Here is a 72,089-nt window from a genome sequence, read left to right as displayed (position 1 = left end):
CCCGGGCTGATTGCATATTCCTCCCTGACCTCCTAAAATGTAAGCAGTAGGCTGTGAATGAACCTAGGCAACATCCACAATGGCATGTCTGGGAAATATGGTGGGGGTTGCCTGCTGAGTTGTACTTATCTATGCCAAAAGAAATTATCCACCAACGCTCCTAGTCACTGGGCCCATCGGCCAATCCAACAGCGGGTGCCATTGCAGCTCTTGTAGTATTTCCTCTCTCTTGGGCTTAGGAGTTGGTGACAGATATCTCATTGTGCAATAAATTTAATAATTGTGACCTTGAGCCACCCCTTAGCAAGGGGGCTATGTGATATGTGCAGATTCACTCTTTTGCTGCCTAACCCCACAATTAAATCAGACAGGGCATGGTTCAGATCACTGTAAAAAAAAACATAGCTTCACAAGGAGATATAATGTGTTGTCATTGTACAAGGGCACCAGTACTTTAAGCATAGTTGCAAAGTTTTAATGAAGATATAACCCAATATATGGCACTCTTGTCACTAGAGAGCTAACCAGCTGACAAATTGGAACATTCTTCTAGGTAGATAGAACAAATAAAACACAGAGCTTAATAAAGCTCTCTAATAAAAATAAACAACAGAGTAATAGAAAGTATAACACAGAGCATGACCACAACATACCAAATAACGTCTTTTTACTCATCTATAAAGAGGTGTCCTGGGTACCATTGTCAGTGACAAAACTCTCTGCTAAACCCTCCTACCTAAAAATGTAGTTTAAAACTTTAATGTTGGCCCAGGTGGTAATCTACTACACGATACAGCCTCAAGACACCTAGAATGTACATCAACATAGTTTGGCTTTCAGTAACAAACACAGGGTATGATTGTGACTGGTGTACCCACTTGTTGACTTTGATCAGATAGGACACTCTGTAGTATGATGCAATATCTGCTACCCCAATTCCCCCATCGTAATGAGATTTAAAACATTTCTTCAAAGCTATTCTTGGAGCTACTTGAGGCCCCAAAAAGTGTCTCATCAGAAAGTTAAGCTGCACAAAAAAACAAGCATTTGCAATGCAATAGGTCTCGCATTTGTGAGAGTTGGACCTATTGGCATTGTAAATGACAATGTCTTTTACCTACGTGTTTTGGTTTGGAGTGCAGTGGATGTATACCAGGTGCCACCGATACCCTTTCAGGCCTGCTGCTGCAGGAGAGAGGACACAACAAGGCCACAATTTTGGGAGTGTTTTTGACTCATTCCTACAGACTTGCTGTGAGATTATACACAGGAGTCCAGAGGGTGATCGGGAAGGCTCTCAGCATGTGACAGCAACTGTGCGGGGTATTCGAGGTGGGGCCTCTTCAAACAGGAAGCAGTGCTAATCGAGAGCTGTTTTAGACAGTGCTTCCGGAAGTGGCATCTGCAAGGTTGCAGTAGCTGTGAGGGGACTGACAAAGTCATGACACCAATGAATTCTGAGAGGACGAAGTGATGAGGGTATGCTCCACTTTTGTGCCCTATAATACTATGCTCCTCCCACTGTGGCACCATGGTGTTAGCTTCTTTGCACTACATGGTTAGGAAAATGGCTGCCTCTACTAACTGAACTCTATTTGAAGAGGCCCAATTTGCATCCAAAGGCTAGATGTTTTTTGCTTTGACGCTTGAGGCTGTGAAGTGCATGGTTGGGGAGGGTCAAGACTGATTTGCATATGGCTGGGTCCAAACTGGAATGGCATGGTGAGCAAAAAAACTGATGGATTAAATCCGGATCTGTGACTGGGGGTGAATGTTTAATTTGTTGTGCATTCCGTCCATCAACTGTTCTTTTTGCATTTGTTGCCCCAAGTGGGAAGGGTATGCCCAGATGTGGGTCCCGTGCTCACTATGCCACCAGATTCAAGCTAGCCTGGCTGAAGAGAGGTGATACCCCGGAACTGGTCCCAGGATGCTAGTTTCTGGTCCAGGGAGGACCTGGTCTGGCAGTTCGGGCTGGACTGTTCCCATGGGGAACAGGGTCAAGACTGATTTGCATTTGGCTGGGTCCAAACTTGAATGGCATGATGAGCAAAAAAACTGATGGATTAAACCCAGGTCTGTGACTGGGGGTGAATGTTTGATTTGTTCTGCATTCTGTCCATCAACTGTTCTTTTTGCATTTGTCGCCCCAAGTGGGAAGGGTATGCCCAGACGTGGGTCCCGGGCTCACTATGCCACCAGATTCAAGCTAGCCTGGCTGAAGAGGGATGAAAACTCAAAACCGGTCCCAGGATGCTTGTTTCTGGTCCAGGGAGGACCTGGTTTGGCAGTTCGGGCTGGACTGTTCCCATGGGGAACAGGGTCAAGACTGATTTGCATATGGCTGGGTCCAAACTGGAATTGCATGGTGAGCAAATAAACTGATGGATTAAACTCAGATCTGTGACTGGGGGTGAATGTTTGATTTGTTCTGCATTCCGTCCATCAACTGTTCTTTTTGCATTTGTTGCCCGAAGTGGAAAGGGTATGCCCAGACGTGGGTCCCGTGCTCACTATGCCACCAGATTCAAGCTAGCCTGGCTGAAGAGGGGTGATACCCCGAAACCGGTCCCAGGATGCTTGTTTCTGGTCCAGGGAGGACCTGGTCTGGCAGTTCGGGCTGGACTGTTCCAATGGGGAACAGGGTCAAGACTGATTTGCATATGGCTGGGTCCAAACTGGAATGGCATGGTGAGCAAAAAAACAGATGGATTAAACCCAGATCTGTGACTGGGGGTGAATGTTTGATTTGTTCTGCATTCCGTCCATCAACTGTTCTTTTTGCATTTGTCGCCCCAAGTGGAAAGGGTATGCCAAGATGTGGGTCCCCTGCTCACTATGCCACCAGATTCAAGCTAGCTTGGCTGAAGAGAGGTGATACCCTGAAACAAGGTCCCAGGATGCTTGTTTCTGGTCCAGGGAGGACAGGTTTCAAGACTGATTTGCATATGGCTGGGTCCAAACTGGAATGGCATGGTGAGCAAAAAAACTGATGGATTAAACCGAAATCTGTGACTGGGGGTAAATGTTTGATTTGTTCCGCATTCCGTCCATCAACTGTTCTTTTTGCATTTGTCGCCCCAAGTGGGAAAGGTATGCCCAGACGTGGGTCCGAAGCTCACTATGCCACCAGATTCAAGCTAGCCTGGCTGAAGAGGGGTGATACCCCGAAACCGGTCCCAGGATGCTTGTTTCTGGTCCAGGGAGGACCTGGTCTGGCAGTTCGGGCTGGACTGTTCCCATGGGGAACAGGGTCAAGACTAATTTGCATATGGCTGGGTCCAAACTGGAATGGCTTGGTGAGTAAAAAAAATGATGGATTAAACCCAGATCTGTGACTGGGGTGAATGTTTGATTTGTTCTGCATTCCGTCCATCAACTGTTCTTTTTGCATTTGTCGACCCAAGTGGGAAGGGTATGCCCAACGTGGTCCCGTGCTCACTATGCCACCAGATTCAAGCTAGCCTGCCTGAAGAGGGGTGATACCCCGAAACCAGTCCCAGGATGCTTGTTTCTGGTCCAGGGAGGACCTGCTCTGGCAGTTCGGGCTGGACTGTTCCCATGGGGAACAAGGTCCAGACTGATTTGCATATGGCTGGGTCCCAACTGGAATGGCATGGTGAGCAAAAAAACTGATGAATTAAATCCAGATCAGTGACTTGTGGTTGAATTTTTGATTTGTTCTGCATTCCGTCCATCAACTGTTATTTTTGCATTTGTCGCCCCAAGTGGGAAGGGTATGCCCAGACGTGGGTCCCGTGCTCACTATGCCACCAGATTCAAGCTAGCCTGGCTGAAGATGGGTGATACCCCGAAACCGGTCCCAGGATGCTTGTTTCTGGTCCAGGGAGGACCTGGTCTGGCAGTTCGGGCTGGACTGTTCCCATGGGGAACAGGGTCAAGACTGATTTGCATATGGCTGGGTCCAAACTGGAATGGCATGGTGAGCAAAAATACTGATGGATTAAACCCAGATCTGTGACTGGGGGTGAATGTTTGATTTGCTCTGCATTCCATCCATCAACTGTTCTTTTTGCATTTGTCGCCCCAAGTGGGAAGGGTATGCCCAGACGTGGATCCTGTGCTCACTATGCCACCAGATTCAAGCTAGCCTGGCTGAAGAGGGGTGATACCCTGAAACTGGTCCTAGGATGCTTGTTTCTGGTCCAGGGAGAACCTGGTCTGGCAGTTCGGGCTGGACTGTTCCCATGGGGAACAGGGTCAAGACTGATTTGCATATGGCTGGGTCCAAACTGGGATGGCATGGTGAGCAAAAAAACTGATGGATTAAACCCAGATCTGTGACTCGGAGTGAATGTTTGATTTGTTCTGCATTCCGTCCATCAACTGTTCTTTTTGCATTTGTTGCCCCAAGTGGGAAGGGTATGCCCAGACGTGGGTCCCGTGCTCACTATGCCACCAGATTCAAGCTAGCCTGGCTGAAGAGGGGTGATAGCCTGAAACCGGTCCCAGGATGCTTGTTTCTGGCCCAGGGAGGACCTGGTCTGGCAGTTCGGGCTGGACTGTTCCCATGGGGAACAGGGTCAAGACTGATTTGTATATGGCTGGGTCCAAACTGGAATGGCATGGTGAGGAAAAAAACTGATGGGTTAAACCCAGATCTGTGACTGGGGGTGAATATTTGATTTGTTCTGCATTCCATCCATCAACTGTTCTTTTTGCATTTGTCGCCCCAAGTGGGAAGGGTATGCCCAGACGTGGGTCCCGTGCTCACTATGCCACCAGATTCAAGCTAGCCTGGCTGAAGAGGGGTGATACCCCGAAACCGGTCCCAGGGTGCTTGTTTCTGGTCCAGGGAGGACCTGGTCTGGCAGTTCGGGCTGGACTGTTCCCATTGGGAACAGGGTCAAGACTGATTTGCATATGGTTGGGTCCCAACTGGAATGGCATGGTGAGCAAAAAAACTGATGGATTAAACCCAGATCTGTGACTTGGGGTGAATTTTTGATTTGTTCTGCATTCCGTCAATCAACTGTTCTTTTTGCATTTGTCGCCCCAAGTGGGAAGGGTATGCCCAGACGTGGGTCCCGTGCTCACTATGCCACCAGATTCAAGCTGGCCTGGCTGAAGAGGGGTGATACCCCGAAACCGGTCCCAGGATGCTTGTTTCTGGTCCAGGGAGGACCTGGTCTGGCAGTTTTGGCTGGACTGTTCCCATGGGGAACAGGGTCAAGACTGATTTGCATATGGCTGGGTCCAAACTGGACTGGCATGGTGAGCAAAAAAACTGATGGATTAAACCCAGATCTGTGACTGGGGGTGAATGTTTGATTTGCTCTGCATTCCGTCCATCAACTGTTCTTTTTGCATTTGTTGCCCCAAGTGGGAAGGGTATGCCCAGACGTGGGTCCCGTGCTCACTATGCCACCAGATTCAAGCTAACCTGGCTGAAGAGGGGTGATACCCCGAAACCGGTCCCAGAATGCTTGTTTCTGGTCCAGGGAGGACCTGATCTGGCAGTTTGGGCTGGACTGTCCCCATGGGGAACAGGGTCAAGAATGATTTGCATATGGCTGGGTCCAAACTGGAATGGCATGGTGAGCAAAAAAACAGCTGGATTAAACCCAGATCTGTGACTGGGGGTGAATGTTTGATTTGTTCTGCATTCCGTCCATCAACTGTTCTTTTTGCATTTGTCGCCCCAAGTGGGAAGGGTATGCCCAGACGTGGGTCCCGTGCTCACTATGCCACCAGATTCAAGCTAGCCTGGCTGAAGAGGGATGATACCCCGAAACCGGTCCCAGAATGCTTGTTTCTGGTCTAGGGAGGGCTTGGTCTGGCAGTTCGGGCTGGACTGTTCCCATGGGGAACAGGGTCAAGACTGATTTGCATATGGCTGGGTCCAAACTGGAATGGCATGGTGAGCAAAAAAACAGATGGATTAAAACCAGATCTGTGACTGGGGGTGAATGTTTGATTTGTTCTGCATTCCGTCCATCAACTGTTCTTTTTTGCATTTGTTGTCCCAAGTGGGAAAGGTATGCCCAGACGTGGGTCCCGTGCTCACTATGCCACCAGATTCAAGCTAGCCTGGCTGAAGAGGGGTGATACCCAGAAACTGGTCCCAGGATGCTTGTTTCTGGTCAAGGGAGGACCTGGTCTGGCAGTTCGGGCTGGACTGTTCCCATGGGGAACAGGGTCAAGACTGATTTGCATATGGCTGGGTCCAAACTGGAATGGCATGGTGAACAAAAGAACTGATGGATTAAACCCAGATCTGTGATAGGGGGTGAATGTTTGATTTGTCCTGCATTCCGTCCATCAACTGTTCTTTTTGCGGTCATCAGGGTGAAACCAATATTATGTATTCTGACATTGTGCCACCAAATAATAAAGTTGAAAGTGGGGAACCTCGAGGCCTCCACATTCATAAGGGAGAGTGAGGACTTCCCAACGAATGCATGGGTGTCTATCCGTCCACACCAGCCGAGTAACCAGGCCAGAAAGTGTCGCAAAGAAAGAGTTATTAAGCAGGACCGGGATGTTCATGAAGAGATACAAGAATTGCAGAAGAACCACCATTTTAATGAGTGCTAACCGGCCCACCATAGAGAGTGACAGCTTCACTCACCTGTCCACTTGAGCAGTAAACCTCTCAAGGCCAATAGGCTAACCATAACACCTGTTCCTTATCTCGATGGATGTGAATACCTAAGTACTTCGCAGAGTCGGAACACCAGTGCAAGGGGTACTCCGCTACAGGTGGGTGAGTGATGTCAGTCAACCGAAAAAGCTCAGACTTGTTCCAGTTTATATGTAAGCCGGAAAATTCACCAAAACGATTTACTTCATTCTGTACTGGAGTAAGATTAATGTCTGAATGGCGAATGAAGAGTAATATATCGTTGGCATACAGCGACACCAAGAGAGGCTCACAAGTAAATTGCAGCCCTCTGTATATGTGTCCTCGTCTCAGGTGGTGCACCAGGGGATCCAATAGCAGAATGAAGAGTGGTGGGGACAATGGGCACCCCTGACGTGTACTGGGCGTGATAGGGAAAAAGGGGGTGAGAACTCTATTGAGTTGTACGGCCACAGTGGTTTGCGAGTATGGCAATGAAATCAAATTGGTATAACCGCAGGGGAACCCAAGCTTGCCAAGTACAGCATGTAGAAAGTGCCATTCAAGTGAATTGAAAAACCTTTTTGGCATCCAACAGGGCAATTGCTGCTGGAACCTCTGGTGATATTCTATTTAGCACAGAAAAAACAGTGCAAAGATTGATGCAGGTGGATAGGGTGTGGCACAAAACCAGACTGAACGGGGTAAATGAGTAAGTAAGAGGGAGAGGTGGGTGGCGACCATCTTGGCCAGAATTTTATTGCCAAAGTTTAATACAGAAAGAGGTCGGTAGGATCCGCAATGTAGGGGGTCCTTACCAGGCTTGGGTAAAAGTGTAAATACCGCCTCTCCCATGGTTTCAGGGAGGACCCCAGGTTCCATCACCTCGGTGTAGACTGATATGAGTAAATCTTTGCATTTCTTATAAAACGCCCCAGTAAACCCATCCAGCCCTGGAGCGCACATCCCCGGAAGCGAGTCAATAGCCTGTGCCACCCCCTTGACAGAAAAGGGCTCACTGAGGGCCAGATTTAGCAAAATCCGTTTTTGCAACGTGCAAATTGCGAGTCTGAGCGACTTGCAATTTGCAAGTTGCAAAAACAGATGCAGAATGGTGTCTCAGACACCTTCTGCGACTCGCTATGGGGTCGGAAAGACCCACCTCATCAATATTCATGAGGTGGGTCGCATTTTGCGAGTCCCTGACTCACAGGGATGGTGACCTGCTGAAGTCAGCAGACCTCCATGTCTGTGACTGCTTTTTAAATAAAGCAGTTTTTTTTTTTCATTTTGCAGCCCGTTTTCCTTTAAGGAAAACGAGTTGCAAAATGAAAAAAATACCGAAACCATTTGGTTTCGTTTTTTCAGAGTAGGCAGTGGTCCATAGAACCACTGCCTGCTCTGAAAAAATATTTTTCTCGACATTCACAAAGGGGAAGGGGTCCCATGGGGACCCCTTCCCTTTTGCGAATGAGTTACCACCAGTGTGACACTGGTGGTAACTGCGAGTTGCTTTGTGACCGCATTTGCGGTCACAAAGCAAGTCTGAATTGCGATTCACAAATAGGAAGGGAACACCCCTTCCTATTTGCGAGTCGCATTCACAAATTGCGAGTCGGTACCGACTCGCAATTTGTGAATGTGCATCACGTTCGGCCGTTTGCATGCCGCAAACTGCGATTTTTGCTACATTTGCTACATCTGGCCCTGAGGAACCGCTGCTGAGTAGTTGTCAACCAGACCATAGTAATTTCATCAAGATACAATTGCAATGCCAGATCTGGTGGTCTGGGACGCGCTGTATACAGATTGGAGTGGTATGTGTAGAGTTCCACTTGGACCTCAGTGGTACCGACTGTCATTCCTCCATCTGGCCTTTTTATTTCTAATATATGGGACGCTAGGTAGGATGGCCTGATCAGCTTGGCCAGCAACCTCCCGGGTCAGTACCCCTCTCCATATCTACGGGCTCTAGTGTACCTGCCCATGTATTCCGTTTCCCTGTCCACCAGTGTATCAAACTCATCGAGCAGGAGCTTATGACGGTGCATGTGAGGAGTAATCTCAATGGGCTCGCGGTCAAAATCAGAGAGCTGCGCCTCCACCTCTGACAGCTGTCTACTTATATCTCTTAGGATACCAGGTGTGTGGATATACAAATGCCTCTGGTATATGCCTTAAAGGTGTCCCATAGCACCGCCCAGGTGCCCACAGAGCCCCATTTAACTCGAAAAAATCAACTATTGCTTTCCTCAAGGCACAAAAACTACATCCAGTAATGCCATATCCGGAAATCTCCCAAATTTCCTAGCACCACTGGCTTCAGGGAAAGCAAATGTGATAAGTACCGGTGAGTGATCAGACAATGTACGGGGCAAATATTTAACAGCTGTGACCCAGTGTGCAATAGATCTAGTGATCAGCCAATAGTCACTACGTGACCAGGTGCCATGAGGTGCTGAATGGAAGGTATAAGCCAGGTTGCATTGCCAACTGATCGCCATGGATCGTAAAAAGCTAGAGTGCTGCAAAGTTCCCTAAGCGCCTTTAGTGAATGAGGTTTAGAGGTCGGGGCATTGGAAGTGGTGTCAAGTGTGGGGTCCATTGCTATGTTAAAATCCCCACTCATCAGGACATGTTCCACATCAAAGCAATCAATGCGTGCGTGGAGATCATAAAAGAATTCTGGAGCATCTGTGTTGGGTGCATAGATGTTTACAAGCAAAATCTTATGGTTATCCAATAACCCCACTACCATCACATATCTACCATTGTTATCCAACCACGTCGACAGTGGCTTAAAAGATACAGTTCTGTGAACCATGATACACCCCCCCGAGAGTAAGTGCTTGAACTAGCAAAATAGCGATGTGGGCCAAATGGGGATGCTAAGGAGGGTACAACACCAGTAGGAAGGTGGGTCTCCTGTAAGAAAGCAATCTGCACCGCATGCTGTGGAGGTATTGCCCTTGTGGGGGTTGTTGAGGGTACGGATGTTCCAGGACATGAGTCGGTGGTCTAATGAGTTTCTCGCCTCTGAGGCGTCAGCCCACGCATGTTGGGTATGCGTGGTCATATACAAAGCGGATAAGTGTGATACTACACTGCACTGCATAACAAAACAACATATCAACACCCCATAGAGGTAGAACGACCCTCCCTCCTCCCACACCCGGCCTAAAAATGCCAAGTGAAACCCACAAAGCCCCAACCAAAAATCATAACAGCAAAGAACAGATATCTTGGCATAAAACCATGGGAGCGTGACAGCACAGCCACGGAGAACTCCCAGTTCAGTAGCAGGAATGTCAAAGTGAAATAGGAGTGGGCAGTCAATTTATGAGATCTTTGGAGAGGCTACAGAGCGGAAACGTAGCATGGGTCATAAGTAATCTCAGGAGATTCATTGTTAAGACAACAAGCTAGGAACCTTGGATTGATCAGCATGATCTAGTTAGGGGGAATAGTTCCATGCTTGAGGTAGGCCTGGCACCTGGATTGTCATGGTTACGGGGAACCCATGGGGCGATCCACCGAGCCCAGAGTGTTTCTTGCAGAAAGCCATGGCATCCTTAGGGTTGTCGAAACTCTGCCAGTAGTTTCTCAATAAACAGTTCCAGCCCCCCAATGTTGGTGGATTCTGAGATTCCAGCAATGAGCAGGTTATTACGGCGCCCTAGTGCCTCCAAATCTTCATTTTTAATAGCCACAGTTTTCAACCTCCCGCCCACTTTCTTGGGGCACTTTTTCAAGGTCTCTGTGTTGTCCTCAAGAGCCGAGATGCGACCCTATGCTCCCTCCAGGCGTGACTGCTGTTTGTCCAACCTGCTTCCCATATTATCCAATCTGGAGGTGAGTAGATCAAACTTGTGTCAATGGCTCGGAATCCGGCCCGTAGCTCCATCAGAATATCCTCCGCTCTGATCGCATGGTCTTGCACCAGATAATCCCGGGCCATGCCATCATCCCCCGCCAGAGCGGTAGCCATGTACACCTGCGGTCTCTTTTTAAAGGGGGAGCTTATGCTGTTTAGGGTCACCACAGCCCATGGCCTCACAGGGCCTCACCGTAGCCTCAATGAACAACCTGCAATAGCTCCAGGCACCAGCAGGCCACACACTCCACTGCACAAGAGCCAGGACATCTGGGGAAGATGACCACCAATCAGCGTGCCCAAGCCGCAGATCACGGTTGGACAGCTGAGCAGGCGCTCACACCCTCCTGCTCAAATAGAGGCCTCCTCGGTAGCGAAATGTATCTGCCGTGCATAATGGGGACAGATTAAGCCTGTATCATCAATGCCCAGATGAGAGATACAGCATCTGGACTGGATCTTAAGAGGGCCAAACTCACAGCATGTGCGTGGTCACCTATGGTAGTCTGGCAGCGCGGCAGGGGGCAACAGCGACTACCCCCGCTGCCACTATCAGCCCTCGCGACAGCAACCAGGCCAAAGCCCCACTGCAGCATGGCACTCCACTGGTCGCTCCCACGGGTGCTGCAACACTGGCAGGAATGGTTTTACCAGGCCGCGCCATCCAGCAGCCACCAATGCACAGGCCCAGGAGGGCCTACAGTGCTCTCCCCGATCACACTCAGGTCCTGGGGGGGGAGGAGGGGGAGCGACCAGCGACAATCACCACAGGCAGCACCCTGCCGCTCGTAGGCTCCACACCTCAGGCTTGCCCAAGGCCCCTGTTGCCTAGGGGCCTCTGAGGCACGTAGGCCGGCGGGCGCGGGCCGCAACATCAGCAGCGCCCGTGCCCCATAATGTGGTCACGGCGGCCCACACCCCTTCTCTTTACCGCTCCGTCATTGCTGCAGGCACTTGTATGTGGCGCCCACCGATCTCCTCGTTTTGATGGGAAACGCCACAGGACCTTCACTGCCGCACAGCCATCTTGGTCAGTGGCGTGGCCACTCCCCAAGCATTTTAATGTTGAAAAGAGAGATCGGGCAAGAAGAGGAACACTTTTCAAGAAATCTACCAGCTTTCTGTGTTATTTCTTCATCCACCATTTGGCGGTTGGAGGCAGGGCTCCCTTTCTCTTACGATTAAGTTAGTATTTCCTTAATGGGCTCCATTATTTTGATTGAAATGTGTTTAAAGAACTCGGAATGAAGCCCATTCAGATCATATTGCAATTAGAGGTGAGTGAGTGTAGTTGCTGACAGCAATAATCCAGTCCGCTTCTGTTAAGGGTTGCAGGAGAACTGCATTCCAGCCCTCTATGGCTCCCCTGGCTAAACTGCCCTCTGTCCATTTGTGCGGCATTGCATAGTTTGATGATGAGGTCTTGCTGCGTTGTGCTAGTTAGTGTGACTTGTAGTGCAGTAATTGTAGGTGGCTCCTCTGGAAATTGAAGCTAGAAGGAGCGCAGGGCCGCACACAAACAGTAATAGGAGAATATTGACAACGGGGAGCTCCGCCGGGGCTCCTCGATGTCCGTGAGTGCTATGAATTTACTATTTGGATAGGCATCGCCCTTTGTCTTTATGCCCATCCCCACCAGTGCGTGATATTCCTTATCCTCCTGAGAAACTGATATGTCAGGGTGATGTTTCAGGGGGAGTGCTGAAGCGTACTGTGGGAGTTTCCCCACCCATATTGCCAGATGGCACCATGCTACAGCAGTGGACTGTTGGGTGTTAATTTCGGTTAGGGAGATACCCTCTCGTTTATAAGGCAATATGGCAGATAGTGGAATCGGGTGTGCATTGTCATGCTCAAAGGCAACGTGGAGAACATAATCATGAGCTACATGGAGATGCTTAGCGGTCTAAGTCTAAACCTCAGGGCTTATTCTGCGTGTTTTTGTCTGATACGGCATGCCAGGGGTTCAGTGTGAGTGCAAATAGCAAGGGTGACAGGGAGCAGCACTGTTGCGTTCCCCTCCCAATTGAAAAGGCAACAGATGTGCAATTATTTACTTTACCCAGGCCAATGGGGCGCTACATAGCAATCATATCCAACAGAGGAAAGGCTCCGGGAAGCCCATATGCAGCATGATTGCAGACATATATTCCCAGGGAAAAGAATCAAAGGCTTTGGCGGCTTCCAGAAGGACCGCCAACACCTGTATCACCAGGTCCACCTGATGCAAGAGAGCAAAAATAGTAAGCAAGTTATGTGTGGTCGTTCTGGGAGGGATAAACCTGGTTTGATCCGTTAATACCAGATTTGGAAGTAAAGGTTGGAGGCGTAGAGCCAGGATCTTAGCTAGGATTTTTGTATCAATGTTTATGAGCGATAATGGTGATATGGTTCACAGAGCTCAGGGGTTTATCCGGTTTCCAAAGGGTCATAATTATAGCCTCTCACAGCAGGGGGCAGTATTTGTTTCATATACAATTCCTCATAGACAACGTATAGGTGCGGGCCAGAAGATCTGCAAACTTCTTGTAGAATTCTCCTGTGAGCCAGTCTAGACCAGGAGCATTTACCATTCGGAAGGGTTCAAATGGCGTCTTTAATATTATCTATTGGTATGGGTTGTAGGAAATAGTCTCGCATTCCCTGGAATAGCCACACCAGGGCTACATATCGCAAGTATTCATTGACTTCCCCCCCGCTGCATTTTCATGAGCACCGTATAATGTGGCATAAAAATCTTTGAAGGCTGAGAGTATAGAGGGTGTAGTATAGTGTGTGTGTGCCTCACCGTCTACAATTTTGAGAATGGAGTCTATGTTCTTCTGCTGCTGGAATCTATTGGCCAGGTTGCGGACGGATCTACTTTCCTCAATGAATGCTCACGCGACATGTCTCTTGGACATGGTCATGGAATACTGTCAAATGGTCTTGTATTGCTTCTAGCATGCCGGAGTCAGGATTCATTTCGTAGCTACATTCCAGAGATTACAATGTGTCTTCAGTGTTCTGCAGTTGTGCCTGTTTCGATTTTCAGACACCGGCTTGGATGCCATACAGACCCCCCTGATTGTGACCTTAAAGGCCTCCCATAGTGTGTCCTTCCCAGTCACTGTTCCCGTGTTCTGTTCAAAATATTCTATGATTGATTTTCGGACCTCAGCTTTGAACACTGTGTCTAACAGCGCTGTGGTGCAGAATCTGGAGCGGAGGTTGCCCAAGGCAGGTTTAAGCGTAACACTACTGGTGCATGGTCTGATAGTGTCTTAGGTAGGTACCTAACATCATTCACCCATGGGCACATTGCACTCGATATGAGCCAGTAGTCCTGCCGGCAATACGTACCGTGCACGGACGATGTGAATGTGCCTTCCCTCACATTCGGGTTAAGGAGCTGCCATATGTCCACTAGGCCATAGTCCTGCAAACTCTCCTGGCTCACCTTCGCTGCATGCTTCCCTTGCCATTCCGTTGAGGCTGACTAATCTGAAAAGGGGTCCAGGTATGTATTCAGATCTCCCCCACAAAGAATAGTGTCAGAGGGATAGGTATGTATGTGTCGATATGAGGTCATAGAGAAAGCAGGGCCATCTACATTAGGCGCATTCTTGGTGACCAGTGTGATGGGGAGGCCATGTAGGGTACCCCGCACAATCGCGAGTTGTCCCTTTTCGTCTACTAGTGAATCTATTAAGCTGAAGGGTACCCCCTGTTTAATTAAGATTATCACTCCCCTAGCCTATGTGGAGTACGACAATGCTATCTGATGTGCTTGCCGTTTAGAGCCGATATTACACTCATTGAATCGTGTCAAGTGGGTTTCATGTAAAAGAGCGATATGGATATTATGTCACTCAAGATACCTAAGAACCAACCTGGCTTTATGAGGGTTGTTGAGTCCTCTTATATTCCATGTGATTAAGATGTTCATGCCTGCGTCTTTAACCACCTTATGAGTGAGTGTGTGACAATGCTAACTGGATGTAGGGCGTTGGACAAATGGGATATCTTATAGCAGGTGGTATGAATATGCAGTATATAACATATACGTAAACATCACCTAACATACCCCCTCTCACTTCAGCCTAAAAACAGCACTAAAGACATTTCCCAACCCTCAAAAAAACATATATACCAAGAGAAACATTCCAGTTTAACTCAAACAAATCTACTGCACTTAGTGATCTCACATGGGGTGCTCCTGTCTGAGGGGGTCATCAGGGTCCTGGAATCCTCCAGATCGACATAGGTGGGGGGGGGCAAGAGGTACATAATGCAATCCTATGAACTAATGAAGAGTACTGTCATATCTCCCCTGCCTAAAGGAGGGAAGATCCCATAGCCCTGCAGCGTAGACCGGCAGGAGGCCCCCAATCGGCAAAAGCGATGAAGACTGCAGCTTAGAGCATCTAGGTTTCATCATTGCCTGAATTCGTCATGCGTTGTTCTCGCTTATGTGAAATAATAGATTTGAGGAACTACTTGGCTGCCTTAGGTCGTAATTATGGTTTACTTTCCTTGAAAGTCTCAGGCAACTACCCAATTTGGATCTGATAATATAGATAAGAATGATATTCAACGAACATTAAGATCCATAATAATAATAAAAGAAGATTGAACTCATAAAAAAACAATAAATCGATGGATGTGTATAATCTACATTTAGGGACAGATGTAGCAAAAGAAAATTTTGCGAGTTGCAAATTGCGAGTCAGACCGACTCGCACTTTGCAACTCGCAAAATTGTATGCAGAAAGGTGTCTCAGACACCTTCTGCGACTCGCTATGGGGGTCGCAAAGACCCACCTCATGAATATTAATGAGGTGGGTCGCATTTTGCGACCCCATAGCGAGTCCATGCATTCACAGGGATGGTGGCCTGCTGAAGACAGACCTCCATGTCTGTGACTGCTTTTTTAATAAAGCAGTTTTTTTTGTTTTTTATTGCAGCCCGTTTTCCTTAAAGGAAAACGAGTTGCAATACAAAAAAGTAATGAAACCATTTGGTTTCATTTTGTCAGAGTAGGCAGTGGTCCATTGGACCACTGCCTGCTCTGAAAAAATATTTTTAGCGACATTCACAAAGGGGAAGGGGTCCCATGGGGACCCCTTCCCGTTTGCGAATGAGTTACCACCCACTTCAAGTGGGTGTTAACTGCAAATTGCTTTGCGACCGCTTTTGCGGTCACAAAGCAATTATGCATCGCGGTGCGAGTCGCAAATAGGAAGGGAACACCCCTTCCTATTTGCGAGTGGGATTCACATTTTGCGAGTCGGTACCGACTCGCAAAATGTGAATCAGCATCGCGATGGCCGTTTTGCATGGTGCAAACTGCGTTTTTCGCAGTTTGCGACATGCAACCCGGTTCCTACATCTGGCCCTTAGTTCTTTAGTATACTTTGGCTGTTTTGTCTTCAGTTATTGTGATTATATATATATATATATATATATATATATATATATATATATATGGTCAATCTTTATTTATGCATTTCTTAAATATTTTCATCCATAAAAGTTTATTTATGTTTAGATGTAGTATTTGTATATTGTCTTGTTCGCATGAAGGAACGATTGGTTGTTTTGCGTGGAGGGGGGATAGTATGTTAAGATTATTAATAAGGAAATTGTCTCATAATCTTTTGTATAATAAACTATATTGTACAATAAACAATATATTCTTACTTTACTATTTTCTATGAGCTTCATATAGTTCCTAGGGTATTCTATATGACTTTGTATGAATTCAGGTAAGATGTATATATTTTCATTTAGTAAAGTTGGAGAGACGCACTAGTTACTCTAGACTGATTTTTCCTGGTCGTTCTCTCCAGATTTGTTCAGGGGCTGTTCATGTTTTTCTTACACTGACAATAATACCCAGCTAATTTTATTTAAATATTATGTGCAGTTTTTCTCTCAAAATGGTCTGCTAATAAATGAGTATGGGTCAGAAACAACAGATTCTTCCTAATAGGTTGTCACACTAATAGTTGCAGTGGTTGATCCATCCATCCTTTCCTATATAACAGACCATTAAATTTTTCAAAATATGGCTCTACCTCCAGGGGATCTTCTCCCTCATTAGCTCTGGTCCAGGCCTCTGCCAAGGTTTGATCCTCCCTCTGAGTTGATTGGAAATAGTGATCTCCTTCCCAAATATCATGAACAAAAAGAACCAGTTAAGAGGTAGATCCTTGTTTCCTTTCCCATCTACTTTAATTTCTCCTCTTCCTAATCTTCTCTAAGGAAGCTTCTGCAAATCAGTTATCCAGATCTTCTAAATTAATGTTTCAAATCCTGCATAATCAGTACCCAGTATCAGTGCTTCTGGCAACTGTGGAACTAGTCCTATTCACGTACAGTGGCTTGTCCATACCTTCATCTCTTCCTCAATAATAACCATCACTATTGGATATTCTTGTTGTCCTCCAAGTAAACACCTTGTTTAATTGGTGTTTTCTGTAAAGAACATTTCTGACTCTATATGTTGTGGCTGAATCACAGACTGATTGATCCCTAAATTCAGCAGGGCTTCCACTGGGCAACCATTAACAGATGCAGAGCAATAGTACTGAAATGGTGATTTACTTGTATAAAATATTGATCTCCTGTCAACTCCACAATTGTGATTCACCTGTATAAACTATTGATCTCCTGACAACCTGATCTACACAGGTTCCTCTTCAGGTTTCTGTGGACATAACTTTGCAATTTCTCCCCATTTGCCATAATCAAAGCATTGAAGGCCCTGCTGCAGTATTGGGTTTCCTTTTTTTACTGCCATACTTGGATTATCAGATCTTTTTCCAAAGGCTGATTTTACTCCTTTTACCAATCCCAATGGTTTACCTCTCACTGAAGGCTCTTCTTTGTAAGTCTAAATGTCTTGTAACTTAAAGCAATCTTGATGGTTCTACTTAATGTAAAATTACTTTTTTGTTTTACCCATCTCTGCACTTGAGGATATCAACATTTATAAATATTCCTAAGTACATTTTCTCTAATATGTCTTTTGAGGCTGTCTGGGTTTTATCCACTTGTTGGTTAAATACTTAATTCAGAAAAATAGAGCGTGTAGAGATTTCCTGGATCTCTCTTTCCCCTGTCTAAATTTAATCTGATGTGCTTTATTACCTTTGTCCAATCTCATGAGATTGCTTTTCTTAATGTCCTCATATGGGTAACATTCTTAGACTTTGCAGCTTGATAGGAGGTTTATAGGGCCCTGCTTAGAAGTGGCACTAGAAACTGTCCTCTTTCTTCTTCTGGCTAGGTAGCACTATGGGCTATGCATTTAAAATTATTGTTAAAAAAAGCAGTCTTTTCCTGCCATACACTTGTGTAGTACCATTAAGGGGGAAGGCAGCATGCCCTCTTTGTTGTCCCAAAGCATCCAACAATTTCCTCATAGCTGAATCCTGACTTTGGGAAGACTAACTAACCTGTTGTGTTTATATTTACAATGTTTGTACTTGCAACTACATTTCCTGCTGGGATTTATGGATACATCTTTAAAAGGCCCATTACACTTTCTGTTGACCCTCCACTAGCTTATGAATTACATCCTCCAAATTTGTACCACATCTGACACCACTCTGTGGAAGGGTAGGATTAGTAAACAGCCTGTTTCTGATACTTCTTGTGTCATCTGTGTTTAATGTCTGAAATAATATGTGGATACATGGTTTGAAAGAACTTGATAGGAACAACAAAAATCCACTCTTTGTTGATTCACTTGGTTCTTGTTTCTCTTCCAGGAAGGACCAGTGGCAGCTCAGCCTGGTCGGCATCTCTCAGGAGAAATATTAAGGTATCAGGAAAGTGTAAACATGTAGGAAGTAATGTGGAAAAAGGAAATCATTTTTTTGTCTCTTTAGGGTTACTTCTGTGCGCCTTTTCTCTCTTCAGTCCCTTATATCTGGATAATGATTATTATACCATTGACTAAAAATGGTAAAAAAGAAGAAGAAGATAGGAAAAAAAAACAATAACCTTAACAGTGCACTTCATTTACCCCAGGTTAGAACCTGGGTTATCAGTATTGTTGGATGCCCGCCACAGGATGCCACATAAATACATTTTTTTGGCCTTTTCCTATTCTTAGGCCTGAGAGACTATGCCAGCATTTCTCCATTGGGTAAAAGGATGTAATTTGTAGTTCATGCCCTTGGCACTCTGTTCCTCTTTCCTGGTCCCTGACAACCACCTTGCCTGGTCACAATTCTTCTGGATTGTGGTGGGCTCTTTCATGTCACCTGTCCTGGGAGGAGAGAACCACTCTTCTGACCCGGTGTCCAGCTCCTTCTCTGAGTCTTTTCTTACTGGGTTGCTGTCTTCTTCTGTTCCCCTCTGCTGGCCAGGTTCCTCTTCCATCTGTTCCCTGCTTGTGTGTCCCAATGGACTGCATCTCTCCTGGTCTTGCTCTGTTTCTCCTCACCTCTTCAACCTGTGTCTCTGTTCTCTTTTCTTCCTGGCCATGTCTCCTGCTCCACCTTCCGTGACTCCTCTTCTTATGTAGAGTGTCTTTCTTTAGTTCTCCTTCTCTGTCTGCCATTCATTCCTTCTTTGTTTGTTTTATTGTCTGTCTTCCCACTCTATGTACTTCTGACTGTATAGTTTTTTCTCACTTTCTAGATTTTCCCAAGACCTGGGCTCTAATCCTGCTGCAGCAGACTTCCTCCTACTGGTTAATATTTTCTTTCCCAAACCCTCTCCTTACATCATAATGTAGTGGCAGGTCGATATTTGGACCACAATATTGTTCCTCTCCACCTTTTCGACTCTCCATATGCCACACTGTTCAGTCCTGAGATCCAGGGGTGAACAACCCTTGCAACCTCACACTGTTCATTATCCTTCAATCCAGTCTCATGTATTGGTTTAGGAATTAGATCATGATTTTCCCTTCACCATCACTTTTAGGCCTGCAAGCTAAGGCATTATGCCTCTCACATCCATAATTCTCAAGTCTAATGTCTTGTCATCAAGGTCCTGCTGAAAGGAGCTGATCCAATAAGCTTCTTAAGTGCTTAAATCTGTGGGAGCGATGTGGACCTTGCAGATGTGGCTGCCTTGCTCCTGCTTCTTCCCTACCTGTGAAGAGTATGTGGCAATTGCAAACAAACATATGGAGAAAAGGGGACTGGGACAGAGAACAGGAGGCAGCTGCATTGAGTTGCGGGATGTATGAGGCATTCTGTCAAGTACTAGAAGGTGAAGTCTTCCATTCACTCATCTTGCACTGGAACATCTGTTAGTACTGATTAACCTCTGTATTCATGAGACTGTACAATATAAGATACATCACTTCAACTGTATTGTTCAAGCCTTATAGCATTTGCTGGTCATATAACCGATATCTTGCACACTTTATTACATGCGTAAGTTCTCCGTTACATTTGGTAGGTAAGAAATAACAATGTTTTTGGAAATCTTTTTTGCACCCCAGACGAAGAAATAAATCACAGTATTATCTTTGAAATTACTAGTTCTTATGCTGTCCCTAATATCCGTATTCTCACTTCAAAATATCTGTTCACGGAGCATATTCTCCAATAGAATACACGTAATTATATAAAGTGTCTTGGTTTTGTCTCTAAACTAGCTTTCTCAACTGCACAATTCCTCATCTCTTATGCAAATTGTTATCACAATGTTTGTTGTTTTGCTAGTCTTTAACTTGACCTAAAGTAATTTCTCTCTGGTTTATGGATAGCTTCACTGTGCTTCTACTATGGCCCATGAACATCCTAATTGAGTACCACCATGTGTGTCAATTTCAAGTAAACCACAAATTCAGTGATATAGCTTGCTTTTGTCTTATTCTTTCTTTAAATGTGTCTTTCTGAATCAGAACCTGCACTGGGAGCTGTTCTGGTGGTGAAGAATTGAAGATGGAGTTCAATAGTGAGTGAATTGAGAGTCTATAAGTAACTGGACTAATCTCTCTATAAGCCTCAGGACCTAGGGGGCTTATAGGGATGGGCCTGGTTTAACTGCTAATCTGCACCCAAAATGACTGCCAATCTTGTCAGGTTTCCAGGTCTCCTGGCCGTTACAACCAAACTTTTAACCCACTTGGAGGACCTTAATACCCTTCCATTCAGACTTCAAATGGTGGCCTTGAAGTATGCCTTCGATGTCACTGTGGCATTTAAAGTAATGTGTGATTCTTACTGAGTACAATGGATCTTGAGAAGATATGCATGAACCTCAGTGGTAAAGGGTTAGATTCTGACAGAATGGTTGCCTTTGTGTCTGTGCCCAAGACATGTGAGGGCTGGTCATGAGGGGGTGTAACACCCCTTTTGCCTCCGTACCACCTGTTGGAAATCTGGAAAAGGGAATACACTCACATTTTTGACCTGAATGTGCCCACTATTTTTAGGATGAAGTCCATAAAAAATGTCCCCATTGCCAATCTTCACATTCAGAAAACTTCACTGTTAGAACATTTCCCCTGAGTGGCCTTCGCTGTCTTCCGTCCTTGAGATTATTTACTGTGCATTCGTTCTTAGCCACTTTCTTCGATACTTCATATTTGTGACATAGTCTGCATATCCAACCGTTGTCTTTTCCATCATTCTGCGTTTGCCCAAAGATTTCCGAGATCTCTGTGTATGAGGTTCAAATCTAGTGCCATGGTGCCAAACGTTTGGTTCACTGTTATGATCTCATTAACTCAGTCTCATGAGCCCACATTTTTCCAGTCCATTTTGTTGCCCTAAATGAGTCCCTCTGTCTTTATCTATGACTGTAACAGCAGCTTAACCCTTAACTCTGTCGAGTTCTGCTTATCTCTAAATGAGGATCCAACCCCCTAGGTTAACACTATTTGTGACAGCTGTGGTTATATCTTCTGATCATTTTACTCTTTTATGGTTCCTTTTCTCCAGAAGTGTGTACGGAGGCAGTCCACCCATTCCTGTTATATTCATTGTGTACTACAGGAGTAAATTTATCATGTATGCTGCAGTGTAGCACCTGCTCCTTCCCTTGTTCGCTATGCATTCATCAGACTTGCCCCTCACTGTATGCATGGCTTTATTTTCAATCTTTTCAACCTTCCCTGTATTACAATTAATGGTACGGCTGTGAGAACACATGTGCCATTATGCGCTGCAGGAATGAAATAAAATGTAATCAACAACTTCTGTAACATGTGCTCTAATGTATTGATATTAAGTGGTGCATCAAAATCACATTAATCAAGGTGACTCACAAGTAGAAACATAGACATGTTTTATGCATGGTTTGATAATGACAGTAGCAGCTGTCATGGTTTGATAATGACAGTTCTAGCAGTAGTAAACCCCCCCCCTCAGGGCCTTGAAACCCTCACGGGTGATAAGTGCACTTTACAAATGCTATGATTGATTGATTGACACTAATCGATTGAAATATAGTACATGTATGCATTTTTATTCAATATATTTGGATTACGGTATTACAGCCAAAGGTTATAAAAGTTATTCGCCAATAATTGTACTTATGAGGAGAAATGCATGTGTAACTATGTATTTCGACGAATGTGCATTGAAATGTTTGTTAAGTTGATTCAATTAAGAGATAAAAGGATACAGGAGGATATGTTGGGAAGGAGAAAAGAACTCTCTTGCAAAGACATAGAGAAAAGAACTCCCTTGTACGCCCTTGAATATGGGAGATATCTATGGTCATCCTGATGTTTGGTTTGTGAGATGAAAGACTAAGGGGAGTTGCACATTCCAAACTGCCCACAGAAGATGGAAAACTGCTGGTGACAAGGTCTAAGGTGGTGTTCAGTTAGTTAGGTGAGGCAGATCCTTTCTACGCTTTGACTTGAGCGGATTTCTTTGAGACGTGGAAAGGTAAAGCTCTCTCTTGTCCTAATTTGGCTGAGCGACTTCATGGTATGCACATCTCTCCTGCAGAGCTTCTCCTAAGGTTTTTGTAATGCTGACACATTTTGACTATCACCCATTTCTTGCATTTCCAGAGAATACTGAGGTTTCCCTATAGCTTGTTAGAATATTTAGATGTGATTAACTTTCAAATGATTAGACACGAGGATCGCAGTTTAGATTCCGACCATCAAATTTTATTCCTCATCTTTTGTATTGCTGCAACAGAAATACGTGTGTGCCTTATGCTTATCCGATTTAATCTGGTTCAACACTTTACTTCATCTTTAGTGATTTTATACTTACATAGCATGTTTCTGAGACTCATTTATAGAAGTCTGGCCTTGAATTTGTAATAAATCTTTGAACTTGAACTTTCGTCTCTGGGATTTAATGTGTGGCCAAATGGGTTACACTTTTAATTAATGTGGAAGTGTTGATTTGCTTCGCCTTACCCCTTGGAAATCCTAAAAAGGTTTTCAGAAAGGGAAACTAGAAAACGGACTAGAAGCGATCTCAGCTGCATCATCATTCATTCATGACTCCTGGAGGGGGGAGGATGGAGCTTAAGGCTGCCTGCCACCTACCAAGGGTGATTCAATCCCACTCGCCTTGCTAGGAACCTTCATCTTTGCACAAGGTAAATGAATTGCCCATACTGGGTCACTGATGGCGCATGGCCAGTATGTCTGCCTCTCGTGGCCCAATGCTGTCTCTCACCCCTGATCCCCTGCATGCATCTACCCAACAGTGCTTCTCATCCTGCCCTCAGACCTCCAATGCAGAATTCTTTCTGCACCCAGTCCACAGAATGGTCATGTACTGCTTCCCAGTTTGTTACAGGGAGCTCCCTCTGTGCTCTCCTTTTCAATTTATTTAGCCACTGAAGACCCCTCCAGCACACCTACTTCTTTCAAACACCAGTCACAGTCGGTTGAGCTGGTAATTCCCACAATTACCTTCTTCTTGGCTTTACTTCGTACCTTCCATTCCATTGTTGCCGGCCACAACCACTGGCATACTACTTCATTCTGCTCATTCGGTGCCCCCACACAATAATACAGGAGTTTCATTTTCTCCGAGGGCTAGCACAGAGAAACGATGAGGAATGGAAGCACAGGTAGGCAGGGTCGGGCTGAGACATAAAATAGGCCTCTGGCACCAAAATAAAAGTGGGTCCTGTTAGTGAATTAGAAGGCTAAAAAAGGTGACCAATGTTTGCAAACTGAGGAAGATTTAAACTTGTAAAGACCTGCTGTTTAAGGGTTTTACAAGGTCTGGACGACTGCTTGGATTTGAACTTGCTGCAGGCAATGTTTGTGGTAATAAAAGTGAAACCAACATATCTGTAAAACCATGTTTACCAGAATTCTTAACAGAATTTGTCATCTTTCGCTGGAAACCTCTCCCTCAAGCAGCCATTTTGACTTGTGGGCAGATCTCTCTAACCACCATTAAACATTGTAAAAGCAAAATATTTATATATGTAGGTGTGTGTTTAAGAGCCAGTTGTCAGCCTATGATAATTCTAAATGAGAACCCATATTAAAGGATTGGAGAAGGATGGGTTATGAAGGTCATTAACCCTAAGGTTTCATTTTTTGGAACCACTGTTCGTAGGGCGCGGTAGTATTTGATTTATGGTCGATTAGCAAGTGCTACATTTGTATTTGTGTTTGTATTTCGGTATCAGAATGGCCACTTTCCTACATGTAAATAAATAATCCATTATTTTGCACCTCCAATTGGCCATTGAATTTATTGAGAGAAATTAGTTGCATCATATAGTATGTAGGTTTCAAAACCTTTACCACTTCACAAAATAAGCCTTGACTTCTTGCTTCACTACCCTTGAAGTATTAAAAGTACAAGTGAAGAAACTAGGATTCTAAGTGGGTGCAGAAGAACCAGAGAACTTGAGACAGTAATGATGGCAGTAGTGGGCCAGGGCCCACCATGCCTACAGACAGGCACCCTGTGGACTTAGCTCCCAGCGAAGGAATTCCAAACACTGCATATACCAATGGCAAGCTTATGAAGATTGTCATTAGGGTTTCTATTCCAATTAAAACACCTTTTTACTTTTGCCATTGTCGTCGCTCCTCTGCTCGTGATCCAGGTTTCCGTCATGCATTTTGCAGCCATTTGACTGTCATGAAGAGTCAAAGAGAATATATCACAGTCGCAAATGCCAGAATAGGGTTTTTTCCAGACTCTTTCCTTAGAGGCAAGCATAAACTATTCCATATAAAACCTTGCCTACATTTGGCATAACAAGGCAAATGAAGGTTCTGATTTAGAGTTTGGAGGACATGATACTCCATCACACACAAACAGATATCCCGTGTGCTGTATTAAAAGTGCCATAGGATATAATGCACTTGTAATACAACGGCCGGGATACCCATCGCATTTGTGACAGAGTATTCCATCCTCTGAACTCTAAATAACACCTCTAATTATTAAGAGGATCAAAGTCACAAGCCTATATTTTCTTAAAATAAAACACCTTGTAGAATGTTTTGTTTGGCTCTGCTCAACTTTTATCTCTACAGAATTCCGAATTGTGCGCTTTTTCTCCCCAAGTATTCTTTTTATGAAGTTGCCGGCAAAAAAGTGTTATATAGATTGAAAACTGTTTGAACTCGCAAATTCACTCACTCATTCATTTATACATTCTCCCCACTGAGCTAATCACCTTCACCACAGATATGTCTCTAACCTACAGGTCACTCATGCCTTAACTGTACATGTTTACTGACCTTTGAAAGCCTGTACTAGTCTGCCCTACTAGATATGTTCTGCAGGGAATGGAACATTGCACTTGCTCCCCTATATGACAGGGAAGTTAGCTTTGCCAGTGGCATCCGGTACCAGTTCTTTGAGGAAGCAAAACTTGCACTGCTCTTGCATGATTTGTGTGTGTCCTGTGAGGTGGAGAATTTCTGCTGCTGCTGCTCTTCCTAAAGGAGGGAAGCTTGCAATATATTTTTACCCCTGGTGTACCCGTTCTATTGAGAAAGGTTGTTTGCACTGCAGAAAGTAAGTGTTTCTACTGCTTATAAATTAAAAAAGGATATATAGTATGCACTTGCATAGCATGCCCTATGAGCAGGTAACTTTCCACAGTATTTGATGTGAGGTGACTGTAGTCCTGAGAGCGTTCCTGTCCCCAAAGTGGCAATATTCGATCACCAACATTGTTGATTAAAAAAAGTGAAGCAGGGTCCATTGCTCTACCCTCTGTTTTTAATCTTGTGGCAGAGACACACCAGTAAAAGCATTTTAGTTCCCCTTCACACAATTTTATTATAGGTCTGAGAGTTTAACAACTGCAGAACATAAATGTTGACATAGGGGTCCTAACCTTACCAAAACTAGGGAACCTATAATTAAGAGTGTCCAACAAGTGAACAGTAGTACTCTAATGTGTTCACAGTGGTCGGTGTGGAATCCACTGATGAACCATACCACGCTAGGCAGGTGGGTTTCATCATCCCATATTCTATTGGAGGTTTGGCTCTTTCTTCCAGGTGTGTTTTGCTTCTTATATGTTTATGCATGTTTCCTGAGAGTTGCAACAGACCTTTAACTCCTCTCACTGCCTCTTTAGTGTGTTAGTTACCTGTGTTGTACCTGTAATGTAGGAATGAGAGAATTGGGTGACGCTCCTCTTGCCACAGCCACCTTCCCATTGCTTATTTTCTGAACTGGAGAAAGCTGTGCTGCTACTGCCCATGTTGTACCATTGTTGTATTGTGAAGCTCTATTTAAAAATTTCCACTATACAAAACACAAAGCAATTTGTATTGCCAATGCTCATTTAATCCATGATTTCAATGAAAGAGTGAACCCTCACTAAATATGTGTACAGACTTTATTTTTGGTCTTGAGTGTGAAACAAGCACATTTTAAAATTGACTAGATTATTTTGTAACATTTTAAAACCTACCTGAGAAGTGGCTAGATGCCACATGTGACACATTCAGCAATTTCTGGCATTTTAGGGAACAACACTTTGCTTTCTGTGGCTTTGAACCCACTAAGAAAATGTAAGGCAAAAATACAAGCACCACAATGCAACATGCTACTGGCTGAAAATTGAGGATCGGCTGATGTGTTATAATGCACTTGACAGACACGTGAAAAGCAAAATACAATTTTGTTCCTCATTTTTTAACCTTTTTCTGGAGGGTTAAACAGACCAGTGGGTTAGAGGACAGAGATAACCTTTCAATTGCCAGTACAGACATTTTACTGTTAATGGTCTAACATTAACACACCTTGGATCAAAAACAGCATGCAAATGAAACCTTATTTCCCAGAACAATGCAAGAAGCATGGACATTAGGAAATGAAAAACAGTGTGCTGACACCTCTTGTCCTAAACACCTTCCAGTGACCCTGCCTTGAGATGGTGCAGCACTTACTGCGGGTCCATGAGTACGAGCCGCCAGTGGTGATGGTTAAATGTTTCTCATTTTAACCACATATCTTCAGATAGCAACAAATATAAAGGATGTCAATGCATGGACTCGCTTGCAGAAACACTTGCAGCTGAATTTAGAAGTTTCTGTTATAAAGTTTTACAAAAACATTCACAGATGTGTGCCCTTGGCTGCGTACAGATGTGTTTGCAGTGACGGCCATTTTTTTATGGTTTGAAGCTTGAAGGTCTATTCATTTATGGCCACCCATGTGTGTGTATGCATGCGCATACGATCACACTGGTGGTCATTTTGTAATGGGTTGAGGGACCAATACTAAGCAGGGTTGTCTCTAGGTATGTTCGCGCAGGATGTGACGCACTGCAAGAGGCGGCGAGGGCCTGGCAGCAGTGTCTTAGAAGCTGTGGGCCCTCGACAAAACTAATAAATGTATATATTTTTTAGAAGCACAAAATCGCCTCATAAACCTAGGCTAGCACTGAAAATGACTAGTTTCTCTGTGGAGGACAATGTTGAATGTTGGCAGAAAGCCATCACTCATGGACAAAGGAGCCAATTGCTCAAGTTAGCTGACCCATATTTTATGTTGTGTTGGGTGGAATCAAAATTTGAAATCTAGCAGAACAGAGCAATGTATGTAGGGGGGGCTTCTAAAAGGCCCTACACTTTAGGTGTATTGTTAAAGAACCTTTAAGTAGAGTCAAATTGTGGCTGACTCCAGGCCACAAAAAAATCACAGTATGACTCAGACAGTCACAGAGATGTTGGCATTTCATTTGATGAGGAACAGGAAAGCAAGCATGAGACAAAATCAGATTGCACAACATGGAAGCCCTAATGACTGAGGTTGCAAAAATCAGAAATAAACGCGTTTTCACGAAATTCAACTGCGGGACAGGAAAGGAAATCGGGATATGAAACTACTTCTTGCTGCACAAACATAATTTAATGATTGGCAAATATCACGAAAATGGGTCATGGTTTAATCGAAAGTTTCTGTTCTCGGTCCTATGTTCTGTAAAACTTTATTTTGACTTCCACTCTGCCTCTGACTTCTCCCTATGCCCACAATAGAGGTTTTGGCTTCCACTGCGGTGTTTAATTCAGACAGAACCCAGCCAGGAAAGGTAAGAGTCAACTTTTAATGAAACTTTACATTTGGAAACTAAAATAGAGCCAGAAATGTCAACACTATTAGCACAACAGTGAATGCTTTCAACCTAGACATGGCTAGATGCTTCTCGTTGTATTTATTATGTGTGCACAAGGACTCTAGAATTATGCAATAATGGAGGACAAAATTATTCTCTACGTAGACTACTTTGTGCAGCAAAAAAAGGAGTTCCTTTGCAGCATTATTTCACATTTTATCATAAATTTTAGGAAAATGGTAATGCATATCAAGCAAGATAACCTTCCATTTTTCTACCTCCCTGCCGTAAACACCTGAGAGCTCATCCTACGATCATGAAAGTTAATTCACCAAAATGCCAGGAGTAGGAGGTTACATCACATGTCAATTAACCTTTATTTTCACTCACACACGCGTGCTTACACATACACACACATTCACGCATACACACACTCATACTCACGTTAACAGACTCTCACCTGCAAGCACTCACACAACATACATTTAAAATCATTTTGTACTTACCTCAGCTGCCGTGGAAGGTAATTTTCCAGCTAACTGTAATTCATTCTTAATTGCATTCATTGTGAATAAAAAAAATATGATTCACTGTTAGAGTAATACAAACATTGAAAGAAATCACGGGAAGTGGAGCTGCCCTTGTGTCCCTGCCATTGATTTTGCCTACTCTATGCCAAGGGTCGCTAAGACAATGCCAGGGGTTACAAGAGTCAAGCTAGGGGACCCCGAAAGGACGTCCATGCCTACGTGCCACTGTCTTTTCAGCTTGATTGGGCGTCATACTTAGTGCAGGGTAAGAGTATAAAGGGCGTAGCATTATCCGTTCCTTCAGCAAGGTGGTACTTTTACTTTGTGTCAGCATTAATACGTCCATTTTATAGTGTACTTGGGTGGTGGTAATGTATGCATGTAGTGCAGAATTTGTGTTGTGTGGCAGGAGGGGCTCACCGGCGGGCTGGGCTTATTTTTCATCATCAGACTCTGACCTAGAGCAAGAGAGTGAAAGGGCTATAAAGAAGGAAGAAGAGAAACATAGGAAAACCGAGTCAATGGATGAAATAAGAGAAGAAAAATACCCCACAAGAGTGAGATTAAGAGACAGGAAGTTTACGGCAGTGAAAGAACAAGGCATGAAGTGGAATTAAGACAAGGCAGCAGTGTTATTTGACAAACCCGTTAACTGGCAGCGCTGGCAATGATCTCATAACAAACCCTCAGGGGCCTACACTTATTTTTGTGCCATTCAATGCAGGGTGTTTGAAGCATTTTTATATGCAAACGTTTGCTGATTGAGTTAGTACGTATGGAAGAGCGCACCGCGGATGTAGTGGGGCATTTGTGGAACAGGATGGATACAACGTTGTTTTTATAATATGCATTTTGTAAATCATATCATTTGCATGATGTAAGCAATACAAATAGTTATAAGACCAATACAATTAATTCATAAACTAGGAGAGGGGTGAGCTGAAGGTAAACGTAGTAAAAAAATCTGCATTCAAATAATAGTTTACGACCACGATTACCCATAAATATAAAGTATTGTAAAACTAGCCCCTTATCATACAGCATTAGTAAGTATACAGGACTGAATGTTCTTTTCGTTTCTTGATACTTGGTACTTTCTTGACTTCTGCTGCTAAACATAATCTTCTCTACTGAAAGTAGTTTGGTGACTTCAGGTTAATACTCGGATAATATGTGGATTTCAAATTCTCAAAATTAGTGGATGTCCTGAACAATTTTTCTGTTTATCCCGCGAGAATCAACAATATAATTTGAAAAACATCAAAAATCTTTGACTTAGCATTCAAAATTAAACAGCAGAAGAAAGCCATAGTGTTCTTTACGTTATATTATGCCAAAACTGTAGTTTGTGGATCAAGTGAAATATATGGCAAGTACCTTAAAATACAAGGACTAAAAATTTGATACATAAATAAATCTATCGTGTTATCACTTCCATAATGTGGAGTACGGTAGGTTGCACCAACCAACAAGGAAAAGCTAGAAAAACAGACATTTGTTTAGGGGAAGCGAGTCCTTAGCAGCAAAATGCTATCTTGTCTGGAGTGCCAAAAACATTTACACTGCGATTGTCCTATCTGTTTATGTACGCGTTCTCTGTAGGGGATGAGCAATAAATTCTGCTCTGCCGGTGAAGTTGGTGGAGGTTTGGCCACTCAGTGTCCCTCATGTAAAGCAGAACCCCAGCCAAATTCTGCCAACCGCTGTGTGGCAGAGTTTTTTCCCTCGAGTGGCTTGCTAATGGTGAGTTGATGAGCGCGAGCAATATTTGGCAACCCCTACTGAGATTTTTAGTCGCTAGACGGTCATCTGGTGAGATATTCTCAATGCGGGCGGCCACATCCGTTCACGGTGAGAACGCAGCTGCTCAAGTAGAAAATCTACTGGAGCTGCAGCAAAATCAACTAGAGAAGCACTGCCTTCTTGTGCGCCTTGTGGTGCTGTTCGTGCTGATTTATCACTGATTTTTCAGCACGGAACAAGCGCTCAGGGCTAAAAATCAGCCAGAGCAGCACAACATGACTAATTTCGCCCATTTGCGGAATTCCGCAGAATCTCACTGAGATTTTAGGGAACGTCATGGAACTCTGTGGAGTAAAACTCCACAGGTTCTGTCGACCAAAAGTTCCCTGCCCAGACGGCAGAGTCCACTTTTACATTTTACATTGACATTTACTTTTTTTACATGTACTTTTTAAATTATTATTTTGTAAAAAAAAAATTACATTTACATTTACATTTACTTTTACAATTACTTTTACATTTACTTTTACATTTACCCTTACTTTTTAATTTACCCTTAGTTTGTCAATGCCAAAATAATAGTAAACTTACATAAAAGTGTAAGTTTACCTTTGTGAATCAGACCGTTAACATTTAGCCCTTTGGATGTTGAGGCTTTTTCATCCCTAGTGCTGAGCTATTGTTTGATGTTTGGGGCACTTAGCTTCTAGGCCTTCTTAACCTTTCTTTCACAAAGGTATCAAGGCTAAATGTACACCCTTTTTTCCCCACGTCTTGAAGATTTGTAGATTTTCCTTAGGGGAATTGAGCAAATAGCCAAAATATAGCAAGTTTTTGTGCTTTTGCTGGAAAATGGTAAAACATGCCGGGCAAGAGAGCATATTTTGATCCTAAAAATGGCATCAAGAAAAGGTTTGCTGTGGCTTCCATGGATCCCAGTACATATTTTCATACCCACAATACCCTGAGAACCTTAAACTTTGGCTAAAGACACACACTTTCCTCACATTTCTATGAGGTAAAGTTCCTGAATCTGTGGCGATCCACAAAATTCTTACCACCGAAGGTCTCCACACTTCTCCCAATAAAAATGGTACCCCTCTTGTGTGGCTGTGTCTAGAACCCGCAACAAGAAAGGCCCCTGAACACAATGTGGAGTCATAAAATTTCTGTCAAGAAAAATAGCCCTTAATGGCAATGTGGGTAGCTAAAGAATTTGGGGCCGGGGTCGCCTGCCTTTCGGGGAAACCTACTAAACCCAGCCATTTCTGAAATCTAAACATCCAGAGGCATCCTATGGTGTTCCTGTTGGTGGTGCATTGCAGAGCCATACAATTGTGAATTGCTTTTATTGGGAGAAGTGTGGCAATGCACGCTGGTAATACTTTTCTGGATCCCAGCAGTTTCTTGAACTTTCACTCATAATATGCAACACAAGTGCATGATTTTAGCCAAAGGTAGGAGTATACGGAGCGATGTGACTAAGATAAATAGTGACATCTACGCTATCACATCACCCTGGACTCACTTTGTAGCCTAGTTTTCAGAAATGTCTGGCTTTGGTAGATTTCCCTTAGTGGAAGCCGAGTCCAAATGGTACAGCCATTCAGCATGGCAAGTAAAAGGAAATTTTTATTACTCCTAAGATGACCTTGCCATAGGTGAAATCTATGCCCAGAAGAATCCAAAATTTCTCTCAGTTGCCTTTGGGATGGGAAATCTCTGTTCCCCATGCGGGCAATGCAAAAAAATGTATATCCATGGTGTCTAGTGGGTGTTCTGGCTCTGATGGTTGTTTTGAGTTAACCCTCCCAAGTGGGAAGAACCACTGTTGGGCCTGTTCTGGGAAAGGCACAGCCCAATACCTGGACGGCCCTCCACCCAGCGGCAAGAAGTTAGAGTAGGGGGAAGGCCCATGGGTGGTATGTGGGTCCATCCATTCAAGGTAAGTGGCGACTGTAAATAAAAAGAAATAGACACTTACCTTGCTTGCTGCATGACATCCTCGATCCTTCTCCATGTTCTGCTTCGTCTCCTCTAGGCTCCCCGGGCTCATGCAAATTCTCCTAACCAATCCTGGTACTGCTCTAATGCTGGTGACCAGCATGAGAGCATTGCCGGGATTAGAGGGAGTGGTTTCTAAGAACTCTCAAGTACAATAGAGGCCTGTGCTTCCTCTAACCAGCTGGGTTAGAGAGGTTTAAAATGCACTTGTCTAGCTGGCCGTCACAAGACGGCGGGCCAAAGAGACATGCGCACTTTTAAACTAGAGCACAGGCAGCCCACCACTCCTCCCTGCTGCTGCTACTCAGCAGACCTCCGCCATGTCCTGATACTCAGTTCAGGACGGGTTGATGAAAATTAAAAAGGCAATGAATTAAAATAATTATCTTTTTTTTTTTCGTCTCTGAGACTTTTTGGGGGGCATTTCAGAGAAGCGACGTTACTCCCCTCTAATGGAGGAGCCGCCCCGCCTCCACTGCATCTACTTTATAAAAACATTTTTTCCTGAATGTTTAGTGGGTTTCTACCTCTCCCTTTGGAGCTTATTGGCGCCCTCAAGACAGTTGAGACAGTTCTGGGGTGAGGGACAGTCCAATGTCTGGAAAACCTACCACACCCCCTTCTTTTTCTTTTTACCATTTTTTTCTGGTGGGCATTCTCTCTTCCTGCAAGCAGATGCAGGGTAAGATCCCCATTCTTCCCCGGGGGTACATAAATACTTTTGTGCCCCTAGGTGAGAAAGGAACACACACCAATGCCTAGGAGAGCTGCTTCCCATCAGACCAGTAAATAAATGAGTTCCCTGGTGGTCTAGTGTTTATACTGCCCCCTGCTGAGGCAAATATTGGGGTAAACACCCCCATCTGCCCCCAGCGGATAGAAAGACTCTTGCACCTGAGGTTGAAGGGGGATCACCAACCAACAAACAGTTAATAAAGATATTTCCCAGTGGTTACCCAGTAACCACCTCCCACAGGGTGCAGAAAGACCCTTGTGCTTGAGGAGGGGTGGAGCCCTATGCTCCCCTCTAAATAGTACATCAAAAATGTTTGCTTGTGGTCCCTGTGGGGTGGGTGACAGATTGAGGGAAACATCCCTTATCTGTACCCGGGGAGTCAGGCGGCAGAAAGACTCTTGAGCCTGGGGTTGTGGGGGATCACAGGCCCTTTCCAGCAGTAGGTGGGGGTTTGAGAGAGGGGACTATGGTTTGCTCCGTAATCAAAAATATTTCCTGGTGGTCAAGTGGGCTTTCTACCTCCCTAGTAGAGAGCAGAAAATTGTAAATACCTCTATCCACCCCACAGGGAGAAAAAAGACTGTTGCCATGGGGTTGAGGAGAGCACAGGTCCATGTGCAGGGGGAGCTCTCAACCCCCAGGTAGTTGACCTGGTCTCCACTGGTGTGGATCCCACATTCCAGTCCCATCTATCCTGTGATGATTGGTGCTTGGAGTGCACTGATCAAAGATGGAACAAAAGTGAAAGCAGACTGGGCTGTTACGGTGGCCTGCTTTCACTTTTGTTTTGCTGTGACATCTTCGTAGCAAAACAAAAAAAATCAAATATGGGACACAAAGCTGTTCCTTCACATCCCAACTTTGATTTTAAAAGGTACATATTTCTTATGTTTTTACCAGAAACATTTAATTTTCCAGTATGGTGGATGACCCAAAAATTTCCACCAGACTGTAAAAGTAATGCAGTGGGCATCAACAGGTCTTCCACTGTGCTTAAGCAGTTAATTAAATAGACCAGCCAACATGTACAATGCAATTTTTGATGCTTTATGGTCCCATTCGTGTCTGAATAGTGGCTGTGACTCTCCTGCTCTGTGAGATTGAGCATGTGGGTGGTGTTTAGTTGCTTTTGTTGGTTTTTCCTCTAGACGATGACTTTGAGGGAGCGTTTCAGAGCCCTGTATGTGAGTTTCTATGTGGTATTTCTATAGTGGAAACCTATCCAAAAGGTACCAGAGCGCAGTACATGATCAAAGTCCAAGGTAAAGTAAGTCATCGAGTGAGAGGAGAGGTAGGTGTTTTGTGGACTCAGTGCATTGTCATGTAATATTCTTTATAGAGGTGAATTTCCAATTCATTCCTAAAGTGGAGTAGGTTTGAAGTAGTACTGATGGATACAAGAATGCTGTTCCAGATCCTATGTATATTGTTGTAAAAGGACTGCCTTTGTTTTTTTTTTACTATACGTTTTATCCTGGAGGGGAGCCAATCGAGTTTCATTAGAATGGGGGTGATGTGATCATATTTCTTGAGGCCCTCAATGAGATGTTGCCATGCCTTGTAGGATATCCTTAACAAGTAGCAGTGTGGCATGCGAAAGGCAATGGAGAAGGGTGTTACTCCCATCCAGATGCAACAAAGAACACCAGTTCTGAAGTCGCTTTCTGGAAGAAATAGTTTCAATTTCTTTAGAGAGAGCTGGTACCAGACCATCTTTGTTTTTTGGCAATGTGCTTTTTGATGGTGTGGTTGGTGGCCAGCGTGAATCTATGTGACTAAGCATTTAGGGCAAGTTGTGGTTCAAAGCCATAAAGGTTCATGCCATTGAGCAAGGTTTGTACAGTTTCTTGTTTGTTGTTCTTGGTAAATAACAGGAAGTCTGTCATTTTGGGTTAGATTCAGGTAGCCACTGAGCATCCAGGTCTTAATGATGTGCAGGCAGTGTTTGAGGCATTGGATGTCTGAAGCAGAGAAGACTTTCAGGTAGAGTTGTGTATGACCAGTATTTTGGTGAATCTTGATGCTATATCCCTTGATGTTGGCAATCCTGAAGCACATTCTTTCTTGGTTTTATCCTGCACTACCATGGCTCTGTGAGAGGAAACTCTGCTGGCCAGGAACCTCACTATGGTTGTTGGAGGCTCACATACCAGAAGTCACAACCTTTCCACTGCTTCACAGCAAGACAAAAACCCTTGAGTTGGTGGTGTCATCCCAACATCCAGTCTGCCACTGGATAGACAGAGCATTTCCACCCTTGCTTGAGAATGATTCCACACCATCCCAGACCTACCTGCCATTAATTTTTAAGCACTTTTTTAATATGAGCTTTACCTTAAAAAGACAAATGGATATCAACATTTTTTGTGTCGAATTTGTTGTGCAAAGAGAACTGGGGATGTGAAAATCTGTGCTAATGCATGCTATCAATTCTCTGGAAGGCGGCAGAGTTGGGGAGTGAGGTGAGAGGAGAGATCGTGGGGGATGTAATAGGGTAAAGAGGTGAGAGGAGGAGTCACATAGAACTCAGGAGCTACATTTTAATGTAGGGGCTAAATGGGCAATTGTCCAAAGCCCCACCTTACAAGAGCCTCTCTGGTATAGTGATTTGGACAGCCAGAAGTCTTGCTGTTGTAGTATAACAATGGTGTGCATAAAAATACACTTTTTTAAATCTGACAGAAGGGCATGCGCACTTCATAGAAGACTGTTCGCATGCATGGCCTGTCCAACCTTAACACATGCCTGTCATCCAGGTGGCGGAAATTCGGAAATTAAGTTAAAAGTACATTTTATTTCTCATGTCCCTCTCCTTACTTCATTATTCTCTTCTATCTTACCCCTTTCTGTCTCCACCCTTCTCTGTATCTCCTAATCCCTTTCCCCATCTATCTCAAATGACTCTAACACACATATGTTTATCATCTTTCAATATCTCTTTCTTTCCCTCTATCCCCACCTCTCTCCCAGTCTCTGGGCCTACTTCAATGTCTCTACTTCAACTCTGCCTACCTCACACAGTTTCTGCATCTAGCTGCACTGCTTCCGTGTCAACTCCCTAAGTGGCAGCTCCATCTACTTTAACTGAGTCTCAACTTCATCTGTCTCTTTACCGCATCTATCTCGCCCTTCATTTTGCTCAACTTCACTTAGCAATATTTCTCTTCTCTATGTTGCTCTCATCCCTCTATGTACCTCACTTCTCTCTCTGTGTAATCACTCAGTCCACCACTCTCACTATCTAACATCTAATGTGCCTCGTCATTTGTTCTCTGCCTCAACTGTCCACTCCCTCTCTCTTTCTAGCACTGTCCTCTTTATCTCATCTCTCTACCTTACCCATTTCTTTCTACATCCTTCTCTATCATTATCTCCTATTCCTCTTTTTCATCTTCTCTGCACATCCTCCTCTACTTCAACTCGCCCTCTATACCTCAGCTTGTCTCACTCTCTCTACTTCTACCTCTATATCAACTTTACCTCTTTTTCTGGATCACCTCTTTGTATTTAATTCACATTTTCTGTCTCTAAACCTCATTTGTAATTCCTTCCTTTATGTTATCTCCATACGTTAGTCACTACTTCATACTATTTTTACATGCCCTGTCAGTCTTCTAATTTTGTCCACTCTCAACTATACAACTGTCTTTCTACCTTGCAGCCCTCTATACTTCTCTCTTCCAAATCTGAATGGCTCTGCCTCTTTCTGCCTTTAAGACTCTCTAACCCACTTGTCTTTCTTTATTACTTGTCTCTTTCTATCACAGCCCTTTCAGTACCCATGCTATGTTGTTGTTCAAACATTCCCTTCTCCATATATCTAGCTCTACCTAATTCTCTACCTCAGTGGTTCCCAACCTTTTGACTTCTGTGGACCCCCACTTTAACATTTCTGGATCCCTGGGATCCCCACTGAATCATTATTGGAATCCAGGGACCCCCACTGAGTCAAAACTGAAAGCTGGGGACCTAATCTGTTAAGATCATTTCATTTTCTATGTGGTTGCGGCCCCCCTGAGGAGGCTTCGGGGACCCCAGGGGTCCCCAGACCTCAGGTTCGGAACCACTGTTCTACCTCATTGTATGACCCTACCTAGATCTCTGCCTCTTTCAGTAAACCTAATTTCCTCTTGCTCTTTCTAGCTCTCTGCATTTCTCTGTTTCCAGCAACCTTGCCTTTTTCTCTTTACCTTTCTCCATATGCCATATCTCTCTTTAACTTCTCTCTGCCTCTACTTCACTTCTCTTGCTATACCATTCTCTTTAACTTCTCCCGCTGCCTGTCCCTTTCATTTATCTCGTTCACCGGCGTTGGACATCCTACTCTATCCAGAGAAATGTAGACATGAAAGAGGAGATAAGAGACAAAGCAGCAGGGAACATAATTAAAGAGAAAATTATTAGATTTTATCCAGTGGAATAGTAAAAATCTTTAGAACACTTTTTAATGTTCACTGTTACAAAGATAGGGCCAGTTGTCTAAGGAGATTAATGTGTGTTTACTTAGGTCTAGCAAGTAAGAGATAATACAGTGCTTAATTTGAGACAGTGTTAGGAGGTGTAGCCCCCTGGCACCTTATTGTGGGGACTGTCACTAATTTTTTCCTCAATAGACGTCCTCCCAGAGAAAGAGAGCAAACACACAAAACAGTGGAAATGAGGAAGAGAAAGTTGGAAACGCAAAGCAGGGGTGAAAAAGAACTTTTAATAATGAGATAAATGGACAGAGTGCGCCTGATGGTGGATTACAGAGGCATGAAGTAGAACGAAGGTTCGCTGCCTTGGTTTTATGCACCCTTTCATGCAATAGCGCCAGCTGGGGGCTTCTGAGCACAACTTAGGGCCACGGCACTTACTTACAAGCCAAGCACTGGCAAAATACATATGCTATGTTGTAATATTAAACGCCTACCTAGTAAACATGCAACAAGTCCCCCTGGTTGCTGCACGTTTAAAAAATAATCTCGATCGAAGCGCAAGAAGAAATGATTTTATCAATCCTTGTTCAAGCTTTCAGGTGGTACTATTTGGCTTGTGGGCGATAGGCATACTGAATTTTTTTTATGTTTCTGACATTATTTTGACAAGTGTGTTGAACAAAACAATATTTTGTTGCATCACAAAGCTTGAATTATCTGTGAATAACAAAACAATATTGTGTTGCATCACAAAGCTTGAATTATCTGTGAATTACCTTAAATTAAATATTCTCTACTGTACAATTTTCTTACTGGAAGTGAACTTTATTGTGCGTGACTACCGTGCCTTCTGGGTCTGAGTCCTCAACTACTTCAACTTCTTGGAATGAGCATTGAATCACAGTTCATGTTGTCTCGACTGGAAAGTCAGAAGTACTAATGGAATAAATTGCATTATCTATCATAAATAACAACCGGTAAACTCTGGCTTTCTCGTTATCTTGAGGAAGTATCTCAAACCTGGGTGTACATTGTACTTAAAAGCCAGATTCTAATGATTATGAGTAGCCGCTTTGTTAATACATATAACTCATGCGTTACTTGGTACACTCCACATCCGAGCCCCCTGCTCTCTTCTTGAATCCTCCAAGAAGCTGAGAACTGGCAATTCATTCATCCAACCTACACTGGGCAGGGTTGGACACATAGGTGGTCATTATGAACACAGCGGGTTCATACCACGCCGCCGGCGGTGGCAGTAAAAAACCAACCGAGGAACGGTCCGGACCGCCAAATAATGAACCAATCGAAACACAGGCATCCAGAAAACCACCCACCGCCAGTAGAGGAGTGCTGATGACGACGGCAGAGTCCTCCCACAGGCCGACGGGAAGGCCCAACCCGCCCATGAAATTACGAACCACTAGTTCACCGCCAGTTCCGGTGTGGGAACCACCGCCACGCAAAGCCAGGCAGAAATTAACCAAATCCAATGAAACACTCACTGGAGGCCCACACAACGCGCAAAAGCAGACATGGATAGAGAGCTGCAGACCATGCCAGCCCTGCTCCTTGCAAAATACCACTGAGACCGCTGACGAAGGCGACGATGGTAAGTACCGCAACCTACGAAACAAGGTAGGAAAGGGCACAGTTACATACCCACACACTCCACCCACCCTGCAACGCCCCCAACCCTTCCCAGCAGCACAACCCATACACCCCACAGCAAGAGTGACTTACCCGAAACAAGGCACATCCAACTTGACCATAGTACATACAAATGCCCCACACCCACAAACAATGAAACGATAGAGTAGGGTGCAACAGTGTGCCGCCAAAACACAGGAACACAGAAATATTTATTAAAGCTCACAGAGCCAACAACTCCAACAAGGCCAATGGCCAGTCTGTAGAGCTATAAATGCCATGGGCCACAACGGACCCAACCTGGATCCCAAAAGTGCACGGTACTCCACCTAATGGGGCAACAAAGGGGCGTCCAGGCACCTCACGGAACGGGGGTAGAGGGTGTTGGGGGTGGGAACTTGCGACGGGGATGGGGCTTGGACTTGTGGTTGGAAGGTGGAGGGGGTGTGGGTTTGTCCTTTTAAGGATGGGGGTTTAGTTGAGCGGGTGGAGCCACATGGACTTGGCTCTGCACGGGCTTCTTCTTCTCTGGAAAGGGGCACGGGAATGTGAGGGGCGGACAGGGGTGGGCTGTGAAGTGGAAGGAGTGGAAAGGGCAAGGAGGTGTGCACGCTTAGGGACAAGACGTGGTGGGCCAGTGGGTTGGAAGAGGTCAGCACGGGAGAGGAAAAGTTTCTTCACAGCAATTGAGGTGGTCGTGGATGAGGGCGTGGGAGTGGAGGCAGAGGCTGTGGACGTATGTGGTGTAAGGGTGCTTGTAGTAGGTGCAGTATGACTGGACAGTATGCTGTGGTGTGGTGGATGTGTGATGGGTGGGTGTCTTGGTGCGTTTGTGTGTTATTGGAGGAGGGGGGGTTAACACAGTGGGACAAGACAGGCTGCCAGTGTGGATGTATGTTGTGTGGGTGTCTGCAAGTCTGGTGAGTGTGCTGCATGTGTCAACTACAGTAGTTGTTGTGAGTGCAGGTGTGGTGTCTGGGGTGCATGTATGGATGTCTGCTATTGTGGTGAGTGTAGTAAGTAAGAGAAGCAGCAACAGTGAGTGAAGGTGCTGTCCATGAGGGTGTGGATGTAGAGGGGACAGACAGGGGGGGGTAAGAGGTGGGCACACTGGGGGAAGTGGATGTTGTGTGTGCATGTGTATGTTGGCTGTGTGAATGCTTGTGGTGGGAGGTGTGGTGCTTGTGTTTTGAAGTGTGCTTCTTGTGTGTTGATGTGCTTCAGTGCATGTCAGATTGTGTGCTTTGGTCGTGTGAAGGGAGTGGGGTGCTGGAAGGGGTAGAGGAGGTTGGAGGGTGGTCGGAATGGCCAGGGAAACTGGCTGCCATCCAAGAGGAGGCCAGAGCCTGAAAAGATCTCTGTAGGGCAGACACGGCACCGTGAATGCCATCCAGATAGGTATTTGTCTGCTGCACCTCTGATGTTAGCCCCTGGATGGCATTGACAATGGTTGTCTGCCCTACAGAGATGGTTCTCAGGAGGTCAAAAGCCTTCTCTGTTAGGGCAGCAGTGCTGACTGGGGCAGGAGAGGAGGTGCCTTGGGCGAAGGAGACGCCCACCTTTCTGGGTGAGCGGGCACGGGCAACTCGGTGGGGAGCAGAAAGGAGGGCAGTGATGGAATGGGGGGTGGCGGAAGATGACACTGTAGTGGTGTGGCCACTAGGGCCTGCCACCGCCGGGGAGCCCCCATCAGAGGAGGTATCGGAGTCACTCCCTCCAGTGGTAGTTGCCTCCCCTGTGGCACTCCCCTCGCCCTCCCACGCACTGGTCCCCTTGGCGTCGGATGTCTCTGCCTCCGAGGATCCATGGACTGCTGCTTCCCCACTTGCCAGTGCCTCAGCTCCCTCACCAGATGTTGCTTCTGTACAAAACCAACACAAGAGAACAGGGATGGGAAGACAAAACAGGAGAGACACTTGTAAATAGCTGAATGGAGGTGCATAGTGGCCAGACATACACCCACCCAGAAGACACTGCCAACAGGCAGCACTGTTCACTGTGCCCATGGCCATGCCCCTGACTACTGACCAGAACCCTGCTCTACACCCATCCCCTGAACTACCTAAGGAATCGACATGTGGGAGGCCTGTCAAAGACACCCCTACACCTTTTGGGGACCATCATGTAGATGGACAACAGTCAGAATCCCTGCCTCTAAGCAGCATGAACCCTAATGGACACACAGACATCCTTCCAGACTTAAGTTTGTGACATGAGTACTCACCCACTTGTGACTGTTGTGCAGGCTTCAAGCGCCCATCCAGGTCTGGGTACGCTACCGCCAGGATACGTTGCATGAGGGGGGTCAGTGCCCGAGGGGCACCCCTTCCACTTTGGGAGGACTTCCCCAGCTGGGCCTCACGATCTTACGTGCCCAGCACTGCAGGTCCTCCCACCTCTTCCTGCAGGTTGTAGACCCTCAGGGTCCACACCTCCTTGGCCATGGCATGCCAAAGTGCCCTCTTTTGGTGGGCACTGACTTAAAAGGGTGACACAGAAATGGAACACAGAGATCAGGCACTTGCAAGATAGGTACAGCTGGCTATTTGTCCACTATAGGACGGACAGTACTGTCAGAATTACAGGACATACGCACACAGCATGCCATGCACCATGGCCCATGCAGGCTCAGAGGTGCACACAAATGTCCTTACAACACCATCCATTACACCCAAACAGTGCACCCCAAACCCAGACTCACCTGTACCTCTGGCTGTCCATAGAGTTTTGGGTACAGGGGCAGGACCCCGTCCACTAGCCTCTCCAGTTCCTCCTGGGTGAAGGCCGGGGCCCTTTCCCCTGCAACACGAGCCACATCCATGAAAAGAAGCAGGACACAGCAGTACACACAGTGGAGTACCTGTCTGCACGAGATCAGGGAGCCAAGTGAAGTATAGATGACGATTTTGCGTACGTACCGCGGCGGTGTGCACCGTCACCGCCGGCGGCGATTGTGATTCGCCAGGATTCCTCGTTGGCATCCATGTTAACCAATGACGGTGAAAATGGCGGTAAACACCGCCTTACGCTGTAATGTCAACCGCTAGAGGTATGAGGTCACTTCCACAACGACAGGCCTGGATTACAGTGGGCAGACATTTTGGCAGTAACTACGCATCTATAAATAAAATTGTGCACAATGCAGGCCCTACTTGCCACTTGAAGCACCTATGCATGTGACCATTTCGTAATATAACACACATGAAAGACACTGTTCCCTCATTGAGGTGTAGATGTAGTTCTGTCAAGATCGTGTTACTGTTGAGTCACTACAATTAAGTATGCAGTGCACAATTGATGACAATGTGTGCCTATGTATGTGTGTTCATTACATCTTTTTGATATACCTCGTAGGTATCAACCCTTGTGGCGAGGAAGGGCATCATCGGTGTACAGACCACTTGTGGATATGAGGACTATGGTGGAGTGTCACATCATAATCAATTACAGACTCATCTGTGCAACAATTCAGGGACTTTATGCATTACTGGATCCTGCACTAACTCCGGGAAATTGTAATCAGCATGCCATCCCTACTGAAGTGCAGGTGCTCTTTGCACTCCTTTTTCTGGCCACGGGATTATTTCAAGTGACTGTGGGCATGGGTGCTGGACCTTCACAGCCAATGTTCAGCATGGTACTGACCAAATTTCTAATTGCATTTGTACTACATCTGCAGTCCTATGTGAGATTTCCCCAAAGTACTGACCTCCCTGCCATCAAGTCTGATTTCTATGCCTTTGCCAGCATACCCCATGTGATAGGTGCCATCGATGGCACCCACATACCCATCATACCCCCAAGAGTCAGTGAACAGTTGTACAGAAACAGAAAGAACTTTCATTCCATGAACATCCAATTGGTATGTACTGCAGACCAGTACATCTCACATGTGAATGCCATGTTCCCAGGTTCAGTCCATGATTCCTTTGTGCTGAGGAACAGTAGTGTGCCACAGAAGATGGCACAACTACAGGAGGACAGAGGGTAAATCATAGGTGAGTGTCTCTGTCACTAACTGACACATAGCAGACAGCCAGGCTGTCTGACTAAGGGGTTTGACAATGACTACTGCGTATTGCACCATTTTCTAGGTGATTCTGCCTATCCAAACTTGCGTTTGCTCCTGACACCAGTGAGGAATCCTAGGACGGATGCAGAGAGGAATTACAATGAGGCCCATGGACGTACTAGGAGGGTGATAGAGTGCACAATAGGGCTCCTGAAGGCTAGATTTCGTTGTCTACATATCTCTGGGGGTTCCCTGGCCTATGGTCCTAAAAAGGTGTGTAGAATAGTGGTGGCCTGCTGCATGCTGCACAACGTGTCAGTGAGACATTCTATCCCACTCTTGGAGGTGGAGGGTGCTGCATGTCCTGACCAGCTACCTCAGAGAGGGGACGAGAGTGATGGTGATGATGAGGAAGGGGAAGATGTCAATTCCAGGACCCAACTGATACAACTCCACTTCCAGTAACTGTGTGTGACTTAGGGCTGACATTGGGGTTTGTGACACATACTGTTGGTGTGCCTAGTCATATAGGGGGGTTTTGAATCTCATATGTGAAACAGGGTCCAGTTCTGCATGGTACAGATTTAAAATGAGTGCATTTACTTTGGGCCCACATTTAGGCACACAGTCCTTTCATGCAACGATTTGACAATAAAGTGGTTATCAGCCAGTTGAATCCATACTTCACTTTGTTCACATTTTAACACAGGGGACAGTGTTATAGGTGTAATATGTGTTTTATTGGTGGCAGGGAGTGAATAGTGCTATTTACAGTGATGGCAAGTCATAAGGGGTGGGTCTTTCAATGCCAACATGGTGGCAGCCTTGTTGGTAGTATTGTTGGGTCCATCATTTCTTACATTAGTTCATATTGCCTATTTGCAATGTGTGGTGGTTGATTGAGTGGGATGGTTGCTGTGCAGAGTTTGCTGAGTTACTTCTTGAAGGGGGCCTTGTTCTTTGCTGGAGTTCCAGTGCCATATCTTAGCCTAAGGGTCCGTTTGGGCGCTTGTCGTTGATCTTGAGGAGATGACACGGTTGGCCCTTTGGTTTCCTGTGACTGTAGTTCATGGGATGTTTCTGATGATAGTGTAATTGCCAGGTCGGTGTCCGGTGCTTTAGTGGGGGCCTCCTGTCCTGTGTGGGTCTCAGGCTGGGTTTGTACCAGCTGCAGCAGTGCTCCTGCTATGCTGGCCATTGTGGCGGTCTGCTGTTTCCACTGCTCCATGGCCTGTTGGTGGTATTCCTGCTGCATCCTTTTACTGTGCTCCAGGGTGGATACTATCTGTGCCAACCTGTCATGGGTATGCTGTAAGGCCCCCAATACCTTACATATCACGTCCTGGGCTGCTGCATCCATCCTGTGGCCTCCCCCTGGCCCACTGAGGCCCTAGCACTTGCCCTAGCCCCCTGTGCCTGTGTCGCCTGCCCAGGTCTGGCAGTACCACTTGTACTGGGGCCCTCGCCTTCTTGCATGTTGGAAGTGGGAAACTGTGGCCTCTAAACCTGTGTTCCACCAGTCTGTGGTCTGGATACACTGGTGTGGGGACACTTGCCTTGGGCTGCTGTTCTTGACTGGGTGGTAGCGGTGTCAGTGGTATCCTGGGTGGAGCTGCTGCATGGTGACAGTCCAGGACTGTGTGAGGGCCCTGCCTGGTCGTCAGTGTCCAAGGATCCTTCACCAGGGTCCTTTGAGGTGCCTCTGTCTCCATGGGGGGCACTGGCACTCCTTGTCCCGTCCGTGAGGGTGGCATGGGTGGTAGTGCCTGTTGGGGGACATAGATATGTCTGTTACAAATGCATGAACGTTTGGGGTGCACAGGACTGGGCTATTTTGTGCTGGTGTTACTTTCTGTGGCCATCCACGGTGCCTTTCTCAGGTATACACTGCATTTTGCTTCGGGTGTCGGGTTGCATTGGGGGGGTGTAGTTCCATTGTGGATCCTTGCAGGGGTAGGTGGCTGTACACAGGGGTAGGGATGTGGGTCTGTTAGTGGGTTTGTGGTCATGCAGGGGGGGTGGATTCAGTGGCTGTTGTCTGGGTGGGGTATTGGTCTTGGTGGGTGTGGGTGGAGTGGGGTGGTGCATGCAGTAAATGTATGGTGTATATGGGGTGAATGTTGACGACTTATCCGAGTCCATTCCTCCAGTAAGTCCAGTGAGTCCCTCAGGGTGCAGGATGGCCAGTACCTTTTCCTCCCAGTCAGTGTATTCAGGTGGTGCTGGTGGCGGTCCTCCCCCAGTCTTCTGGACTGCAATGTGGTGCCTTGATGCCATGCCCCTGACCTTCCCCCGCAGGTCATTCCATCTCTTCTGGATGTCGTCCCTGGTGCGTGGATGGTGGCCCACTGCATTGACCCTGTTCACAATGGTCTGCCATAGCTCCATCTTCCTTGCGATGGGTGTGTGCTGCACCTCGGCCCCGAATATTTGTGGCTCCACCTTCAGGATCTCGTCCACCATGGTCCTTAACTCCCTTTCTGTGAAGCGTGGATGTTTGGGGGGTGACATGGTGAGTGTGGTGAATGGTGTCGGGGCTGGAAATGCGGTGAGGGTGCTCTTCTGTGGGTCGGTGTGTGTCTCGTGTATGGTGGCGTTCGGTGTCTGCTTCTGGCGCTCTCCATCTTCTTTGGCCTGGTTTCATTGCAAAGGATTGTGGGGTGTGTCTAGGAGTGTTTTATGGGGTTATGACTGTGTGTCAGGTGTGTGAGTTTCACACTTATCCAATGTGTGCACTTCTTGCTGTTAAGTCCACTTGCTGCCCGTGGCGGTCGGCACCGCTAATGGTCGTACGGCCTCCACTGTCCGCCAAGGCAATTTGTGCATCATTATTTGTAGGGCGGGGTGTGGGTGTGCTTGGCTGTGGCGGGGTGGGGTGGGGAGATCAAGCATTCCCACTGACAAGGTCGTGGCCGGGACTGGTGGTCTGGTGATTTTTGGCGGGTGGGAATTTTCGTACATTATATGGCGGATTTCCATTCACCGCCAACGGCGGCCTTCTGTTCACCGTCGCCACGGCGGTCAGCGGTGTTTACGCTGTGTTTATAATGACCGCCATAGTGCCAGAATATGGTTGTGGGTGCACTATAGAAATACCCATAACATATCATGACATAACAACATCCAAATATGGCTGTTTAAGCAATAAACCCTGCAATATTCCGGAACATTCCATTACATCTGAAAGTGTGTCAAATACATACTAGTATCATGTAGGATATTGACGTAATTCCTTATTAGGCTGCCTTTATCTCTGCTTTTTTATAATTATGATGTAGAACAGGTGCAACCAGCCATCGATGATGTATTTATCTGGTGGGGACACGGCTGCCTGCCACTGGGCTCATAAGCCCAGTCCATACCTGCACTTTTGCATCACCAGTTCCTTCCAGCATCAAAGCATGGTCCTTCAATCACTCCAGTGAGTAGGAGAGGTCTTATGAATAGTTCTCCAAGGAATTGCCTTTCATCTCCAGGCTTGAACGGGTGCTGCCATCCTGCAGATAATAAAGCAGCAGGCAGCTCAATAGGCCCAACGACCACCACCTTGCCAGCTCCACAGTGCCAGGCTGTGACGCAGCTTGTTGTGCCCACAGATAAGAGGTGAGCAGAAGCCCACCGTCTGGAGCTGACAGGGCAATGAACCCATATTGGCCTGTCCTTGTTTAACATGGAATACAATTTCACAGATTGGTTTGATATTTCGGTAGTGCCATATTTTGCATCCCCTGTGTCATTTTTGATCGTAATAATGTTTACAGCTGCCCACTGAGGCCGGATTAGACTGACTTGGGGAGACCCAGATCTTTCCACCACACTGTATGCTAGTGCAGTGGCCTATTTGGCTCTGAGCTTAATCTCTCCATTTCCGTTTATAAATTATGTCAGTAATTCCTGAATTTTCTGCAGTATTTGTGCATTACTTACTGTTTCACATATATATATATATATATATATATATATATATATATATTTTTATTGTTTTTATTTTTCAATGAAAACATTACAAACCAACATAAAGATTCAACACAGTGCAGGTTACAGCAGAGCAGTATGCCACCTACATATAATGATGCCTGAAGGGCGCACGCAGCATTGTATCATTAGGGAAGACAAAATCGCACCACTGATCCTGTCCTCAATCCTAAAAAACCCGTTCCACATCCTGATGAGAATAGACATTATATAGCATAATCAAGTCAAGATAACTAAACTCCATATTCTGTCGTCACGAGTGCGAAGAGGGAGAGTATGTGTCCCCATCCCCCGCTGCCCAATTGCTATTCACAGAACCGACATCCTCCTCATCAGTGAACCTTTCAAACAGTGCGCCCCAAGCAGCCACATCAGTGAGTGCCCTCTCATTGCTGTGTGTTATGCGCATATGTTGCTCCTCCGCCGCCCCCCACTCCAGCAAATCCCACAGCCAGGCAGAAGTCGCAGAGGTCCGCACGCTCTTCCAACCAATCGCTTCTCTACGCTTGGCCAATACTAACGCTAACTGTACCTTCCTAGAGACCACCCCTCTAACCCGTGGCCTACACACCACACCCAGGAGACAAGACAACGGAGTGGCCTCCAATTCAAGCTCCGTAGCCTCAGAGATCGCCGCCATCACCTCCAGCCAGTATGCAAGAACAACACTACAGGACCAAGTCATATGCAGAAATGAAGCATCAAGCGCACCACATAGAGGTCAACAAGCCCCTCGCCCTGCGATTACAGGAGACCGTTCGTATCAAAGATAAGGCCGCATCCCAATCAGCATCCTCAATGGGCAGCCCCAAATCAACTTCCCACGCCTTACGTCCCACGCTGATCACACCCTGTTGACCCTCCCGTAATGCCTTATAGAACCGAGCGATCAAGTGCGTATCCTCGACCCACTTAAGAAGACCACTCAAAACCGAAGAAGCCCTAGGGGCCATCGGGAAACCATCCCATATTTCGTGGGTTACACTTTCAAGTTTGGCATATTGCAAAAACTGGCCAGAGCCCAACTCAAACAGCTCCTGAGCATCAGGGAATTAAAGAAATTCACTATTAGGGTACAAATCATCGACCACCTCACAACGACCCAACCGCCAGGACTCCATCAATGTTGTTCTTACTGTATCCCGAAAGGAGACAGATCCCATATCCTTAATTCCCTGTCAAAGGGGGCCCGTTGGAGCACCTATTTAACCACCTGCTCCTAGATCCCAGCAGTAGTCCTCACCAGATAAGGTGCGGCGGGATCAGATCTGCCCCCAGACATGAGAATATGCACCAAAGTCCGCCCATTGCACATACCAGCATGCAACCCCTTTTCCAAATTATCAGCTTCTGACATCCATTTTGCGGTACACTCTAGCTGTGCTGCATAATAATAATATCTGATGTTAGGGATTGCCAGTTCCCCCCCTCTAGATCATTCTGCAGGACAGATAGCACCACCCCACTTCGCATGCCCGCCCATACTAGGGAGATCAACAGACTATCCAAGCGTTGAAAAAGCTGAGCAGGCAGCGGATACAAGGAGATCTGTACCAGATAAAGTCACTGGGGCAAAAACACCATCTGTGCGACTGCGGCCTGACCCATAACAGAAAGCGGCAACTTGTTCCAGAAAGTTCTCCAGACCTGCTTCCACCCGCTCAAGATTGTTTTCATTGTACACATCCACAAAATTAGCGACCCAGGTACCTAAAGCACTCAACCTCCCAGCGCAACCCCAGCCCAGGGAACCCGACCAGAAGAACCCCAACCAGAGACCCCAGAGGGAACAGAAGTGATTTTTTCATATTGATCTGAAGACCAGATACAGCCTGAATACCTTCATTCTCTGCAGCAGCTCCGGCACCGACACACGAGGATCTCGCACATATACCAAAGCATCATCTGCATTCATGGAAATTACATGAACGGCCCGACCCACCGGGATCCCCCAACGCACCAACTCCTCACGAAGCCAGGGCAAACAAAAAAGGTGAGAGCGGTACCCCTATCGTGTACCCCTACCGATCTCCCAGTCAGTAGATGTCTCTCCCACCAACACGCATACAATCTGCCGGGGCAGTATACAGTAGTCGAACCCAAGCACAAAAGCCGAAGCCCATTTCCCGCAGCACACCCAATAAATATTCCTTCTCAATAGTGTCAAGCAATTTCTCCAAGTCGAGAGACACCAACGCCATTTCCGACTCCATTCACTTAGTTTCATGCAGAACATGCGCCAATCGATGTAGATTAAGGGACGTACTATGACCCGGTATGAACTCACATTGGTCTTCGTGCACCAGGCCTTGAATCACTCTCATAAGCCGAGTGGCCAAATCTTACAGAGTATCTTAATATCACTATTCAACATGGTTAGCGGTCGATACGAAGATGGATCTGCAGTGTCCCCGCCCCCCCGCTTAAGCAACAAACACACTATACCTTGGCGCATGGTATCTGGTAACTTACCACATCCCGGCGCCTCCTCAAACACCTCCAACAGTCTCTCCCCGAGTGTGGAGGAAAAAGCTTGGTACAACTCCACAGGAAAACCATCACTACCAGGAGATTTAGATTTTGCCATAGCCGTCACTGCCTTTCCCACCTCTTCTACCGTGATCGGGAGTTCAAGTACGCCCCTACTTTCCCGGTCCAACCTCGGCAACCGAAACTTCCACAGAAACTGCTACACGCCCCCTCTTGATGATACCGTGCTAGCCCCAGACACCCTTTGAAAGTGGGATGCCAACTCCCTAAGAATGTCCCTATGCCCGTGAGAAGTATGCCCTCAGTGTTCCTTATGCACAGTATAGGCGGAGCCTCCACCTCACTTTTCAGAATCCATGCCAGGAGTTTGCCTGACTTGTCACCTTGGCAGTGCAACTGCTGCCTATACCCTCTCAAAGTTGTTCTACATAGTGTGTCCCCACATGCATTCACGTCCTTGTACAACCTGAGCTCCTCCCGCTTGGCTACGCTCAATTCGGGCGCCCCCCGCTGTACCTCCCCCAATGTCACCTCTAGGGCATAAGGTCCTGCTCCAACTGTCTGCGTACCCCTCCCACAATGCTTATACATTCCCCACGAAGAACGGTCTTTATAGCCTCCAATTCCAAGCCGTGAGACGCAGTCGTGTTCCAATTTAAGTCCAGGTACTGTTTTATGGCGGCGCCCACTCGTTTTCAACATCCCTGATCAGTCAACAAGTCCGTGGGCATACGCCAACCTCAAGCTGCACGGGGACTGTCTCTCCCCACTGCAACCGGAGCCGAACTGGTGCGTGATCTAACAAAAAACGACCCAGATGAGTGACATCCTGGACCTGCGAACTGTCGAGGCCACGCAACAGAAACCTGTCCAGTCGAGAATAAGTATCATGTGTTCTAGAATGGCAAGTGTATTCCTTACTGTTTGGGTGTCGTTCCCTCCAACCATCCCAGAGACCCAAATGCACCATCACATCTCTAAGAGATTGTACCATTAGGGGTTTGGTTCCAAACTTCAGCGGGTGGCGATCCAACCCCCCTATTTATCACACAAAAAGTGGCTTAATGCCACCTTGTAAATACGGTCGTACGGCGTTGCGTCACTGGTTATCGTGAAACATGATGCCCAGGTGGCGCTAGGGGCTCACAAATATGCCCCTTAGGCCCAGATTTATGAAAAGTGGTGCTGCACCTAGTGCAGTGTCACTTTTCTAGCATCCATTAGAACCCCCCCTAACGCCACCATGTGAGCCCTGTATTTAAAATACGGCGCACCTTGGCAGTAGGCAGGTGGACTAGTGTAATCATTTTTACGTTAGTCTGTCACTTTGCAGGACTAAAATGTCAAAAATTATGACGCTAATCCTGCAAAGCACCCAGGGGCACATTGAACACAATGGGAGCCTCCTTTTCACGCCTGCACTTAGCAGGCGTTAAGAAATGCAGATAACAATGGTGCAAAGGAATCTCATAGATTCCTTTATGCCTTTTTTACGGCGCCCTGGGCGCTGCAATGCCCCCTTACACACATTATGCCCGGTGCAGGCATAATGTGGCACAAGGGGTTACAATGTGGTGCAATACAAGCACTGCACCACTTTGTGAATATGCCATGGCGTTTTTGCCCCTTCCAATGTCACATTTGCATCAAAACAAATATGCTAATGTGGCAGTGGAATGGCGCTAGGCCATCATAAATCTGGCCCTTAGTGTCCCTGATGCCTTGTAAATACATTAACCTCCAATTACAACTTTGCTTCCCAAAGGCTTGACTATGTCTCAAATGAGCACAGTGTATGGTGGACATACTCCATTATTTCTTTTCTAATATCTTACCTAAATACAGGGTCCAGTAAGGCCTCAGGTTAGAGGCTCCATGGTCCGTGTATGGATGTGTTACCGACATTGTTATCTTAATTGATACTAGAGAGTGGTCTGAATGCGTTCTGGCTTGGTGTGTGATCTTTCTTGTCTAGGTGCAAAATCTTTTGTGCTCAACCAGAAATCAGTTCTGGAAGCTGTCTGAAGTACCTTTGAGTAGTGTTCCCTATGGAGTGGGTTAGGGTTTCACATACAGCAAACAGTTTCTGGTGTTGTGCACAATTTGTGAGAGTCTCTTCAGCTCCGGGGGATGTGTATTCCCTCCCTCCCTGTGATCTAATTTCTTATCTAGTGTCACGTTGAAATCTTCACCCCACAGAATGCCCTTCGCCATAGATTTTTACATTTTTACACTGCTGTATGAAAGACATCTGGATCGTCAGTATTTAGCCCACATACATTAATCAACATTCTACATATTTTAGATTGGGGTAGCTCCTCTGAAATAAAAAGAGTATGAGCCACCATCTAGTGAAACTGACTTCTCTATCTTTGGTCAGCTGCATTTCCTGCAAAAATACAATATCTACTTTGTGCCTGTCTAGATATGCTGATACCTGTTTGGGTGCCCAGGGGGTTATTCAACCTACTGATATTCCATGTCATTAGTCGTGTGATTCCTTAGTTGTGTCTTCTTACACCATTGTGCTCTTGCGTACCAGTTTGTGTCCCCTCTATTATCTCGTTCTGCATTGAAGCATACACTTTTGCTTTATGTTTTTGTAAATCGTATCTGTCAACTATAACTGTATTCCCCCTTGTTTCCCTCCTCCCACACTTGCCCCCAAAATATAAGTCAACGGTCCACCCTTATAAACCTCTAACAATGTGTATTTCGTTGCTATACTAGGTGTAATATCACCCTTGGCAAAAGCTGTGATCTAAGGGAGGCCATCACAAGTCCCTCTACGCGGACCATAGCTCGAAGACTGGAGCTCTTTCTTTATATATGTCTTTTCTTAACCATAGAGTCCTGTGTAATGAAGATCAAATGTTTGTCTTCGTGTATGTACCTTTAAATTGCATCATTCAGCGTCCCTTAAATGCTGTCTACTTCTGTTTCTTTTGTCGCCTGCTTTTCTAGGCAACGGTTGCTCCTGTTTATTAAGGAAAGTTGCAGCCTCTGGTGATGTGAGTATATAGGCTTTGTAGTGTAAATTTGTTGTGTGGGGAGTGTTAGCACGTCAGAGCCTTAATAAGTAAACTTACCAGGAGATTCCAATAGGTCGACAAACCTTTCGACCACGTTTGAGGACTTCCCAGTACGAAATGCTTTCCTTGTCATAATCAATCAACAAATCAATATATGATCAATAATTGCAATTACTAATTAATAAACTAATCAATAAGAATCAATAATTGAGCACACCATGACCTTTCAGTCATGAATAACCACACCAATTTTGGTTAAGTGTTAGGATATTTATTTCCCTATTAGTAACAATCTAATATCATGTCTGTTAATCTCAACATCAATAAACCTCATTAGAAACTCTTCTAATTAGCAACTAGAACTCAATTAATCAATGCATAGAAAATATTAATTCAGTACTTAGGCACATCATTAATTATGAATCAACTTAGCAGAGTTTCATTAGTACATGATTCAATAAAGCAAGAACTCAGTCATTTGTCTATTTGCATAACATTAGTGAACACCTTCACTAACCTCAAATTAGCATTAGCATGTTGGGCTTCATGCAAAACATTTTAGTGAACACAAATTTAGAAAACATCTATACTAAGGCATCAATCAAAATAGCAGTTGATGCCTAGAAAAAAAAGGCAAATAGACAATCACAATTTGCATCAGATAGTTACCAATCCAACAGATCAGCAAGCAGCGTCAGTCTTCGTCCTGAGGACATCAGTTTATCGGCATCAGCGAAGATAGAACGGGGCAAAGTCTCAAGATAGCATAGCTAAGGAACATTACTTCCCTCAGATAGACGAGCAGTTAGCATCGGGCAAGAACGGGGAAGAGGATGGTTTAAAGTATCAGGGCAAAACGCTGAAAGAATAATAGCTCGAAGAAGTGGGTCAGTACCTCAAAAGGAAGAATGGAAGAACGTCCAAAAGTGTCTGATTTCTCCTTGAGTCACGCCGTTAAATCAAAACTGTCTAATTAGTCCCTAATTCCTCATTGGATAATATTTGGTGCATCATTATCTCTGTCCAATAATTTGGTAAGAACCTTGCTAGAATTTTCCACAAACCACAGTTCTCATGTCGCGGATTGGTCCATGTTATTGACGTCTTCAGCGGTTGGAATGTCAGGTAGAAAAAGTTACACTTTGCGCTCCATTCAGTGTCTTCATTGTCTTCTCGTAGTACAGTTAACCTTGCACCTGTTACAAATTTCCCTGTTGCATTTAGCAAGAACATCGCCTTGAGCAAGTCGGTTCCCATAAGAAAAAATTTACTACGGTTACACACAGATAGCTCTTGGAAAAGTACAGCTTCGTGCCCTTCAGGAAAACAGCACAATACATGTTAGAAAAATAAAGTTTAATATGAGACCAGGCAGCTAGGCCCAAACCCTTGCTAAGCTAAAGCCCTTCTTTTAGTAAAGCAAACTCTTAACACATAAACCTAATTATGATATACTAATACAAATTCAAAACAATTGTTGCATAATAATTCAGAATTAATAAGCCTCTTCATTAGTCTTGGTATACATTGGTAGCCACTCCCCGTGGGCACATTTCAAACATGTGCATTATTTTCTATGTTAACACATTTTCTATTCATCACACCATATATTGCAAGATTTTCATTTTAATATTGCTTTTAAAAGACACACTCCAACAGGAGCATACCATAACCTAAAGTATATATCTGTTGCAGTTTTATCTTGACTGTAGTGGAGACTATCCTTGCTTCTTGACCGCTTGGGCAACATCTGGGAAGAATTAGATTTTGGCGCCATTACAGTTTATATCTTTCTTCTCTAACACCTGTTTTGAAACCATGTCCCAGTCTTTGAAATTCATCAATCCGGCAATGTTTAGAGTTCAATATTCATAAGGAGCCCCGTTTTCTTCCCCCAAGCTCAAGAATATCTATAGTTTTGGGTTATACAGCAGTCTAATATTTCTGCTTCCTCTTTTTCCCAGTATGGGTGACTTTTTCTGAATGTCATGATGCTTGTTTGCTAGTGATCAGACCGTAGGGCATTTGTTAATGTTCTTGTACCTTAATTCTAATGCATTCTTGGACCATTCTCTAGGCACTGTAGTATTTAACACACTTTTATGCTAGCCTATAGTGCTGTGATTTCTGTCACTTTGATTGTGTTGGTTCTGGGATGAGTACTTGCCTCATCTTCCTGAGTGAGGCTCCTTTGTGCTTATGCTTATGCTATTTAAGTAATCACTCTTTTATTGTGCTTGTCCTGCTTCAGGTGCTTGAGCAATGTTTCTCTTATCTACTTCATGGGCATGCAAAGTCTTCCCCAAATGTTTATTTGCAGTTGTTGATGAGCGCTAGGCCCAACCTTTTTGTGCCTGGGGCAGCACCACCAGTCGTCCATCCACTCACTGTTCTTTTGGGCTCTGCTCAGGAAGCACTTGATCCCAACCTCTCTGAGCAGCAAGACCTGCCCCTACCAAAAACCTCTTGTCTCAAAAAACAGACGCCACATGAAGTGGCTAGAGTACCACCGCACTGTAGCATCGTGCCCAGTGACGCAACTGGAGCGCAGCAGCGACCATCTGCACCGGACAGTGAAGGAATGTCTGACCGCATAGCCAGCCTCCCCCCTTCCTCGCCCTGATTATTTGGGCGAATCCATGCACAAGATGCAAGGAGTTAAAAAATAAGAGCATGCTAGCAGGTGGGCAGTTAGTGGAGAGAGTCGGAATGGAATACCCTGTCTGCAGCCCTTCACAAATAGTATAATTGTTTCCTGTGTTGTTTCTTGAGAGTTTCGCGCACAGCAAAGTACAGAGTCACCTTCAACTCTACATTGGTGATGAAGGATGGCCCCAAACCCCACCAGCAGCAGAAAACACACCACAAACCTCCGGCTAGCCCATCAGCAACCTTCCACGATCGGAGCCGCGTTGCTGCTTCCAACATGGACCGTGCCTGAGCAGCTCTGTGGGGCGTGGCCTACCCACCTGTCGAACGGGTTACTGCACACCAGCTGGCTGCCCGCACCGACGCCGGTATGGGCGCTGTGGGTCTCCTCCCCGCTCTCACCTGCACAGGTCCCCAGTGAAGGCCTACCTCATGCAAGCTGCCACCCCCAAAGAGGATCACAGCTATTTTCAGCCACATGCCATCTGCGATCCGCTGCCAAACAAAAAAAAAAGTAAAGGAAGAACCAGTGAACGCAGTCACATTGACACCCAGCAAGCCAAAGCCCAAAGCCCAAAAGCCTGCGGCTATTGTGGAGGACCGTCTCACAGCCCGTCATAGTGCCCTGCCAAGGGTAAAAAATGTGCAGGATGTGGAAAGATGAACCATATTTTGAAAGTTTGCAGATCAACCAAGGGGAAGAACCTGAACCTGACAGCGAACGCCGTTTTTGATGCACAAGGCCAGAATAGTGACACGGATGATGACGATGATGAAGAACAAGCAATACACTCCATCTTCATGATCAGCTAAGCCTCCTGTACCGCACAACAGCTACCCCGATGCAGCATACAAGTCGGAGGTCTTTCGACCCCAGAGGTATTCGACACAGGAGCGTTGATCAACATCATGTCGTACAACACATACGAAAAGATGAAGTCGTCCCCGCAGCTGACCCCCACATCCATCGGGGTATTCGCATAAGGCAAATCTTCTCCACTCACCATGAGAGGAAAATTCAAAGCAGTGCTTGCATAAGGACCCTGTTCAATTAAACAACATGCATACGTTGCAGAGAATGGCCATGGCTTGATGTTGGGATCTGGAGCTGCCGAAACCCTGGGCATAGTAAATTTCACTTTCGAAGTCTATGACAATTCCATAGCAGAAATGTTGAAGGAGTTCTCCGGTGTCTTTGATGGGATAGGCTGCCTGAAAGGTAAATAAATTAAGCTACACATTGATAAAATGATTCAGCCAGTGGCCCTTCGCCATCGCCGCATCGTATTTCACCAAAGGCCACAAGTCAAGAGAGAGCTTGACAACCTCGAATCAGCAGGCATCATCGAAAAGGTAACTGGGCCCACACCGTGGGTATCCCCATTGGTAGTCACCAGGAAGCCCAAGCACCCGGGAGAGGTGCGGATCTGTGTCGACATGAGCCTGCCCAACACAGGCATCAGGAGAGAAAGACACCTCACCCCCACAATCGATGACCTGATCAGCGAACTCAGTGGGGCCTGCTGGTTCTCAAAACTGGATTTGAGGTTGGAATACCACCAGTTGGTTCTCACTGAGGAGCCCCGATAAATAACAGCATTCTTAACGCATATGGGACTCCACCGATATCGCCGGCTAAACTTTGGAATCTCCAGCCCTGCAGAGGTATTCCAAAACACAATGCACAAACTCTTGGCTGACCTCCCTGGCGTCCTAAATGTCAGTGGTGACATCCTTGTGCATGCCCCCACCCTACCAGAACACCAAGGTCACCTACGGAAAGTCCTCCAACGGATCCAAGAGTCAGGCCTGACCCTCCATCACACAAGTGTGAATTACTCAAGAGGAAATTGCGTTTCTTCAGCTATGTTTTCTCCTAGGAAGGTGTTGCTCCGGATCCCGCAAAGGTCCAAGACATGAAGGAAGCAACTCCACCAGCAACAGTGACAGAAATACGCAGCTTCCTAGAGATGGTCAACTATTGTGACCATTTAATCAAACACCTCACCCATATAACACAGCCACTACAAGACCTCACTAAAGCAATGGCACCATGGAAGTGGGGGCATGAACAAACCACTGCCTTTCAAGCCACCAAAGATGTGCTATCCGCTCATACAATCCTGAGATACTTCGACCCATCCAAGGACACCACCATAGCAGTGGATGTTGGTCCGAGAGGGCATGGAGCTGTATTACTACAAAGAAAAGGTCAAGAAGATTGGACCCCAGCTGCCTACGGCAGTCGGTCCCTCAACCCGACCGAACAGAGATATTTGCAAATAGAAAAAGAGTCCATCGTAATACATTGGGGCTGTAAGCACTTTCACCTCTATGTGTATGGACACCCATTCACCGTCAGGACAGATCACAACCCTCTACTGCCCCTCTCCAAGGGGACAGCATTAAAGATGGCCCATCAAATCGAGAAGTAGATGCTCCAACTCCAGGAGTACAACTGTCAAGTAGAATACCGGCCCGGGTCTGGCCAAGCCCACAGACTACCTCTCACACCACCCTTGTGCAGCTACTGAAGGAGAAGAGAGAGAGAGGCACAAGAGACTGAAGAGTAAGTGAGATACATTGCAAAACAATCACGCCCCTGGCCCATTTCTAACGAGGTACTTTGCCAAGCCACCCTGCAAGACCTGTGCCTCCAAAAGGCACTAAGGGGGTCATTCTGACCCTGGCGGTCCGAGACCGCCAGGGCTATAATGACTGAAAGCACCGCCAACAGGCTGGTGGTGCTTTCTTTCCTATTCTGACCGCGGCGGTAAAGCCGCGGTCGCACCGCCGGGGCCGGCGGTTTTCCGCCGTTTCTGCCCCGGCGGTGATAATCCCCCAGGGCAGCGCTGCAAGCAGCGCTGCCCTGGGGATTATGACCCCCTTACCGCCAGCCTGTTTCTGGCGGTTTTCACCGCCAGGAAGAGGCTGGCGGTAAGGGGTGTCCTGGGGCCACGGCCGCAACACCGCCGGCTCCATTCGGAGCCGGCTCCTGTGTTGTGGCCTCATTCCCGCTGGGCCGGCGGGCGCAAACTTGGTTTGCGCATGCCGGCCCAGCGGGAATGTCGGAATGGGGGCCGCATGAGTGCGGCCGCATGGCGGTTTCCGCCTGGTGGGCGGCGGTAGCCGCCCGCCAAGGTCGGAATGACCCCCTAAATGCCATCTGAGACAACCAGTGGCATTTCCTCAAACAACAGTGGCCCAAACTCACTGTGCATTCCAGGCGCATCATGGAAAGCTACATCATGTTTGGGAAGAACTCACAGCTGACCCAGAAGAGCGCTTCCTCAAAGGACACCCCCTGGTTATTCCTTTCTGTCTCCTGCCTGGAAGACCAAGCCATCCAGTTAGCCCACGCGGGTCATCAAGGCATGGTGAAGATGAAGAACAGACTACGGGCCAAAGTGTGGCTTCCCCTAATGGATGAAAAGGTGGAAGCTCTCGTCTGATCATGCGAGTGGTGCCAATCTGCAGGAAGTCCCAGTCTTCCATCCCCTGTCGCCACTGAGCAGGAGCCTCAACGGCCGTGGGACGTAGCAATTCTCTGCCTTTGGTAGTCTTCCAGATGACAGACACACTTCAGTGCTGATTGATGACTACTCAAAATAACCATAAGTGGAGGTCCTACAGTCCCTCACAGCCAATGAAGTAATCTCTAAAACAGAAAAGATTGTAGCCACTCACGGCCTTATAAAAGAGCTGCAGACTGACAATGGACCACCGTTTCAGGGATGAGAGATTGTGCCCTACCTGACCTCAATGGGAATCCTTCACAAGAAAATAACGGCCCGCAGGCCCCAAGTGAATGACGAGGTCGAGCGGTTCACGAGGACCCTTAACAAAATTATCAGGATCGCTAGTGCGTCCCATCAACCCCCTGAACTTGCCCTCTATTTGTTCCTACGGAACTATCGCCTAACCCCACATGACACGTCCAGATGCGCACGGTCCACCTCTCCATGGGGCGAGTGGTACGAATTCTATCCCACACCATCCAAACTGGGAACCTGGCCCAGTTGATGATGACCGAACCTACGAAAGGCAAAAGGCCACGAATGAACGAGCAAGCCGTCGCAGGGGTGCAAAGACCTCTGACCTCCGAGTAGGTGACAGTGTACTTGTGAGAGACAGAAACCCATGTTGCAAGTTCAGGCTGCGTTTGAGCCTTGCTCATGGACCGTTGTGTGGCATCAGGGCACCCTAGTAGTCACTCAGCGAGGGACTAAAGAAATCACTCCCAACATATCTGTGTTCAAACGTTTCATCCCCAAAGTCCTGTCACCAGCGACCACCTCCAGAAGTGAGCCGCCATCAAATGAGCCACAGGCCGCCATCGAAAACAACGACCCCTCCTTCGCTTCGGTGGATGCCCTGAACCAGGTGCCTACCCTATCGCCCAATCACACGGGAGCCGAGGCTGAACCACCTCACCCTCGGGAGAAACCGATCCCAGACAGAACTACCCACACGAGGTACCACCGGAGACGCAGTCTGTTGCCATCTGTCAAGTTGCAAGACTGAAATTGTTTTTTTCGAAATGACTGAACTGTATCTGTACTACATGTCTTGTGTTTTGTTTAGTTTGGAGAGGGATGTAGCGTTGCGCCCAGTGACGCAACTGGAGAGCAGAGGCAACCATCTGCACCATACAGTGAAGGGGGGTCTGACCCACAGCCAGCCTCACCCCCTCCCTCGCCCTGGTTACTTGGGCGAATCCATGCACGAGATGCAAGGAGCTAATAAATAGGAGGATGCTAGCAGTCGGGCAGTTAGTGGAGAGAATCGGAGTGGAATGCCCTGTCTGCAGCCTTCCACAAATAGTATAATTGTCTCCTGTGTTGTTTATTGAGCCTTGCGCGCGCAGCATAGTACAGAGTCGCCTACAACTCTACACACCCCTCCATGCTAGTTAAAGCCCCGAAGTGGACGTAACCTCCCCACCCCAGTAACCCAGAAAAACAGATGTGGCACGATTGACCTGACATCTAACTTCTATCTGCCGTGGGTGATGGTTCTTTGTAACAAACCACATGCATGTTAGACAACGTCTAGTGGCCTCTACTAAATTTGATTCAAGAGGGAGGATTTTGGGGGTGTAGCTAAGTGTCTACATGGCTAAAAAGGAAACAATGTCCGTCCTCTATCACACACTTTCCGGCACTCATAGTCAATTGCAATCAAATTGCAGTACAGAAAGGCAGATGCAGACAATGGTGAATACATCACCAGGTGCCACAAGGAGAATATAACACGAACAATGTCTCACTGGTGCTGACTAGGCATTTCTATTCATTAATAGAACAGCAAGTCATACTATCATTAGACCTAGGTTAGTGATGCATTTTCGAAACAAGCGTGGCAAACAAGGTCAACAAGCCAAACGAAGGTCACCGTGGGATGCGACCTCAAACAGTTATAAGAAGATCGGAAAAAAATGAAAAAAATTCAGAGGACAATGGATTTTCATTATGATGGGTAAATATGTATGAACTTTTGAAGGCCACAAATGATGAACATGGAAGCAAGTGCCATGCAAAAATAGCTTCAATAGCGAAGGTATTAATAGAGCCTTCCAACAAACAACATGAATGTGGCAATAAACTTATCATTTAAAGAAAAGGGACAAATGCATTGATGCACCACATATTTAACTGAAGGTGAACTAGGCATAAACCTACACTGGCCTTTCCAAATGCCCTCGTAGGAATGCATCAAAACAGCCCTCGGTCTCAAAAGATTCCAAGCCACTGATGACACGTAGTCGAAGAACACAGCGTGGTTCTTGGAGAGGAACTGTTACATTTAAATGGGGTCTGGTGGCCAACTTCGATCATTGTTGGGATGACCTAGCAGCTGGACTGCTGGGCAATGTTTCTGCTAGTAGATTCATGTAAACATGACTGACAGCGGTCGAGGAGGTATTATTTCTTGATAAGATCCTGACGCACTATTTTTTAAACTTTTGCCAGTTAAGAAGAGGTTAAAATAGCCATCTCCGACTGATTGTGTCTGAGTTGGGCTAATGTAACAAAATTAAGAACGGTACTGCCGCAGCAATTCTTCAAAAAACTTTTAACTATGTGGCTGGGGGGTCGATTTAAAATTCTGACCCTGAAGTCAGTTGGCGTTGGGAATATTTGCATTTCATTAAGGACAACATTTTCTGATTTTGTAGTGACGGTTGCCTCATGTGCTATATTCCCTTCAACTAAGTGTCGCACCAGTGATGGATTTGTTTCCCACTGTCAGTGAGGTCTGGTCCTCGCCCTGAAGGGAAAACCAGTAGTTCCTACTGCCCACTGCCTCATGCCAGAACTTCTGCCCTGGGACTTCCAAAAGTAGGGATTGGGCAGTAGGCGAACATATGTGGTCACAGATTAGTGGCCTCATATGTTCCCTACTGTCATGCAGAGATCCCTTTTTGCTCTGTGTTTTTTAACCTATTCTGCTTTGCACTTTACATAGATGGAAAAATGCCTGCTATATGCACCATATGTAGTTACTACAGTACGAGAGGCTGCATATACAGTATAAGAATAGGGTCCATATGAATGCTTAAGAAAGAATAATTTAATAGTCTATTAAACTTGAGAATTGTGAGAGATGGTGCTCCATTGTTAGATATAAAGTTACATCCTCTCCTGGTGTAAACTACTGCACATTCTGTGAGTATTATTGAGCAACAAGACTTCTTTATTTCTTCTAAGTTGCTTCAGGGTATTGGAAGACCAATGGGAGGCGACACGAAGATGGCTTTCAGTCTGATGCTAGTTCTTTTGACTGTGGTACCATTGGTCAGCCCACAAAGCTGCAGAGGTCGTTCCGCCATCCCTGGTATTCCTGGTGTACCCGGAACCCCTGGATCCAATGGCATTGATGGTACTGATGGAGTTAAAGGCGATGTGGGTAAGAAAGATACTGATAAGAACATTTATACGTTTCATTACTATCATTTACTTAGTTCTTATATTGAGTATGTTCAATATCTACAAATTACGGATGATCTTGTTGACAGACAAAAAGTAAATTCCAGTCAGGTTTTCAGAACGACCAACACGAATACAAATAATCGCCAATGAAATGAATTGCATTTAAATCTTTTTTTTTTTACTGGAAAGAGCAATATAAAAACTTTAGTGAATAAAATGATTGGCATTTCTTCCATACAAATAGATACCATCATACAGAGTAAAGTGCAAAAATAAACATTTTTTTACAGCAAGAATATATGCATTATAGTGACACAAGCTCAATTGGTATTCACAATGCATCATCCCAAAGCCTAATTACCTCTTGGCAGATTGATACCCATATTTGCTTCATCCTACCTCTCTTATCTCCCCTTTCTAGCGTAGTAACTTCCAAGTCACAAAAATCCATAAACCTGATGTGTCAATGACAAAACTTGGTTGGATCTTTTTGGCCCATAGTATAGAACTAGGTAGACTGCCTAATATAATTGCCCAGAAGTACCTGTTATACTTCAGTGGGCATACCTTCTATAGCCCTGACCATAATCGTTTTTGTTGAGGGCTGTACATCAACTTTACTAAACACCTGGGTAATATGGGTAGGAGCATTGAAGCCCAGATTGAAGTACGTAGCAGCTATATGGCATTGTCAATAGCCCTTAGAGACACATCACATAGACACATGCTGATTGATATCCATCATGGGCTTTATGCACAACTTAGGTAGACACCAACATGGACGAGCACCTATGTGCCAATGTGTCTGTGGACCATAAGTTTATCCAGCTACAGCAAAAGAGCAGCTAATTTGAATGCACTATTTATTGTGATGGGCGTGTAGTGGAGCAGAAGACCGCAGAAATGAGATGGTTATACTGGCAAGTTGGGTACCTGACAGAGCGAGGAAAATATACAGAATTCAGTAAAAGCACACTAAGCGTAAACTGAGAGCTAATAATGCAGAGTTTTATATTTGTTTTGTCTCTTGTAAATCTCTCTAAATCGAACATCCCACCAGCAGGAGCTAGGATATAACATCACTGTTGTGTGCATACTGAAGACTTAGGGCCTCATTATCAGTGTGGCGGTCTGGGGACTGCCACATATCGCGTTGACGGTTGGACCACTGTACTCTGGGCAGTCTGACCGCCCAAGTACGACCCTGGTGTGCGGACCTGCCAGGGGACCTCGGTTCCCACTGGGAACATTGTTCCCGGTGGGCTAACGGCAGTCTTGGTTGTAGTCAGCCAGGGCGGCACTGAACTCAGTGCCCCCTTGCTGATTGCAACCTTCTTCTCCGCCAGCCTTTATATGGCAGTTTCCCCACCATGAAAAGGCTGGTGGAGAACAAGTGCAGGGGGATACATGGTGACCCCTGCACTGCCCATGTCCAGTGCTGTACTGGGACCGCCAAACTCGTAATGTGGATGTTTGGGCCTGTGGAACATGATGTATATCCCGCCCGCCATATTACAAGTTCCATTACATTCTGTGGAACTTGTAATACAGCAGATAGGATATCTGTCACGTTTGTGACCAAGTAATTTCATCCGCCAAGGTTGTAATCAGGCCCCGGTGATTTCACAATGTCAATAGGGTGCTTAAAAATAAGCTTCTTGACTTCTCACTAGAATATTATTTGTAAATGTGTGTTTTTATAAGTCTCCTGACTAAGAATATAGGGGGTTATTACAACTTTGGAGGAGGTGTTAATCCGTCCCAAAAGTGACTGTAAAGTGACAGATATACCACCAGCCGTATTACGAGTTCCATAGGATATAATGGACTCGTAATACGGCTGGTGGTATATCCGTCACTTTACCGTCACTTTTGGGACGGTTTAACACCTCCTCCAAAGTTGTAATAACCCCAATAATTGTTGCTGAACGTAAAAACATTTTTCTGGAACACGTTCTGAAAAGGTGAAAGGTTGTGCAGTGGCCCACCTCTGTTTACTCACTGAACATGACTTGACTAACTCAAATGTTTTGTTTTAACTGTGTATTTTTAGTTACAAACATATCTATAGAAAAACAAGAACCTGACTCTGTATGATGTGCAACATCTTAGGCATGGCACTTATTCTTGGTTACTGTTAGACCTGGCATCCTTGGCGTGGTTTCTGTGCATATCCTGATGGGCCATCTGGGCTAAAGTGGAGGGAGGTGTGGTCACTTAAACGTGAAAGCACTGTGCCTGCCCTCACACAATGCAGTCTCCGACACCCTGGTGTGTGTCTGTGGCCAAGCCTGGGATCTTGTCAGCATCAGAGACTTTCCTTTGAAGTTTACCTACTTCAAAGGCAGAACAAAGTATAAGTAGTGGACCCGAAACCCCAGCCTTTTAGATTACTTCTGGATCAAGAGGAACCTCTGCCAAGAAGAAAAGCTGAAGAGTAGGAGGAGGAGTACTGCCCCTTTGCCTGTGACAGTGTTTTGCTGGATTGGCCTGCAGTTACTGTTTCTTCCTTAGATAGGGCAAGGACTGGAGTTTGTGGTGTTTCCCTGCTTGTGAAGTGTTTCCAAGGGCTTGAACTGAGCTTGACCCCTGTTCTGAAGTCTCAGTGCCGTCAAAGTCTTCCTCTGCCAGCACCTGGACTCTCTTGCTGAGACTCCTACCCTGCCAAGCGGTGTCCTATCCAGTCCCTGGGCCCTGTAAAGGAGAATCTGTTGGAACCAAGGCTGAAATCCACACACCGGAGCCGAGCTGGAGAAAAAGTGACGCACCACCTGCATCGTGGCTGGGAAATCGACGCAACACCCGCTTGCGGCTGCCAAAAACAACGCATCACTCACAGTTACCTTAGCAAGACAATAATGTATTTGAAGATAAAAAGTTTCTGCAGGGACCTCGAAAATACACCTGACCCCTAATGGTCACATTTTATGCACAGAAACATGATGACACACAGACATGAATGTTTGAAACTTAGACCCTCAAAGTTTTTGATTTGTGGCTGTGCAGTCTGAGTACAAAATTGCTGAAGCCCACTCACACAATTTTAATTTGGGCTGCTGATGACTAATCGGAATTAGGAATAATCAGAGTTGGCTACCCTGTCTCAAAGGAAGAACCCTTATAGGCAGCAATGGCGAATGGGGGTGGGTGAACATATTTGACTTAAAGAGGTTTATGAAAAAAAAGAAAATAAATGCAATATTGTCACCCAATGTGAACAGTGTCCTCTCTTTTGTGTCTATTGTCTGGCTTTCAATATCACACTCCAACTAACCCACATATGTCAGGTGTAATTCATTAGCCATTAATGTGAGAAAAAAACATATCTAGGAATCCTACTGAGTGACGGATGGGATGAACCCTGTGTTGAAGAATGCTACACTATGTGGTTTGGTGCTTAATTTCTTTTTCGATTTTGTGGAAAAAAGATGGAACATAGGTGGTCATTACAACCTCTGCGGTCTTTTAAGAAGACCGCCGAGGGACCGCCGTGCAGGAGACCGCCAGTAGTGGCGGTTTGCTGCTCGGCGTATTATGACCGTTAGCTGCCCTCTGTCGTTTTTCTGACGGAGAGCCACCAACAGCCATACTTGCGGGCGGCGGCGAAGTGGAGGTTGCTCCACCTCCACCGCCACGCCAACAGAACACCGCGAACTAATCACGTCCTGTGATTCTGCGCGGCGGTGTTCTGTTGGCGGTGTGGTGTTGGCGGAGCTGCCCCCATGGCTCCCGTCCCCTCCCGGAGGATCGACGGAACAGGTAAGTCGATCGTCCGTTAGGGGAGGGGGTGGGGGGGTGTTGTGTGGGTGCATGGGGATGTGCGTCTGTGTATGTAGGGGGGGTGGGTGAGTGCGTGTATGCTTGCGGGGGTGTTGCGTGTTTCGGAAATGTGTGCGTGTCTGTCTGTATGTATGTCTGTATGGATGTGTGCGTGAATGTGTGAATGTGGGTGTACGTGTCTGCGTGTGTGTGTGGATGTTGGCATGTATGTCGGTGTGTGTGCGTGTATGTGTGTTGGTGGTGCCTGCGTGCGTGTCGGGTGTGTATGTGTAAGGTAGTGTCGGGGGTCAGGGTGGGGAGGGGGGGCATGCCACCTTTGGGGGGGTGGCAGGGGTGGTGGGAGGTGTAGGGGAGGGAGTCGGTGTGGGGGTGTGGGGTGGGAAGAGACCCCTATCAGTGCCAGGGAAGGAATTCCCTGGCACTGATAGTGCTTACCACCATGGATTTCATGGCGTTCCTACCGCTGGAAATCCACGGCGGTAAGCCGGGTCACAATACCGGCGGCGGTATTGTCACGGCCGCCGGGCTGGAGACCCTGGTCTCCAGCCCAGCGGTCGTCTCCGCCCTGGCGGGCGGAACGGGGAAGCGGCGGATGACCATGGCGGTAACCGCCATGGTCATAATACAAAAAAAAGACCGCCAGCCTGTTGGCGGTCTTACCGCCGCTTTAACGCCGTCCGCCAGGGTTGTAATGACCCCCATATTAACCAAAACAGGTAGGGCAGAGCCACATAAAGTACAATCTTTATCAGGATGCTCATTATATATCAATATAATTTTTGGGGGCATTCACGCAAACCTGCATTTTCACTATTGATAGAATAACTCCAATTTCTATCAAAATAAAACAGCACATATTTGGACACTTGGGACCAATTTACAAAGCGCTTTTGCATTTCTTAATGGTCCTAATTGGTATTTCGGTCCGTTAAGAAATGCAAATCTGCCTTCTCTGATACACAAAGGCCTTTAGGAATTCACAAATTGTGATTTCTACCTTGTAGAAATCGCAATTTCCGATCCCCAGAATAGGAGATCGCAATTAGGGTATTAGGAAATGCAAATAACATCAACTTCATGTTGATTGTAACCAAAAGCAATTATAAAAAGCACCCCAAAATGTTTTTTTTTTATTGCAATTGAGCACACACATGCCCCTTGGGCATATGTGTGCTCCTCATGTGCACCACTATTTTTGGGGTGCACCAAGGGGGCCTTTTGCCCATTGCCATCCTTGGTTTAGCATTTCCCAAATACAAAATTACTATTTGGGAAATGCAAAACCGGCCCGTTGACACAAATGCAATGGGATTCCTTATTTGCGATTTCCTAAAAGCAATTCCTACTTTGGAAGAATCGCTATTAGGAAATCGGTATCTTGGTACATAGCATTTTGCATTTCCTAAATAGCGATTTCTAGGAAGTCGCTATTTAGGAAATGCAAAATTGCATTTTAGTACATCTGGCCCTACGTCACTCAATATGCATACCAGAGTTTAGTTCAAAGTCAAATATATTGATTGTGGCCACTGTCAGTATTTTTTGTACTATATTTTGGATAGAGTGCTTGGTAATTGTAGGAAATTCTACAATATTCAAGGATGCATCATCAACCATACCTAATTTTGCTTTTTCTTTAACAAGGTCCTCCTGGACAAGCCGATGATCTGACTGAACAAGGTGAGAAAGGGGAGCCAGGACTACCTGGGAATCCTGGAAAAGTTGGTCCCAAGGGTCCTGGTGGTCCACCGGGGCCTCCTGGTCGGTTTGGTCCCAAGGGAGCAAAAGGTGAATCAGGTGATTACAAAACCACCTTGAAATCAGCCTTTTCGGCAGCCAGGATATCCAGCATTCTTCCAAGAAAGGAGCAGCCCATTCGCTTTGAAAAGGTGATCACCAATCAAAATAATCATTATGAACCAAAGACAGGGAAGTTCACTTGCAAGATAGCTGGACTCTATTACTTCACCTACCATGCCACACAAAGATTCAACTTATGTGTGAACATTATGAAGAGTGGTGAGAAAGGAGAGAAAATCAAGATCCTCACCTTCTGTGATTATGTGCACAGTATATTTCAGGTTACCACAGGTGGGGTGGTACTTCAGCTGCATAAAGATGAGTCTGTATGGCTTGAAACAACTGAAAAGAATTCTTTAATGGCGAGTGAAGGTGCTGACAGTATTTTCTCTGGGTTCCTGCTCTTCCCAGATCCTTCATAATCCATCAAGCCATACATTCTGTTTTTCATCTGTGCAGGAAATGCTTAGCGTGCTTAGTAGCATTGCATTACTCGTTGAGAAATATGGTCTTTCTGTAGGTCATGGTTTTCCCCCTTGTTCCACCTATGTGGGTGGGGTCTCTCATTGCACCTCTTACCATGTCTGGGTTGAAAAGCACATCCTCCTCATAATGTACATAGAGTTGGTGTTAGGTTCGCCCCTACAACCTTTTTCATTCTTTGGATCCCTTTATTTCAGCCCTTTGTGTGAGACTTTGTCAATCACATCCCGGATCATCCCAGAGGACTCTTTCTCTCTTCCCATGCTGCAGACTTATGGGTGTATCCTTTCAACTCCAATGGATTGTTTGTATGGCAATGGAGGGACGTTTTTTTTACAACTATTCACCTACCCCTCTTTTGGCCCTTATTGCTCATTTCCTTCTCTTTGCTTTCACCTGTGTCTGCTCCTCTGTTGCTTCCTCTCACCCTTCCCTCTTACCCCTGAGTCACTGCTCATTTCTCTCGCCTGTCATGTCTTCACTTTGCTCCCGCCCCTTCCTCCTCTTTCCCCTGGCGTTTTCATTGAAGCACCTGGACGCCAGATACGGTTTTAAGAGCATTGCCAGGGAGCTTTCATTATGGTCCTGAGCTTCTTTCCGCGTCACAAAAAGAAACATGTGACTGCAATGAAATTTCATTTTATCCTTTTTATGTTTCTATTTCAAATGAAAATCGGGTGGCAAGAAAGCCTTTATTTGTTTCTTTCTATATCATAGAAATTACCCATTTTTTGTTTCTTTCTTTATCACAGAAATGAAACAAGGGATGTAATGAAGTCTCCCCTACCTACAGCCTTCATTTCCCGTGGAAATAAAACCAGAAGTGAAATGAAGGAAAGTGAGACCTCAGCATAGGGCAGCCATCATTTCATACATTTAATCTGGGTTTAATGCTGCATCGGTGTTTGTATATATTAACACAACAGACCTATTGGCCTTGCCAATGCTTGTTTCCCGTTTGTGCGCCGTGTAGCTGCACTGGAGCTCTGTGGCAAACTAGGAGGAGCACACCTAACAATAAGTCCCGGGATCCTTCCTGGGACTGAGTAAAAGGCTGCCAACTTGGGTTCTTATATCGCCAGCCACATAGAGGGTTGCCTGATGTTTTCATTATTTTTGTGATGTGGTGTCTCTAGGGCTAAGAAGAGATACTGCTGCCACATACAATAGAATTTTTCTGAAAACATTGAGAGTGCAAGATGTTTTTCCAGCTGAAGGTCGAGCTCTCTTAGTGGAACAGGAAACATCCTATTCTGTAGCTACTTGGTCCAAGTCAGAGCTTTCTTCAGTAGACCACGTCAATGAGTCACTTGGTCCAATGAAACACCAACCACACATGCACCCAAGTCCTCCCTATTTCTTGGGTTCAGCTGTGCTGTGGATGTGTTGTGCAAATGGCCCCTGAAAATGTGCAAATCCCTGTAGTCTAGCATGGACGGACATGCGTTCTAACGTACACACAATCTGGGGCAGCACAGGGATGCAAAATGCAAGCATGAGGAGTGGACAAGTGAGCATGCACTCAGCTAACACATGGTGATTGGAAATTTTACTAACATCACAGATGCACAGCAGCCTTGGATGTACATTCGTTTCACCACCACCAGAGCATATGGATTGTATGGCTTAAACATAGCATTATCAGGTATACACGCGAAATTTCTGCTAAGTGCACTGCACTGCAGTCTCTCCACCTTTTAGAATGCATGGAACCTATGGATTGTCAGGTGCACTTGCCTTCTATAAGTTACAAGACACCACAACGTAGAGGGTCTCCAAGATCTCTCTGTTTCAAAATGCCGGAAATATCCTACTTAATTTCATCATACTTATTCAAATGCTGGCATACAATATCTATGCAACCACATTTGGGAAGTATTACATTTTCTGGATGCCACACAAAATGAACATGTTAGAAATTACTACCCTTGCAGCGCTCTGGTGATTTGAACATGTGTTAAACTGACAACATTTTGTACTGCAAATATTTCTTATGATTGCAATCAAAGGCTCCTTGCTTTTTTCAAAGGCTACTCCTATAAGCATTCACAAAATTGACCATTTGTCAATTATTAACAGTTTAAATTATACATATTTACAAGATGTACATCTGGGGCTTACTATTATTTAGTTCTGTGCATTTTATTTTGTGCTCAGTAAATGTATACATTCCCTTCTGCCTCTTGTGTCATGGAAGCGCCCGCACAAAGCTTTGGGGGATTTGGGCCTCGTATTCAGACAAGTATTATCCTGAACATTGGCATAGTAGAGAGATGAGTGGTTTTCATGGTCGATCAATTACTGATGTCAGAGGTAATTCTGTGTTTTAAGGGCAGATGAAAGCACAACATTGATATTTCCACGAAAATGAATACCCACTCTGATATCTAGTGGGTATCTTATGTTTACGTTTTGTTAGTTACCACGTATGGCTGATTGTTTCAAGTAATGATCATTGATTAATCGACTATAAGTATTTCCATTGTACAATATCTTCTAGTGTGTCTGCTCATGCAAGCTTTGTCCTAATCTTTCAGAAGAGATGGCCCAGCCACTTTGTTGAAATTGTATTCTCTTTTAATTATTTAAGGGTTCTTTTGGCTTTTTATAATCTAAGAATAATCAAATAATGCATTTCAAGTAAACTAATGATGCAAAACGATCAACAGCTTAAAACATTGTATCTCTGTTGTTTTCCAGCCGGGTAGCACATATGTTAAATTTTCAGATCAAGTCTAAGCTCATGATTTAATGTGTGTGATCTTACGATCTACATTACCCTGTGCATTAAACTTTTCAATGTGATACTTACAAACAACTTCGGTATTTTTATGTAAAGAAAAAAAGATTTAATTTCAACTTATTGGTTTCTAGTATTGGGTAAATGTTCCTGAAATCAAGTTGCTCGTCTCTGTGGTTCTCACCTGTAGGGCTGGACTGCGAACCAAAAGCAGCCTCTGCGGAAATGTTCGAGCCACCACTGCTCCCTTCCTCGTCTCTCATCTCTTTCTCCTTCTCCCTTTCTCATCCCTGAAGCCCTCCGTGACTAGTGTAATTACTTGGAGAACCCAGAGAAAGTGAATGAGGTACCAGGAGCTGTCTCTTGCATTAGCAAGCATTGACAAAGTCATTAGATCTTGCCTATGAGAGAGCTATTGGATTTGTCAATTTCCGATAGGCATGCTGTGCAGCAGGAACGATGGTATGGTATGCACCAATGCAGGAGGGGAAGCGAGGAAAGTTGTACAAGTAAAACGAGAATGAACTACCTCCGAAAGCGATGAGCAGTGGAAGAACCCTGGAAAGAAGAAACAGTACTAGGGCCATGCTGCAGGGTTGGGACAAGCAACGAAGAAGACCTGAAGCAGGTACTCACTCACCAATGAGAGGCAAGGGAATAAGAGTAACAATGAAGTCAACAAATGGTAAGCAATTGGTGGGCTGTAAATCCCTAAGTGCATGGTCTGTGTCAGGCCAGACCTAAAGTACAGGGTGTGGGGGATATGGAGCAAACTGTCGAAGATGTGAAGGTGCCCTCCAAACATAGAGAAACACATAGAACAATCTACATTGCCCCCAAATCATTTAGGAATGCTAGGGTAAAGACAGGAAAGTGTTTATGGAAGGTGATGTGTCCTGCCTAAGGGGAAACAGCCTTTATCAAGCAATCTTTACCCCACAGGACCTTTACCACACAGTATTTACCACACAAGTAAGTACAGCGTAGGTAAGTGTTTGTACCTTTACCATTTTTTCACAAATAAACAATATTAGGGTTTAGCAATGAGTAGAGATAAAAGGAGGTATGGGTGACTTTAGGGTAAAGGGATGGCTAGAGGTAAAGGGAGGTGAAAGTGACTTGAGGTTTGAGGAATGGATAAAGGTAAAGGGAGGTGAGGGTGACTTGAGAGTTGAG

The 72,089-nt window shown here is 45.7% G+C and overlaps 1 protein-coding gene across 3 annotated transcripts; it reads left to right on the top strand.

Annotated features, from left to right (window-relative positions):
• The first annotated feature begins 25,282 nt into the window (after window positions 1-25,282).
• C1QB (complement C1q B chain) lies at window positions 25,283-70,980 on the top strand. 3 transcript variants are annotated; one of them, XM_069240329.1, is made up of 4 exons: window positions 25,283-25,382; window positions 52,462-52,508; window positions 61,889-62,087; window positions 67,535-70,980. In XM_069240329.1, the coding sequence occupies exons 3-4, from the start codon at window positions 61,913-61,915 to the stop codon at window positions 68,110-68,112; spliced, it is 753 nt and encodes a 250-aa protein (XP_069096430.1). In that variant the 5' UTR covers window positions 25,283-25,382; window positions 52,462-52,508; window positions 61,889-61,912; the 3' UTR covers window positions 68,113-70,980. The 3 variants fall into 3 exon arrangements, with proteins under 3 accessions (XP_069096430.1, XP_069096428.1, XP_069096429.1); XM_069240328.1 differs by lacking the exon at window positions 25,283-25,382 and adding an exon at window positions 27,763-27,915; XM_069240327.1 differs by lacking the exons at window positions 25,283-25,382; window positions 52,462-52,508 and adding an exon at window positions 27,738-27,915.
• Window positions 70,981-72,089: the final 1,109 nt, after the last annotated feature.

The sequence above is a fragment of the Pleurodeles waltl genome, chromosome 6 (genome assembly GCF_031143425.1).
Source record: "Pleurodeles waltl isolate 20211129_DDA chromosome 6, aPleWal1.hap1.20221129, whole genome shotgun sequence".
Taxonomy (NCBI): Eukaryota; Metazoa; Chordata; class Amphibia; order Caudata; family Salamandridae; genus Pleurodeles; species Pleurodeles waltl.
The sequence above is the reverse complement of the archived record's forward strand: the minus strand, read 5'-3'. Positions and strand labels throughout refer to the sequence as shown.

What these genes read in the sequence shown, in the direction of transcription:
- C1QB (XM_069240327.1), top strand. Translation starts at nt 27,850, where the DNA reads ATGCCCACAATAGAGGTTTTGGCTTCCACTGCGGTGTTTAATTCAGAC. An exon ending in ACAGAACCCAGCCAGGAAAG is followed by an intron (nt 27,916 to 61,888) that starts GTAAGAGTCAAC and finishes ATTTCTTCTAAG; the next exon opens with TTGCTTCAGGGTATTGGAAG. An exon ending in TGGAGTTAAAGGCGATGTGG is followed by an intron (nt 62,088 to 67,534) that starts GTAAGAAAGATA and finishes TTCTTTAACAAG; the next exon opens with GTCCTCCTGGACAAGCCGAT.